General features: G+C 32.1%; 1 long non-coding RNA gene across 1 annotated transcript; it reads right to left on the minus strand.

The window, feature by feature from the left end:
* Positions 1–51223: 51223 nt before the first annotated feature.
* LOC149910003 (uncharacterized) lies at positions 51224–52985 on the minus strand. Its single transcript, XR_016458420.1, has 3 exons — positions 52576–52985; positions 52388–52449; positions 51224–52313 (listed from the first exon to the last, which is right to left on the minus strand). It is a non-coding gene; the product is annotated as an uncharacterized LOC149910003 (long non-coding RNA).
* Between the last annotated feature and the right edge of the window lie 13773 nt (positions 52986–66758).

Below are 66758 nucleotides of genomic sequence, written 5' to 3' on the forward strand. Positions count from 1 at the left end.
GCTAGTAATAAATACTTAATACAGTTATATCTCCAAAAAAGTTTTTTTCATTTTAACACAACATCATAATAATAATTAAATAGTAAATGAAATTGTCACATTTGTTTACTTGTGCAGGAAACGTAACATCTATAACATTGAACCTTCTGTGTCGTTAGTCTATGCCAATTACCATGGCAACTATTTGTTTATTTATATTTAATTGGTGAATTCATATGACTTTTGCTTACACCTGCGCGGAAGTGACAAACTATCTTTGTCTTTTTTGTTTATATCATTTTATTAGAGCCATCTCTCTTATACAGTCTGTCAATGTAATAAATTAAGTAAAATGAAACTTGTATTTGTGTGTGCCTGACACTGCATATGAAGCATTTTTTTTTTGATATATTGTGAGTATATAACGTATCTATACATAAAATATCATTGTTTCGCTCTCGTATTGCTGGTCCTTTGACTCGCGCGCAAAAACCGACAAAATAGGGAGCAGTGAGCAGGATCATGAACGAGTGGCATGACGAGTCGTGGCCACACTACTGCCCACCAGAGACTAAAGAGCAGTAACAGCCCTTTTGTGATTTTTCGTTTTATTAGTGATTCTGAAAGCGGGTTTCTTAAGCTTTCTATTGAATTAACTTACTTATTTCTAAGACTATAAGAATGGTTTTTATTTAACAGTTTTCACTTACTGCAAACGAAAAAAATTAACAATTTGGCGTGATTTCCCAACTAAAATACAGTATAAATTATACTGCAGATTAAATTTTAAGGTTTCATAACTAAAATGCAGTAAGCAATATAATTTTACAGTTCTTTAGATAGTTTTATATTTCTGGAAAAAAATTAAAAAAAAAATTAATACGCAGTAAAATTTACCGCCATACAAGCTATTTTTACTGCAAATTAAGAAAATACAATTTATTGTCACGAACTCCCAACTAAAATGCAGTAAAATCAAAGCTTGTCGCATTTTAGTTGTGAATACTTAACATTCTTTTATCATTATAAACTGACTAACACGCAGTAAAATACAGCATTACTGCAGATTAGTTTGGATAGCATAATGACACAGATATGATTATTCCTAGCTAAAGTGCAGTTAATGTTTTAAATACTGCAACTGTGAACTAGCTATTTTTCTTACTGCACTAGTAAATTGAACACTTTTTTCTTAAAAAACTAACTAAAATGCAGTATTTTTTTGACCTTACTGCATGTTAGTTGGGTTTCTTGACAAAATAACTGATCCAAACGCAGTAATAGGGCTTTTTGCTGCATTTTACTAAGTTTAAAATGGTATTTTTTACAAAAAAGGCTATGCAGTAATAGGCACCAAAAAGAATAAATGGCCATAATAAATTCAGTTATTAAGATATATTTTTTTTTATTGCTTTAACGTGTGAACCTATGCCTTTACAACCTTTCTGCATTCAAATTTTTTTGCTTATCATTCTGTTGATTTTTTAAAATCAATTCTTAACTTTAAATGCGTTTTACTCGAAATCGTGATTTTGCTGTTACTGCACTTTAGTGTATGGTGGGCAGACTATGTCTCTGCCTATTTTCCTCGTTACTTCCCATACCACTCGTCGAGTGTGTGGCCGCGCAATAATATTGCCGTTTTTATCGTGTATCGTATCATTAATATGAAACAAAATATTATGTATAACTTAATTAATGTAGGAGCTTTTTATAATTTTTTTGGGTTCATTCGTAAATTCGCTCAAATTAGTCTAGTCACATTGAGGTTATAAAAATGAATAAATGAATAATACTCAACACTTACAAAGAATTTATTATGCAAATTTTATCTTTATTCCAAGCACAATAATCAAATTATGTTAGTAAAATTTAACTGAGAGAAAATTTTACGATTAGCAGAGTTCTAACATCGAATAAAATTCAATGGTTTAAGAATTCAAGAGGGAACCATTTTTTATTTCGAATTTCTTCTAAATGTATTAGAAGATAATCTTAAAATATTCTTCCGAATTTATGATAGTATACGGAATTGTAAATGCCAGGTGTGTAAATTTTGTATATTTACATACGCATACATATATGATATAGCATATAATATCTTTTTCGCATGTAATTAATGGCGAAATTATTAAGTCAAACAATATTTTAAAATGCTTTCTGAAAATAAATACAGAACATATTACTTATCACTTATCACATTTTAAAGAAAGCAGTTTTAATTGATGAATAAAAACTTTGACATTCACGAAAAAAAAATGACATTCATGAAGCCGTATCTTATATAATAAAGTTACGCAAAAAACAAGTCAGAACCGTAAAAAAAAGCAGTCGCGTTGTCTAATTAATATAATTATTATCTTCTAAAGCAAAGACGGGTCGCTGTATGAAGCTAAGCTGCGCAACTCGTAATAAGCTTTAACCAAAGGTTTACTCCCGTATGCACTGCACAATGCACTCAGGCTTAGCGAACATAAATTAAATGTAACAGGATTAGTTTTGTTCCCCTTGTATCCCTTACACTTGTTTTTAATCCGAGTGTAGTCTGATATTTCAGACCTAAGAAAAGTCCAAAATAAAATTTGTGTGTTCGATAACAGTGTGTTTCGTTGGAAAATTACTTCGATTTAATGGGAGTTACTATTTCATTTCGTAATTAAATAAACTACAAAGGTTTCTTATAATGCAAGTTATAATCATAATACGCGGCAGTATGCTATGGCCTACATTATACGAAGTTGACTGATTTTTGTTATGATTGACTACCAGAAATTGAAATACAGTCATGAAAACGATGCAAAAGTCATCGCTACTACTCTTATATTATGGTAAAGATACTTCCCATATCTATCGCACTGGTCGATGTGCATAAAATGCCATAAGAAACCTTCTTAAACACATGAAACTAATATATTTATATCTCCACTGAAAATCGAACCTTTACTTATAAAACTTAACCATTTCACCTCAGCGACGGTCCAAGAGAACTTTTATCTTGGGAATGTATCATAATTTATTTACAAGCGCAAAGTGGAGTACGGAAGGTGAAGTAAAAATGTACTATGAGCTCATTTTATTCCAGAACATTACATTTCTAGGTATTTCTGGCGAGTTTATTGCGCTGCCATTTCACGAATAAACACCGCTTTTACACGTTATATTTTTACGTTTCTCAAAACTATAGTGAGTGTAGAAAACAAAAATGCATTTTGCTGTATCAGTTTTGGGAATTTTGGAATAATATTTGTGTGAAACGAAACGGTTTTGTGTATTCACTGGTTTAAAAATTTTCATAAAGTTGAATTCATTTAACTTTTGTACTGTGTGATCAAAGTATAAATACCATTACCATGACCATTAACCATGTAGATAAACAATTTGAGATGTTGATTAAATAAAATAAAAAATTGGTCGACATTATCATTTTCAAGATCCATTTCACAGCTCCTACAGACACCCACAGAATACATAAGTTGATAGAATCGAATTGAAAAGCATTACACAATTCCCCATTTCCTGTAAATCCATCACAATGAATCAAATTAATCTAAAAGTCATTATTTCGCAGAATTTGAAACTCGCGCGGAATTTCCGAGTGAACTGTCAAACTTTGACAGCCGAATAAAACATGGCGGGCTTTCCCGGACTGTCGTTTAATTGAATTAGGACCTTATGTCTGTGATATTAAGCTTCAGAATTAAGTGGCGGTGTTGTATAAAGTGTAGAAATGTAAATTAGAATTTCTCAATACAGAAGTAAGCAACAATTGCGGGGATGTTACTAAATATCTTGCATTTGCGTTAATTGACGTGGATTACGCTTCCTTGTTTTGGAGTAAGCAATTCGATGTGAATAAAATTAAACGCTTTAATCATGGAAGGTTTAACGTGTTCTGGTTTTGCTTTAAATGTGCTAAACAATTTTATTGAGAATGTGAGATAATGTATTATCTATTTTGAGGAAGGGCTTGTAAAATGTTTGCTATGATTAGAGTATTACGTAAACATTCATTTTTTAATATTTATTTTAAACGACTAATATACACAAAATCTCAGAAGATGTATGTATGTATATTTTTACTAAATAAAAGTTTAATTTATAGTTAGTTTAATAACATTGTTATTTGTATCAAGAGTGTTCATAAATTATATTTTTTTGCTCATAGATTATCTTCTTATATATAAAAATGAATCGCAAAATGTGTTGGTAAGCGCATAGCTCGAGAACGGCTGAACCGATTTTGATAATTCTTTTTTTATTATATTCCTTGAAGTACGAGGATGGTTCTTATTTAGAGAAAACGTAAACATGTACCACGGGCGAAGCCGGGGCGGACCGCTAGTATTCAAGTAAATTTATAAATACACTTCTTTGGCTCTCAGATTATAGAATTAATATTTCACGTATAATAAGTTGTTATAGAAATAAAGAAAGCGCGAGCTTATAAAAAGCTGTTATTTACTTTACAATAAAAAATATTGGCCTTTTTCATGAATAACTCAATACTCAATACCTATTCATACCTAATTAAGCTCTATTTTATCAGAAAATAAGAGGAAAAACAAGACGAAGTCGGGATAACAGCTAGTTAAGAACGCCCCTTTGTACATGGTAAACTTTTATGAAGCTCTAGGAAGTTGGTAATTTCTATGAAACGAGGACAAAGGGAATTTCCCTAACAACCTCTTAATTAATTATCGTGTTACTATGTCAACATGTTTGTTCCCTTTGTTGGGACAGTGGGTAACGTGTGTGCGTAGAAAAGAAGGTCTTGGGTTCGATTCCCGGTGGGGAATATTAAAAAATAAATCTTGGTCTAGCGGGACACAGAAGACTGATCACCAACTTCGGAATAAAAAGTCGAAAGAAAGAAAGCGGAATTTCATTTTTATTTCAACAATGGATGAGTTATTAATTAATTAGGATAATATACTGTGGCATAATGTTAATTCAGGCGTCTCTTTTATGAAGACGAAAATTTATATAGCCTAGTATATTCCTTTGATGTTTGAAGGTAACGAAATAGCTGAGAAAAGTTTGTTTGAATTCAAAGCGATAACTTATTATAGAGAAATAGATTTAGCCAAGCAGCAGTATAATATAGATTTTAGTCAATTAACTATTTGTGAACGTTATTTGAACCAAGTAGCATTTATATGTGACTATGAAAACCCTGAATTATAAACACTTACTACGCAGCTTTATTCTAATAACTCTCTTATAAACCCTGCATATATACAAGTATATTATCTACACTAATATTATAAAGCTGAAGAGTTGTTTGTTTGAACGCACTAATCTCGGGAACTACTGGTCCGATTTGAAAAATTCCTTCGGCGTTAGATAGCCCATTCATTGAGGCAGGTTATAGGTTATATCATCTCGCTAGGACCGACATGAGCTGAGCACTGCAGTTAAAACCGCGGAGCACAGCTAGTATTAAATACAATACCACAATCAACAGATATATTCGAGCAATTTGACACACTAACAGTAACATTATAACATACATAATTCACGGTTTCTAGAACAAATATATAATTCAACAAGCTGAAAGAAATAAAACGTCGAATTTCATTAAAACTCCGCCCGTTGAACCCGGGGCAATATTAACCGGATAAAAGAATTGTTGTAATTTTCCACGCGGTGTTTGATGTTTTAATGCTTCTTCAAAAGTACAGGGTTCTCCATACAAATTATTTTTGAAGAGAGAGGTTTTGGAAGCGTAAGATATGTAATTTTTAATACGGATAATATAAAACATCATACACTAATTAATTAAATACTCATCATTTATGGATGTATTGTACATATTCATGAATGAATTAAAGTCTAAAAATATTTTTTATTTAATATGAGTTAGGTTCTCTTTTATTGTATCACGAAATTATATACAATATATTCAGCTACTATTCGACTTAAAATATACTTAAAGAGTAACAACACAAAGATAGAGATTTACCTATACAAATGTAATAAATCGCATTGAATAAACAATCACATTAAATAAACTGAAATATCCTCCAAAAAAGCTAGCCCTCTTTAATAATTTCATCAACCATTCATAAATTGATTATACCTAATTAAATCTCTATTCCCCAACCAATTTGCATCAACATCTGCCTGTTCTAAAACCGTTATAGAACCTGAGATCTTAAATAAAATTAAGCCAATTACTCCAACTACATTTAGTAGTCGGGAAAAATGAGAAAACGACTCTCTAATGGCAATTCATGGCTTTGAGGCCATTCCTTCTTATCAGTACCTTTTACGTCTTAAATAAGGACAGTTTGGTACCCGCTGGGTTCTCTCTGAATAAATTATTAAGGATAAAATACTTAGTCTCTGGAGCTCTCGTAATCTTTGAAGGCATTTAATGTCAAATATTTTAGTAAAGCTGTATGGAATTTGACGCGGAGTAAGCTGGCTAGTTGCTGAAATTTAAAAATTTTATATGATTTTTTTGGGTTATAATATCAAGCAATTCAGCGATTTTCTAAGACAAAAGTAATGTCCGCGAAACAATCTTTTCTCTGGTATACCTATTTTATAATGTCCAAGACAACTCAAATAGTCTTTACTTTTAAAAGGAATTATTTCCTTTTCTCAACATTGTTATTTCATTATAATTCAAAGCCTTCTTAATAAAGGAATTTATCCTTAATTTTCTCTATTGCTTCATTTTGTCCCTTTCATTCGGAAATTATTTGTCAAAGTAAAGAATGAGACCAAATATTGATTAGCTATTGAATAATCTCAATTATTGTATGTATAATTTCATTCCAATAAGTACTTCTTTAGGCGATCTTGAAAAGTTATTTCAAGATCGCATCATGGCACTACCGTCACGTCATGGAGTAAGGCGACGATTTTGGTATCTTTGAATCTTGCTAAGAAATTTCACTTCTGACACGTGTGTACACACGTACTTTTTTATAAATATAAATCTGATATATATTATAAAGGCGAAAGTTTGTAAGGATGAATGGGAAATGATGATTGAACGGGAACTATGCGGGTTTTCCTTTGCAAACGCGGGCGAAGCCGCGGGCGGAAATCTAGTCCAACATAAAACTGAGTACGATTAATAATTTACAGCCATTCCAATTGATTAAAAAACTATTACGCAGTACTTGTATTAAAAACTTTTCATTCGCTTTTTAAATAGCTTGGTATTTAAATAACTTGTTGAATGGAGTGATTCTAAATATACATGCTGTCTGGATGAAATGGGTATGCTTCCATGAAATGATTGTTTCTTTTAATTACCAAGTACGTGTGTATTACCGGTAATAAATACGGGAATATTGCAATAATTGCTGAGTTCTATAGTTGAGATCACTACGTAGTATAAAACAAAGTCGCTTTTTCTGTCCCTTTATTCCTATGTATGCTTAAATCTTTAAAACTACTCAACAGATTTTGATGCGGTTTTTTGTAATAGATAGAGTGATTCAAGAATAAGGTTTTAGTATATTATTTATTACGTTTTAGACAAAGTGGGCGAAGCGGCGGGCGGAAAGCTAGTATTTGATAAAAATCAAAGGTCATGCGAAATATATATATATATATATATATATATATATATATATATATATATATATAAAGTGAAATTTTAATTAATCGGAACATAATTACGTAATTTTACGTCGACTTAGCTTCATCAAAATCACATTGACCGGTTACGAGTAGGGAATTATTCATACTGCCCGGTCCAAGTGATACATTCACCACGGACCACGGACTGTCGGGAATTTTTAATAATGGCCGGTTAAAGTGATGAATTAGTCACTTTGCTCTTGGGCTAAGCCCAGTCAATCACGTCACCCGTAACATTAACATATTGTAGAACCAAAAAGTTTGATTACACCTTCTAAACTATGCCTAATATATTTTTAGTGAAATCAAATTAAAAATGAAACCTATAGATATATACTTAGGACTTACAGTGATAAAATATAATAATCCTAACAAACTATAGTTATATCTATATAGTTCAATCTCTCTTATTGCAAAATCACTTAGCTAATAGCTGACCCGGGAAACTTTCTTCATGAACTTTCTTCGTAATTACTTTTCATTAATTTTCCAATGTTTTTTATAGTCATCCTCTATCAATTTATATTTTCTAATTTATCAACAACTTTTTTTACAAAAAACTAAACTACCTTCAAATTTTCAGAATTGGAAAAAAATAAATGGGATCACATGGCATAAACCAGCTCTCAAATAAAAAAAGTATCATCTAAATCGTTTCACCCACTCGAAAGTTCTGATTACAAACCCAAAAAATTGTAAAATTGAGAACCTCATTTTTCAAGTCGGTTAAAAATATATCAATACAGAATGTATGGATGGCAGATACATTTTTCCGTAGAAGATTGGATAAACAGTTGAATGGAGCTATTTATTGATCCAGGGAAAATGGGTAAATGTGGATGAAGAAAACAAAATTTGTATCCATATTGAATAAATTCCCGGGGGCGTATCTTTGAATTTGTGACGTCACGGCCAATTTGCTACACGTATTGGTTAGAATACTGGTGGCTGTAGAATTGATACTTTTGGAGTTCTGTTAAAGTATTAATATAGAAATATAATTATGTATGTCTGCATGTCGCTTGAGAATCGGAAAGTATATATTCGCTTATGTATCTTCAACAAAATGATGTACATGAGCCCAAGACGTGTGTGTTGGTTTTGAAAGTGTACACGGCTTGTAAAAAATTGCATATTAAATACTGAATAATTTTATTTATTCGATTTAAATGTAATTTAGTTTCATTTAGAAGCATACTATTAGACTGGTTACTAATAATTATGAGAAACGTTAAAGATTTTTGTTACTGTCGCACTTTTCACAAAGCAAGCAATTTGCTAAAAAGTAAAATTATAGATTTTACTAGCACATAAATAATTAATCTATCCAAATGTGCGAGTGAAGCCGCTCATTCCTAGTAGAGATATATTTTGAAATATTTAATATTTATACAGCTAAGAAAAATATAAACTACTACTATAACTAGTACTAGTGAGTCAAGTATCAAAATACATAATCTATTTATAGTATTTCTGCAGTTGAGAAATGAAGACTTATTTCTGTAGTTAGTACTTTTAATATTAAATTAGCCATATCGTGATATCTTAGCCGCTTCGGTATCTTTAGGTTATGAGATACATTAAAGTTTTAGTCCACAGAAGATCCAAGAGAACATTGGCTAAATTAAGATAAGATTATAAATGCAAATGTCTGTCTCTTTGACAACTGAATCACAGCACTGATTTGGATGAAATTTGGAATTTTGAAAATAATTAAATATAAATAATAATATGATATTTTTTTAAAGCAACCAAATTCAATGGGTCATGGGTGTTAAAATATAAAATTAAAGTTTTTATCCGTGGTTTTGACTGCGAGTAAAACCGCGGGGTACAGCTGGTATGGCTATATTTTTTAACGTCGAAGTTATAACATTATAATAAATGATTAACGTATTTATACAAAGGTTGCCATGACAACGACCGTTGTATAAAAATAGCGATTCAAAAGTCTTCCTAAAAGATGTCCAGTTGAATGAATTAATATTTGAGTTTGAGTTAAATAATAATTAAATTAATTTTCCTCCTTCTACTTCCTGTTTATGATTTTATACAAGTAATTGGTATTTTAAGATATAGGTAAATAAGTAAACACGGATAGATTTGTATGCAATTTATTTATTACTTCCGATTTATTTATTCCATTCCATTCCATTTCCAATTTATTTATTATTTATTACGTCCAGGCTTCGCCCGCGTTTTCAAAGGAAAACCCGCATAGTTCCCGTTCCTGTGGGATTTCCGGGATAAAACCTATCCTATGTGTTATTCTGATGTATAAGCTATATTGTGGTAAAGTTTCATTCAAATCCATTCAGTAGTTTTTACGTGAAAGAGTAACAAACATCCATACATCCATACATCCATACAAACTTTCGCCTTTATAATATAAACATTAGACTAGGTTTCCGCCCGCAGCTTTACCCGCGCAGTCAAAAAAAAACCCGCATAGTTCCCGTTCCTGTGGGATTTCCGGGATTGCGTCATTTTCCCGGGATAAAAAGTAGCCTATGTCCTTTCTCGGGTATCAAAATATCTCCATACCAAATTTCATGAAAATTGGTTTAGTAGTTTAGGCGTGAATGAGTAACAGACAGACAGACAGTTACTTTCGCATTTATAATAATATTATAAGTATGGATTTTTATCTTCACATTTCAGGCATTTTGAACGAAGAAATTGACATAAAAATAACCATTTCCGTAGGAGTATGACCTTATGCCTTTTCTTGTGTAAGTACTTTGACGTTTGAACTTGACAAGGATATTTTAGTAAACGGACAGACGTAACCTTTGATTCTACGTTATTAAAAGATTATCCTAGTTGACGCGGACATCTTACAAATAGTTTATTTTATTCTTACATCAAAAGAAGGAAGTTTTCGATTATTTTTGAACAGTTATATTAAGCTTTATTTTATTTTTATACCAAAAAAGGCAGTCCCAGATTAAGTTATTTTTTGGTATGTCATACACTTTTATTTCCTTATGCTCCAATAAACATTGGACATTGTCCCTTTTTTAGGTTTTGACATTAAAAATTTTAATAAAGTTTATCAATAAAGTTCCAGGGGTTACATTTCGTTTAACAGATCAATAATGTTATTGAAAATGTCAGTTTTATTTAAATTAACTAAGCAATTCAAGTAAAACAAAATATTATCATTTGGAGTTAGTTTTTTTTGAACTAACTTTTGATTTTTGTCGTATTTTATTTCCCGTTTATTCCATTATATTTATATGCAAAAATATAAAACAGCAAGACATTTTTTTACAAACCAATAGGCATTTAAATAATTAAAAGCTTCCAATTCGAATTATTGCTACAAATTGGACTTGGAGTGAGAAATAAACATAATATCGTTGGAAATTGTAAAACGAATTTCACGGTATTTATGATTCTCTCGACTGAAGTGTTCTTTGCCTCGACAGAATATTAAGATCCGTTTACATTTTAAAGTGTTTAAGCGTAATTTTATTTATTTTTTTCCTGGGCTTGTTCAAGTTCTTATTTATTATAAACAAATATAAAACTTATTTATTTTTATTATCGTTTAACCCATTGACCACCGAGCGGCCCGATCGGGCCGAGACACAATAGATTTTCTATTGTGTCTGTGATCCGAGGACTGACGGATTAAAGTCGAGTAAAATTGTAAAACTTGGTACCTATGTCGGAAATAAAACAAAATAGGTACATATTTAAAATTAAGTGTGTAACCAAACGACTTGACAAAAATAACTGGACAAATTGGACGAAAATTCAAACAAAAGAAATGCTGACGACCAAGGAAAATTAAAACTTTAAATTAAGATTGAAAGATTGAGCAAACCTACATACTCGATAACTTAAATTTCTCAGGATAATATTTGCGTATTCTAGAAGCACACGGTTATGAAAGTGCAAATGTTGATTTATATCAATGTGTTTGAAACACTATCATTTAATATCAGTTCCGAGCTAAAATATAAGAGGCGAAAGGATTTACTTTTAATTTTTATGAAAACCGTCTGACTCTTTCTTCAACGTTTAATTAATTTACCTATATAAATATAAGTTTAATTCTGAACTATACAATAAAACACAAACAATGGTCCAGTACTAGATAAATGAAAATAAACTGACGAAGTTAAAACCTTAAACAACAAAAACGTCCTACTATATTAAACAAATGGCCAACTGAGAGAGATCCTAGATTGATAATGAATCAGAGTATCGACAATTTGTCTCTTATAAATTTATAAAGAATAGAAAAAATTCGATCACTTCAATTGCTCTGGCGGGTCACGAGTGGCTGAGTTGGTAAGGCATCCGCCCCGGAATGGCGTGAAGGATGCGGGTTCGAGTCCCGCCTCGTGATCGAATTTTTTCTATTCTTTATAAATTTATATTTATAAGCATTTGTATGCCATAAAACCAAAAAATATAAATTTGTCTCTTGACATTTATTAAATACTACTACATAGTACAATAATACTACTAGCTATCCGCCCTCGGCTTCGCCCGCGTTGTCAATGAAAAACCCGGATAGTTCCCGTACCCGTGGGATTTCCAGGATAAAACCTATCCTATGTGTAAATCCAAGTTACCGTCTATATGTGTGCTAAATTTCATTGTAATCGGTTTAGTAGTATTTGCGCGAAAGAGTAACAAACACACACACATCCTCACAAACTTTCGCATTTATAATATTAGTAGGACAAGCTTTAAATCCACTCTACCCATAAACTTGTATTATATATTATCGACTAGCTTTTACTAATTTAATAATAGTTGAAATAAGTGAAATTAATTTAAAATTGCTCTCTCTTAACTCTTTTAACAATAGTCTCGTGAAATAATTGACCCATTAATCCTCAAACTCCTTTAACATTTTGACTTTTTTTATTATTATTTTGCTCACATTTAATGGTACATTTGATTACTATAGTTACATTAATTTCTATAGAAACGAAACATCGATACAAAAAAGGCAAATTCATACAAAAATATACATTTATAAACGAAAAATATGGGTCGGTAAATTGCAACGGATCTCCATCAAACAGACAATAGACATAATTTATTGCTGACCCTTTTTTGGTGGAATGAGCGTCATTTGTGTTGACAATGAGATATTTTCTTGCGTCATAACTGTTGTGCAAAATAATTAACAAAATGCGAACCGAAATGCTTCAATTTTGGGTTAAATTTTTGAATGGCTTTTTACATTTTTAATCAGAGTTGTGGAAATACAAACGAACGTTAAATTTGGAAATCCTAATTGCGAACGAATTTATATTAAGCATTTAAATAATAACTCTGGTCAGTCTAGTGAATATAAAGTATCATCGAAATATAATTCATCAAAATTAATAACTACATACATACCTTTTAATGCTGAAATAGTACAGTCTAATAAAATATCACTGAATTGACAACCGTTGCAAAAGCTCTCGATAAGCATTGAAAAGAAGCTGCATTCGAATCGGTTTATTGGTTTCGTAGCTACAATGCTACATACACACAACAATTTGTATTGAAAAATATGTAATGAAATAGTTAAAAATAAGAATGAATATACGCATATTTATTTTTATTTATGACAATTATCTACGCAGAAAAATGTCAACACCTTTATCACACAAAGTATTACTGCTTATCTCACTGAGCAGTAATGAAACGTAATAATTTTACGCGTATATATTTGTGCATACTCAGAGTAAAGCATAAATTTTATTTTCACCTCGGAAATGAAATTCACATTCAAAGATATCGTATGTAACGGCCACGAATATAACTTTCAGTGAATGTTGTTGATATTGAATACTGTAGTCCATTTTCTACATATATTAAAGCTACAGTGGGATTTTATTCAATAAATCAGAGAGCGAATGAGCCAAAATATCCAAAGCATTTATACTGTCTGTAATTTGAATGTATAAGTTTCACATTTTAAAATAATGGATAACAGTAGAGTATGCAAATTTCTTTAATTCAAAGATCATGTATATCATAATATTATATTGTCGTAAATACAGGCAACTCTCATCGTACTGAATTGGATAAATTTACATTGTTTGCATTAAATTAATATACTTCGCTATTAAATGAATATTCCCAATATATCCCCATATCTTACGTTTGTGGTTTACACCAAAACGATCGATTATACGCTACTCGACACTAAATTAAACCGACATTAATCAAACGATGTTATTAAATGTCGCTCGCCGCATTCCCGTCACGCGCCCTCTGACTAAAACCGGTTTCAGCCGGTCGGAACCAGTTACGGCCAGGCTCGGGCCGGTTGAGAGCGGTCCTAGCTGCAATTTACGACGGGGGCCTCGTCGTTTATTCGTGTTGCTACGTGTATCGCATTGTTTTGCAGTCGACGTAGTTGAATTATGTGGGGAATTGACGTTTTCTAACATCCTTTGCGTTGCATTCTTGTCACGTTGTTAACTTTGGTTTTACAGTAGTTTGTAGGGTATTTGTGGCTTTGGTTTTACAGACATTTTGTACGAGTTTTGAATGCCCTGTTGAATGATTAATATGATAAATTCTAGGGTTGAAAACTTCGGTTTTGCTTTTAAAAATAGTGAATACACATCAATTGCTCATTCAATAAAGTTCTCGTGATTATGTGGTTACAAATACATGTGTTTTAAAAAAATGTAATATTTCAAATAAGGCTATTATTAAAGCAATCCTGACGAAATGCTCAAATTTAATTTGAATGCCGAATCCTACAGCGAACAAAATATTTTTTGTAACCACAATTTATGAAATAACCCATACACCTGAAAGCTTATTATTTTCCAATTTTATAAAAAATAAAAATATTGTTAGAACCACAATTAAAAAAAAAATACGATTACCTAAAATATTTTACACAATTATACTACTCCAACCAACGACCATCAATGTTAAATAACAGAACTTAAAGGATTGTATGTAACACCAGTTCCTAGCAATGTCACAGTATAATACAACTGCAGTATATAAACTATGCACAACTAGATAGACACACAATGATGTCCGGTCCACTGAGCCATTACACAATAAACTGATAGAGGCTTGTTAGTGATATCTTCATTATATTCCGATCGTATTTCCGATATAATTGCGCGGCTCGATACGATCCGTAATACACCAATCAAATTACTAGACTACATGATGAAGATGCTGCTCAATCCGAACCAATAATCACGGGCTGGGATTACGAATGGCGAAATTGATACTTGAAGAGGCAGTTAAATATACTGTAAATTCTAGTTGATATATCTGTGGATAGTTTGTATAATATTTCAATTTAATTTGAACCATCTCAGATTTTTTTAGAGGAATTGAAACGTTTTTGAATTCTCTATTACAGTCACTTCGACGAATACTGTCTTTATATCTAAGTGCCTCAAATAAAAACCGGAATCATAAACTAAATCTAACAAAATTGAAGTTAAAACCACTTGGAGGAACAATTAACATGTCAAATTGACAGTCATTGCGGCTGGCGTAGAGGACTCGTAGAAGTGGTTTTTTATCGGCTACGACGTAGCACTCGCCAGATTAAATGGATTACGTAGCATTTACAGGTTTTTGAGGACCGCTACGAGTTCTAAAACCGTGTGGCATTTATTTTCCTAGGACAAGGCATTTAGAAAGGTAAATTTATTTAAAATTTTCGTTTTAATTTCACATTATTTTATTTTATTACGCAATGTTGATTCAAAATTTAACCATAAAGCTTATAGAAAACAAAAGTAATCATGAAAAATTCTTGCACAATAAAATTTTCCTTATTATACGCTATAATCTTTTATCATCTAGATTCAGAAAATATTTTTTTATTTGTATTCCACCGGGAAATCAAGATCTTTCAATTGAAGGACTAACATTCCAGTCCTTCGAAGTCACAATAAAAGAAACGAACGCTTTTATTATTATTAAGAAAAATGCTACGTAATTAAATTAAATTCCTTATTTAAATCTCGAATATAAAATAAATCTAAAACGAACTAAGTTATGGCGCAATTAAGGTAACTTCAGTCATTTGAAAGTGATGTAGAGGACGCGTAGAGGTGTTTTTAAAACGGCTACGTCGTAGAAGTACGTAGCGCTTTTAGTTTAGAATTCAAATTTAAATCTAATGTGTTAGTTTTTTTTTTATAACTTACTTTTAATTAACAGTAAGGGTTAACTTTAAGCATATTGTTAGATAATACTAAGATGAAAATTACTCCAACGTATCTTTATAATTTTATACTCTTTTCAAGTTTATTTTCATACACGTAACGAAAATTCTTTCATTTATTTACACAAATATATATTTCTAACCCTTTGAAGTATCTAAATTAGAGACGCCATTCAGAAAATATTTAGACCTACCCTACATTGAGCATGGGTGGCAAGGTATCATTAAAAGTAACGAAAGGAAAAAGTAAATAAAACATTCCTTCATTGATGATATTAAATTAATAGGTATTCGTCTTCGAATTTAAATGTATTTCGAAAAGGATGAATAATATTTTGATTAAGATACTTTTTTTAGAATGGTATTAATATTAAATTACTAATACTATAAAGAACTAATATTATAAAGAGAAAACTAAATGCAATGCAACTAAACTGAAAACAAAAAAATGTTTGTTTTTAGAAGGATTTAGAAAAAAATATTTTATTAATAATTATTGTGTCGTACGAAAGCTAATAAATTTTGATAAATTTAGAAATTACAGGTTTTAACGGATTTTTAACGCGATTTATTCATTACTAGCTGTGCCCGCGACTTCGTCCGCGTGGAATAGTGACTGCATAGTAGTTGCTACTTAACTTTTATTGAATAAACACGTTCTACCATAAATAATTTAAAAAAAAACTTTTAGTATTTATTACTAAACTGAGCTAAAAAGATAAATGCCTAACTAATTAATTTTCTACGTAAAATTTATTTTAAATTATGTCATATTATTTTTTAGGCACCAGGAGAGAAAGGAGCAAATTTATTTTCCTTCCTTCCTTGTATGGATGTTTTTGACAATATATTGTGCAGCAAATGAGTGCCGAGACAAACGTCAAAACACAAAGGAATAGAATCCGCTATCGATACTTATTGACATAAGCGTACTGATGATGTTTTACTAAAGATTTGTTCACCCTACCAACGACGACAACGGTCACGAACAAAATTTTCATCCAGTCGCAATTTAATAAAATTGTGCAAAACACATCATACGCTTATGACATTTAGTATCGTAGCGGATTCCTTCTATTCCTTTGCGTTTTGACGTTTGTCTCAGCGCTCATCTTTCCTGTCTCGCGCCTGTAGTAGTAACTAAACCGTTTAGACTGTGCAATAAAAATTAAATTAAAAAAAAAACCCAACGCAACGAAGTTTGTAAAATTATTTATTCCTTTTCCTTCATTGCGTTGGTTTTTTTTTTTAATTTTTAAACTTCGGTTTCTTATTTTCATGTAATATTTTCAAGTGAGCGAGACCTACCTTTACCTTCATAATACATTCCTACATCATATTGATATCTATAAGTTTGTTGCTCCTTGACATCTTTTAAGTTGGGCCGTAACCGTGCACAAATTGTAATGGACCACAGTGGCAAAAGAAGTGGTATATTTAAGAAAAAAATTGCCAAGCTCCGCGCCAGGCCTATGTGGCTTTGAGTAGAATTCAAAATTTCCAGGGTGTGGCTATCCTCTCGCTCCCATATCCCCCTCTTCTTTCACAGACTCAACCTTTCCATCCCTAGTAAATGGCAGAACCGATTTTGATGTAAACCATATTATCTAATTGTACCTATATGTACACGACATATCCTGTCCTTTGATGCTCCATTTGGTTTATTTAACTAACCACTGTCACCCCTAAAGTGTAATAAACGGATGAACCAATTTCGATAAAACATTACTAATTGTAATTCACACGTTGCTCTTTCATATTTTGATATGCCGCTTGAGATATTATTTGACCACATTCGATTATTGTTCATTCCCACTTTTACCGCTGTAATCTGTGCTGTAATCTAATAAATGGAAAAACCGATTTGGATAAAAATAGAACTATAACTGTACTTCACCCGTTATGCACTTTCATTTGATATATCACTTAGGTATACTTGACAACAATCGTTTCTTTCATTCCAACTTTTACCCATATATAGGTATAGTAAATGGATGAACCGATTTTGATTAAATATGTCCAATTATACTTTACACGTCATGCACTTTCATTTCATATGTCACTTGAGTCAAAATTCATTTTTTTATTACCTAAAACTTTTATATCGTATATCAAATAAATGGATGAACCGATTTTGATAAAATTTGACTTATTGTTACTGATAGGTCGTTCACTTTCATTAATATATCACTAAAGTATATTCGATAACTTTGGTTATTTTCATTCCTACTTTTACCTCTATATGTATACCTAGGTATAATAGATGGATTAACCTATTTTGATATAGTTTGTCTAAGAACCAGCGTCGGAAAATATGCTGCCTAACAAAAAAACCGCATCTAATTACCTGCAAGCGAGCTACGGTGGCACAAACAGATACACACACAGACACACATAGCGGTCAAACACTTATCAACCATCTTTTTGCATCGGGGGTTAAAAATATTATAATACGACATAATTTAAAGGACATTTTATGTAAAAAATTTACCTAAAAATAAGCATAATTTAAATTTGACCCCTCCCCCCTACTACCTCAGCTTACCCCCCCACCCCCACCCCCCCTTGGGGACTTTCGATATGATCACCTGGACCTGTATAGAAATTACTGTAGCGTATAACAGATAACTAACGTTTTAACGTACACTGTATAATAGTGTACCATAGAATGCCTTAGCAAATGTTCGCCGTGAATACTTAAATGGTCATAACTTTTTTATTTATAAACCGATTGACATGAAATAAACACTAAATGTTAAATGAAGATTACCAAAATATATTAATGAAAACCGCATTTAAATCGGATAAGCCGTTTCTGAGATTAGCGTGTTCAAACATACAGACAAACAGACAAACGGACAAACAGACAAACAGACAAAAAAAAGTGTGTGCGTGTAACCTTTACGCGCGATTGAAGTAAAACGCACATGTCAATATACCTAACCTTGTTATTGAATATTATAAAATGTCGCAATTGTCAGAAAATTTATTTTTAATTTACTTATTTTAAAAGTAATAAATAAACAAGTATATTTAGAGATTTTCAAAAAATTTTGCAATTTAAAATAATGTTTTTAAAACTGTTGAATTTTTCATTCACTTTGCTATTCACAATTGATCCGTTTGAAAATTTGAAAATAAATAATCCTAATTGATTATGATATTTGCCACTAGCTGGCTGTCAAGAGGCGTGTAGTATACGACATATACTTACAACCAATCAGAATTATTATTTTTAAATGGCGGAAACTACACAGCGTTACTTCCGTCAGAAAAAAAATCTGAGTTACTCCCTAGTCGCGCCTAAAGAAGTTTTACTTCAAAAAAAAATTTAACGACAGTTTTGGGTTTGGGATCGATTAAGTAATAACCCCTGCTAATTTTTTTTTACATATTTTCATTGTACAGACACCACTTTTCTAGAATTTTATTATATGTATTATTATCCCGACGTATCGACTTTGCAGCGAGCGTAGTCACGGGTAGATGATGTCATACGTCTTGACGGTCATTCAAAAATTGCTATTTGTTAACTACCTCCACCTATTTCTTCGCAGTTGGTATGTGGAGTATTTTTCTGAATGTTGGCAGTATATTTAATATCTAAATACTCGCGTTAAATACACAAGAAAATAAAATGTTGATGAAGTTGAACAGTAAGACTATAAAACCAGTCGCTTTATAATATGGAAAACACCACAAATATAAGGAGAATATGTGGCATAAAAGGAATTTTAAATCTACGTAAGCGCTCACTTATCGTGGGAAATAAATTTTCACTGTGAATTATATATTCTATTGCGCATCGGATGAAAATGAAAAATAAAATAAATCTGGAAAGCATTAGGGATGAAATAAGTCGCTTTTCGTATTTATCCGTTAACACCAAAACCACACAAGGGATTTTTGTTAGAGGAAGTGGTTTCTACTTTCTACCATAATGTCAGCATTTATTTCATAATATTATTGTAGATTTTTTATGATGGCAATCATAGGTTTATCTATACTTATAATAAATCTGTAGAGAGGCCAATTCTGTACATGAAATATATTTAAAAAAAAACTATGAAGGGGTGATAAGGGATCACTACTGATGCCAAAAATGCAATCAGTAAAATTTTTGTCTGTCTGTCTGTCTGTCTGTCTGTCTGTCTGTCTGTCTGTATATTCGTTATAGAAGCAAAAACTACACGACGGATTTTAACCAAATTTGGCAGAATTATTTTTCATACTCCTGGGCAGGTTATAGTAAAAGAATCACGTAAATCGGTGTAGAAACACCAAAGTTATACATGAAATACGCTATAAGTCATCGCGCGTGAATACAGAATCATGCAGCCATAAGGATTATTTTTGTGTATCAGTTGACGCGTTCGACGCGCTTCGCGGCGGGAGCTATAAAAAGGCGGCGGGTCTGCACCCGTTTCGCGTTGTCATGGCATCACGTGTGAACGGCTGAACCGATTTCGATAATTCTTTTCTATTATATTCCTTGAAGTACGAGGACGGTTTTTATGTAGAGAAAACGTAAATATGTACCACGGGCGAAGCCGGGGCGGACCGCTAGTAATTAATATAATGATAATTAAAATTAAAAGTGTAAATTATCAAAATATCAAATATTATTTAATCATCAATGTGCTACAAAAACTAAACTATTATTTCGTTATCATCTCCTAAGCTAAAGTACGTTAGAAAAAGTTTTAAACATACTTCGCAACCAAGGCACCATAAAATCGCTATATTTAACGACAAATTGTACCAGATCAAGATGTAATTAAGTGAAAATTTGCTACCACATTATTCCATTTTCAGTGATGGCATCCAATTTTTATATTTACATACATTTTGGCACTTTTGCTGAATTAACTGACCCGATTTCCATATTTCTGAGAGCAACATATTTGGCTTTTAATGAACGTACAAATCGATCCGATGACTTATTTACTGAGTTTGATGGAGGTTTAATATCATTTAGGTTAATTCTGCTTCTGTTTAATGGTTGTATGCATAAGAGAGATTAATACAATTTTTCAAACAATGAATTTACCGATAAACCATATCTACATGTACCTACTGATGAATTTACTTATATTTTACACGCACATTTATTGCATAAATTTAGAATTAATTTTGAATAAATTTAGATTTAATTCACTTCATCCAGTCAGGACATAATATTTTGTACATTAATTAAATTATTGTAAGTATTCTATTTTATTATTATAAGGACAAATATGTATAGGGTAGAATATTTGTTCACCGTATCAAAAGCTAAAATTATTAAACCAAACTACGAACTAGACAACGTTATCACCTACCCTACACTAATTAATTACCACATTCCCGTTCTCGACGAGTGAACCTACAAGAAAGAACAACAGAAATTCCTACCATACACCACGTATCTATAGAAAGCATTTCCGTAGAGACTTGACTTTCCAAAGAATTTGTTAGTCACGCGTCCGGCAAAAGTGGGGTATAGAAAAAAATAACGTTTAGAAAACATTATCTTATCCTACAAACACGTTAACTTCACAATAATAGCATATCTATTTCATCTTTTCTATGATGTGACTTTGTTTATACGTTTTACATAGTATTACATAACTAACATAATAATATGTATTTACTATCATGAACACGACATAATATAAATTATAGCAGAAGACGTAAAATTCAAGCTTCTAAGCTAACTAAGCAAGTGTTTTAATCACTATAATATTAAGTATATATAAGACGTAATACACACACACATAATTAATTCAATATACTATTTTTATTCTCAAAGACACGGTATAAACAAAAACAATACCATTCCAGCCTCTATCAATCAAAGCAGAAAAGAAATTGCAAGACCATATTGCTACGCGCATTTAATATAGTCTGATAAATTTAGCTATATACATAAATAAATTATTTCGCCAACTCCCTGAGGCTTAACTTGACTAATGCGAGAAGATATTCGCGTCGTGATGGAAACGGGTCATTTAAATGTATACATTATTCAGAAAGTTCCGACATCTGTATTGTATTTGAAATATGTGGGTCTTTCTTTTCTATGGGATGAGAATGGATGTTGCGTTCGCAATTCGTTTTATTAAGAAGTGTTTAATTATTATGATTTAGAACAATAGTTGTTTTCATCTTATTTGATAATTCAAAAGCATTAAGGCTGCAGTCTAGCAAAATTGCGTTTTCAACAAGTGATTTGACAATTTTTTCCCGGCTAATGAAATGATAAACTGAATTTTTTTTTCTTGTTTATCAATTAGTGTTATATACGCAATGCGCGTGAATTTTTTCACATTTATAAAGTTACTTTATGTTACCTTAATCAGGCCTTCAAGATAAGTCTCTTTCCCCCAAAATCATTTCGAGCTAAGTTTGTGCACTCACTACGTTGCAACCGATTACAATTTACACAATCTGATCAGCGCATTATTATCCTTATATAGTCGTTATTAAAAACTGCTGAATACAATTGCCGAAAAACTTATGATTTTCCTAATTAGAACGTTATAAATTCATTAAATTTCCCATTTTTTGCCTTACAAAATCTATTGATAAATACTGCTAAAAGTTATTTTTTCCATTAATTTATTCGAGTTGGTTGAAGACCAATGAGTATTAATCCTTTAAAAAATTTTTTTTTTGAATTTTGATAATTCTTTAAATATTAAAAAAATATTTAAAATAATTAGGAAAAATCCTAGCGAATTTCTTTAGTCGCGCTCCTTGGGCCGGAGCGTTCTGACGTGTGCTCTACGCTCGATTTTCCTTCATACCGAAGTGAAAGTTGCTCTACTTCATTAAATTTAATATTTTTGTTAATTGATTATTTTTATCTTAGTTTTGTGCAAATATTCGTATTTTTAAACATTTGATTTCGATATGGAAAATAAACGAAAAAAATACGCGTGTAACTACATACTAGAAAAAAAATTATCTTCGAACATAAAGTTAATGAAACCAAATAGATTGCAAAGGTGATTGACAACAATTTCTTTATTTAACGGGGTGTCAGTAAAGGGATGTATATTTCTTAAAAACTAAAGTAATCTCATAAATTTTCTTATAATATAATTTTTTTTGAAGTTCCAAAAATGTTTATTTTTCGTTTGAGAAATACGAAATATAATATAAACTTGTATTGAGAACTTGAACTTCCCAAGTTCATCCGGGGAAATCCCCATACGGGGAAAATGATTTGTTTACTCCAAAATTATATGCCGAGGTGTTTTAATTTTTTCTTCTAGTCATTTTCAACGTAGCGGCATGTTGTTTGATTATTAATTTTGTAACTTAAATACAGGATGTTGGTTTTATATTCTGATCTTACAGACGCGCTGACAAATTTAGTCCGCCATTTCTAGTTTAGTCCACCAACTCTTAGTACCAATATTAAAACGAATGGATTATCATCACATCATCAAAACTCAGATGTAATGGAAGATCACAATAACATAGAAAATTCAGTGGGTGTTGAGAATTAAACAAACACAAGTAACAGAGACGCGAAGAATAAAAAAAGAGGACGAAAACGATAATTCGTTGATGCTTTCCCTTTTCGACGTATTGTTAGGGTACATGTCACCAATCTGCAAAAAACAAAACTGATGATGAATTGCTGATTAAAAATGAAAAACAAATAATCGACAACAGTGGTGAAAATTTGCTGATCACAATGAAACATCCTTCAGTGGTAGCAGATTTACTCATTTAAAATGTATCGGTGAACAGCGTAAAGGAGAGGAGGACAGGAAAACATTATGAATGTGGATGGTGGATTGTATACAGGGTGTAATCGTTAAGTATGTGCAGGCGATTATGACGTTATTATTGCAGGTATCAAAAAACTTAAAACTGATATCGAAATAACTTTACCTAATGAGCAAAATGACAATAATAACTTTTTAAAAGTATAACGAGAAATATCTAAAAAATTTACTTTATACACTCCCATATCAAAAAGGGAAAATGGGACTAGTAGAAGTTAAATGTCTAATTCCGGCAAAAGACATGAATGCGGAAGATGCGGTTAAAAATAAAAAAATTAATATTTGAAATACAATGCAAAAAATAACACTTTTGTCATAGATAAGAATCATGACTATTTTTTCCAAATTCAGGGACAACTAAACGTTGCAGAAGCAGAAGTCTGCTTATTTGCTGTTTGGACTGGAGTGAATCATTCGTTAAAAATAGAATATATAAAAAATTATGTAACGTTTAGGCAAAATAAAATGATGGACCATTATCAAGATTTTACATAAATTGCCTACTGTCAGAATTGATTGATTCGAGACTTCAGCATTCGATGCCCATCAAGGACCCATCCTATATCATTCAAGCGATTGAAAAAGAGATCAATCCAGTGCAACCGATAAAGCATCAGAATGCTAGCAAAAGATTTATTAGGTTTATCAATATAAATCTATATATTATACATAATATAATAAATCTGTAGAAGACGCGAAGACCGACATCCGCGCGGACGGAGTCGCGGGCGGAAGCTAGTCAGAAATAAATATCTTTTGTTTTCATTTGCGTACTTTTCTATTTTATAATTTTTTAACACAAACATTACATTTTTTTTATTATATACAAAATTTGTTTATCCGTTTTATTAGTTAAACTGAACAACTTTCACTAAGAAACTTAGGTCGAAAAAAATGTATAGAGTTATGCATTTTGTATGGAAAGCTTATTTTTTTTTATATTTCGTCCAAATTTCTTTGTAAAAGTTGATCAGTTATATAAACATGAAGTTGAAGATATCAATAGAAAGTATTCGCAAATTTTGTGTACTGATAAAAAAAAATCACCCGGTGTAATTTTCACGAAAATTGTTTCAAATTGTCATTTTTGGTACTTATTACGAATATTAAATTATGCATACGAATGATTTAATTTTTAAAAATTAAGTGGAGCAACTTTCCCTTAGTACATTTGTATTATTTACATATAGGATGACAGGATGCATTTGTTTGCACTACTAGACCAAGCCCTTAAAAGTAGTCTATTTGTAATAAATTTTAAAGCTTTAATGGAGTCTCTTCACAATAGGCAACGTTGGGCGAGAAGAGCCAACACAATAGTGTACCCTGTAGACTATGTAGAGAGCTGAAATGTCTATGATCGGTCATCATTGTAGATGTTTTTTCGTAATCGACGTAATGGCGGCAAACGTCGACGATCATTTGTTGGGCCAACAATGCCCATTGCGAGCCCATAAGAGTTTCGTTAAGTTCGTATCTTCGTTTAAAACAAGAGTTAAATGTTTCATAAACTGTAGAGTCATGCTTGAAAAAAAAGAATTATCATGAAGTACAATTAATTTTTCATCGGAACAATATTTTGATATCAGTCACGAGAAATAATAAAATAACAATAACATTTATCGCTCACTGTTTGCAGATATTTAATAAACTCATTCATAACTTAAATAATATTATATATTCGTAACGAAAATATTGCGGAGAGAATTCCACGTAAATTAAATTCAACATACAAGGTATTTTCTTCGTAAATTGAAAATAATTATTAAGTAGTAAGCTTATTATTTAACGTAATAAAAAAGCAATTTTGATAAAATAGTTCTTGAAATAATAATAATAATAGTTAAAAAAACTAAAAACCACGCTTTTTATAGAAAACCGAACTAAAAAATAGAACATTTTTATCAAATTAGTGTATTGTCATCGGTCCTCAATAAATCTACAAAGTTTGAACGAAATCTGGCCGTTTAAAGTGGGTCAAAATCGCGCCCAAAGAAGTCGGTTACAAACAAACAAACATACAGGTGAAGCTAATATAAAGCGTGTAAAAAGACACATATCACAGATAAGATATGAAAGTTCAGCGAAATTAATTTACAATTTCTTATTACGTTTTTTCAAATATGTTTATCAAAGTGAACTACAGAGAACATAATATTGAAGCTTTTACTGGTCAATACTTACGTCGAAAAGCTAGTATCTACATTCTATATAATATAACAAATAAACCAAGATAGCTTATCCGAAATAGATTGTTTGCTTCGACATGTTATCAAAGACGATTATTCGCGCCTTTCCTATATCGTTTGTCATTATGTGGACATTTCGTTTGACCCATAGTTCGACCCATTTAATTCGCAACTGAAATATTTTTGCCAGATTTGGGTAATCTGAGAGATTATTAAGAATTAGATAATCGTTGTTCCTTCATTTAATGGAATGTTTGAAAATTTTATTCTTTAAGATCTAAAAATTATATACCTAAGAATTAATGTTAGATATAAAAAAAAGAAAAAGAAGACTACGATAATCGTTTGGTAGATAGGTATACATTTCTTCAGATAGGTAGGTATCTTATTGATCAGACTGATCATACAGATATTTTTCCTGTATTTCAGAGAAGCAATGACTCCGAAGAATTGAGAAAATTAGTACTAATTTATTTATGTGTTTAGAAATAAGAAAGTACAATTTGCATTGAATAAAATATAATTGGCATTCATAAATCAATTACTGTATATTACTTAAGTTTATCAAGGCAAAAACGAAATAATTATTTATTCCTTATTGTATTGTTATTTATGCACGTGTAACTAACAATCAAGGAAAAATACAAGAGATGATATTATAATACTATCAGAAGAAAAACTAAAAATATACCTTTAATATGAGGTAAATCTTGCAAGAGAAATTGTGTCTACGTGCGAACGTTATCCAATTTCTGCTGAACTATGTTACTAGCTTAAAATATATTTTCTACAAAAGAAACAGTAGTATAGTGTTGAAACATTTCTTGTTAAATCATTGTGTCACAATCGTGCTCAAAAAACAGTTTACGATTCTTAGAGCTATCGAAAATACATAAAAAAACATGTTATTTTTTAACCGACTTCAAAAAAAGGAGGAGGTTATCAATTTTGTTCGATGCGGGATGGTGTCGAATTGGTCCCATAAAAATTTTATTCGGATAGGCCCAGTAGTTTTTATTTTATGAGCATTTTTGTCTGTATTTGTAAATGTTGCAAGTGCAAGTTTGAAGTCGGTTGTTTTTAACGCAGTTATTGACTTGTTACAGTTATCGGTTACTAGTAGTTCCGTTCCGCCCGCGGCTTCGCCCGCGTTTTCAAAGAAAAGCCGCATAGTTCCCGTTCCCATGGGATTTCCGGGATAAAACCTATCCTTTGTGTTAATCCAAGTTACCCTCTATATGTGTGCTTAATTTAATTGTAATCGGTTCAGTAGTATTATCGTGAAAGAGTAACAAGCACACACACACACATCCTCACAAATTTTCGCATTTATAATATTAGTAGGATAGGATAGGATAAAGGTCATATAGACATACATTCATCTTCTTCTTCTTCTTATATATAAAAATGAATCGCAAAATGTGTTGGTAAGCGCATAACTCGAGAACAGCTGAACCGATTTCGATAATTCTTTTTTTATTATATTCCTTGAAGTACGAGGATGGTTCTTATGTAGAGAAAACGTAAACATAATACATATACCACGGGCGAAGCCGGGGCGGACTGCTAGTTTATTATAAAGGACAAACAGACAAACATTCATTTTATATTTAAACATAAAGAACCTATTGATTACCCTTTATTTCAGTAATTTACATGAAAAAGCAACAAATATCTTAATACATTACTACAAACTTTTACAATTATAATGATAGTTGGAATCGTAAAAGCTCATTTAACTTCTGTTACATATACATGGGCTTTTGTTTCGTTATTTATCGTTATCCGATATTGGAATTTAAATGTATTACTTCGCTTCGCTTACGATTAATCAGTTAGGCTCTATTAGGCTTTTGTTGAAGTTTTTTCTTTTATTTTTCGTTACCTACTCTTTTTTTATGCAAAAAACAAATATGTTGCAATTTTTAGTTAAATATATGTTATGTATTATATGTGCATGGAAAATAACAATACAATTGCGATACGTCGCATAAACTTACAATAACATATTATCTAAACAAATAAATGAAATAAGTAAAATACTTATGAAATTTTAAAATTATTTTACCAACAAATTGTTATTAAATAAGTGTTATTTTAGTAATCTGATTATGTGACTTTTTCCTGATTAACTCAGGTCGCGCGACTTGTCTCAAATAAAACCATTATGATTTATCTGTGTAGAGTGAGAGAGCAAAAGCTTCCCAAGAACGAACCTTATGTGTGTTATAATAATATATATTATCCAATAATTCTAAAACAACACTAAGCGTAGTAGAACCTATATAAGAAATATGTGCATTGACATTCATAATTCCTTTGCGATATAAATGTGCTCCTTGACTCCCGTGAACCGTGACGTCACACACTCATGTACTATTCAGTGCTCGACTCTTGTTCTTTTTGACCTAGACTTGTATTGTGGTGGAGAATAATTACGTTCAAAATGGATAAAAATATAAAAGCTTGAATTGTAAATTACTTCTCGAACTTTCCAGAACAATCTTTTTGAAGCCATATCTAGAATAATTTTTAACACATATTTTAAGTATTTCTCACGTCTATATCTTGAACAATTTTTAACAAACAATTCAATCTTACACAGCTGTTTATATCTTCTATCACTGACAAGGGTAATGTCATGGTACGGTGACAAAGGAAAATTGGAGTGGCTGCGCCAATTTACTCATGCAGAATCTGACCGACAACGATTTAGTGTCCTAGAAGGTGTTTATAATAAAATGATTTCAATATTTCTAACTTCAAATCCTACTAATATTATAAATGCGAAGGTTTTTGCGGATGTGTGTGTGTTTGTTACTCTTTCACGCAAATACTACTGGACCGATTACAATGAAATTAGCACACATATAGAGAGTAACTTGGATTAACACATAGGATAGGTTTTATCCCGGAAATCCCAAGGGAACGGGAACGGGAACTATACGGGGCGGAGCCGCGGGCGGGATCGAATCGAACCCGTGTCTTTTGCCCCAGCATGGAATTAGGCTTCGTCGAAGAAACCAATCGATTTTTTTATATTCGTTAAAAATAGTTATAACAAAACATTTAAAGTGAAAAATTGAAAGGTTAAGAATTTAATTTAAAACGCTCTGGAAATAATTAATCTGTGCTGGAAATTTTAAATTGAAATATGTGTTAACGTTATACATTTATGGTTAAGCGGTTTTTACTGTCTGCTTGATTTTTAATTATAATTAAAATAAAGTTATTGGATTGTCGATTGTTGTATATTTTTAAGCTATTGCATAGCTTCTATCGCGGGCCTTGAGCGCGGGGACCGAATCGAGAAATTCCGTAACGAAAAAACCTCACGCTCCCCACTCCGACGGACACCGAGGTGTGGCTTGAAGGCATGCAATAGCTTTACCGCGGCAGTCCCCGAGTGCCACACGTTTTTTTTTTTAAATGAAACTTCTTTAGGAGCGTTCAGAGTCAAATTTTAAGGTCGAGTCATGGCAATACCGGCACGTCATAGTAAGAGTAAGGCAACGATTTTGACTTTGAATCTTGCCAAAGAAGTTTCACTTCTGACACATAAGCTCGGTACACACGCTCTATTTTATTTATAGGAACGTGTATTTTATGAGAGCCACTTTTTAGTTTTATTTATACAGTTTTTATAAGCGACTAAATAGCTTTTTATTATCAAAATATTAAACGTTTCCTTCCATGAATTTATGTCAAAATAAATCTCAGGTTTCAATATGTATGCAAATTCATACATACATGTTGAGCACGTGTTAATATCCTGTCCTGAATATACTACAGGTTCTGTGCTTGCTTCAGGAACTAAATTTACATGCGTCTTTGTGTAATGTTGTCTTTTAATATCTTAAGTATCTTGGTAAATGTTGAAACTGTTATTAATCTTACGGGCTTCTAGAAGAATTCTTATGAAGATCTATGATGATACTAGCTTCCACCCGCGGCTTCGTCCGCGTGGTATTTTGATAAAAGGTAGCCTATGTTCTTTCTCAGGGTCTAAAGATTGTCTGTGCCAAATTTCATCAAAATCAGATGAGAGGTTTAAGCGAGAAAGCGAAACAGACAGACAGACAGAGTTACTGTCGCATTTATAATGTTAATATTATTAGGGATAAATGGTTGAGTTTGAGTTTTTCATAAAGAAGTAGGGTAACAACTTTTAATAGATCAAAATAAAGCTAATATCCTGCTCCTTATCTTATCTAATAGCGTAGGTGTTATAAGAAGATCGCGTTTTCCTGATCACTGTAGTTCCATTCTATATAAATTTAACTTAATAAAAAAGAATCCTGTTTTAATATCAAGGTGCTAAACTAGTTACACACGAGTATCTGTTTTATATAAATTCACCCAAAGTTAGATTAAGGCATAATGTACACAAATTTATTACATTCAAAGACTCACAAAAGTGCAAAAAAGTGATAAAAATAAATATCTCAATAACCACACCGTCACGTCGTTTGCCTACAAATTGGGTATTACCGAGTGCAAAACGAGTTGAAAACTTTATGTAATTTAAGCAGAATATTATAGACCGTCTTATTATAAACTCGGGAGATTATTATCATTAGTGTCATCTAAGATACAGGATTGTTACAGGGCAGATAACTTCAGACACTGTTGGTTATTTTTATTCCAACAATCAACATGCTTTAATATAAAAAAAATTAAATTAAATTATTTTAAACATAAGTTTTAAGCTATTGCATAGCTTCTATCGCGGGCCTTGAGCGCGGGGACCGAATCCAGAAATTCCGTAACGAAAAACCTCACGCTCCCCACTCCGACGGGCGGAGGTGTGGCTTGAAGGCATAGCATGCAATAGCTTTACCGCGGCAGTCCCCGAGTGCCACACGTATTTTTTTATTTAACTCTATATTATTTAAATATGTGCTTGTGAGCGTACGTACTTCATTTAATGTACCTTTTATGTACTCCCAACACAATCTGTTATGTTTAGTTAATTTCATGTAATTAACTGATTTCAAAGAAGCACTATTCCCTTTGTAAGAAGCCACATGTTATGTTTGCAAAATATTCAAATTTCAACTATGTAATTGTGTTTATATATACGTTTATGCAATACTACGAAATTAAGTTTTTTGAAGTGAAACTAAGGGAAAAAAATTTAATGTAACATTTTTCCGTTACGCACCATCTTTTTCTTATCCCTACCACGCGTGATTCGACGTATTTCTGTAAAGTTGCATATATAGTAAATTATTTTTTGAAAAATAAGGTCATAAAGAAGTTTCACTTCTTACGTGTGTACACTAGTACACGCACACATTTGTTTTAATAAAATAATGAACAATATCTTTTCTTTAACCGTTTCAGTTTCAGTCGCTTCATAAAATCCGGAATCAACATTCTCTCTGTGGCTATGACGTCACGAATCTAATCTCCACGACAACGCAATAACAATAATAGTTAATGTTGCATTTGGAGTTTTTGTTTAATACAGTAGGTTGGTAATGGTCGAGGGTTGTTACCCTGGGATAAGTGAATTGGAAATTTTTGCAAGTTTCGTTTTGGGATGTTTGGTTTTAAAATTCAAGTTCAAGTGTTTTTCAGCGTAAATGTTATAGACAATTCGTTTTTAAGCGGTTGATATTAATACAATAATCTGAAATAAAAAAAAATTAAAGTTGGATCAAAAATGATGTTTCTTAAACTTACTACTAATTTAAAAATTTAACTATCTTGATCATTTTATGAATGAGTTGAATGATTAAGAATATGAGATCTTGCGTTCTTATACCAGGTTCTTGTTCATGTTAAATTTTACATTCCAAGAAAAACCAGCATAGTTCCCGTTTCCGTGGGATTTTCGAGATAAAACCTAATCTATGTTCTTTTTAAGTATCAATTATTTAGGCGTGTATTCAATAATTGAGGCGTATTGAATAGACACACATATACAGAGTGACTTTTACATTTAATAAAAATATTTTAGATTGGATACAAGCACAATAATAGTATTACATATAAAGCTAACACAAGCATATCGCTAAAACCAAACGATATAGATTAATTCCGTCTAACACTGAAGAAATTAGATTTTATACAAAATTCCCTCAATCCTGCAGACAAAGTGAGTCGTGTAACCGACCTATCATGTCAGAATGCCAAATGATAGATGACAGAGTAAGCACTTATGTAAGTGCTATATGAGCTTGGCAAGGCTTACTTCATAAATATTCAGCCAGCTTAATGGGATCTCGTTTTACAAGACCTGCTTAAACGGTTAGAGGTCTTTTAAAGTGGTCGTTGCTGGGTTACTATCGCTCTAATTGACGGAGTACTTTTATAGTTAAGTAAAAGTGATTTTAATTTATGAAATGAACTTTGAACCCTGTTTATATTCGTTAAATAATAATCAACGTTGATTATTTCATTCGACTTTGATAATTCGGTGGTTTTAGCATCATCAAAAATTTATATACCTAGTCTTCGTTTAATGAAATCAATCTTTTAGAAAAATATCAATGATTTTGTTCTAGACAGTCTCTCGTCGTTAATGATCAAGTTAAATAACTACATGGTATAAAATTCAGTCGCTTCACGCTGTCTACTCTATGCTAAATCTTTAAAACTACCATGTTATCCATGAGGAAGGCATAATTGCATCCGTGCGAAGCCGGGGGTGTGTGCCTAGATTTAACAAATTAGAGCTTATTTGAGTAAGATAAATTTTATTCTGCTTTAGAGACATGGGGTAGCTATAATTCACATCTGTTACATTGATTTTGAACTATAAGTGCTCATTTTATTTGCAAACTTTCATAATATCTGGATATTAGGTAAAATAACTTTTTAATGAACGATATTGAATGCATCATAAATGAAAACCAAAACTGTTCGTGGATATTGAAAAAGTTTAAATCCGATAGTTCTGTTTTGACGAATTTAATAACATTCAGTTTGCGACTTAGCTATCAGAGTATTGATGTGTAAACATACTGATTAGTATTATGTGTTATCATATTATTTTTATTTCTGTAGATCTGTTCAAACTGTGTGTGGCTTTTGTTTTAATTTAAGACATTTTTAATGTAGTGTCTTTTTTATCGTTATTATTATTTTACATTAATATTTTCATATATCTTACTGAAATTGTATGCTGATTAGTAGTTTTATCGAACAACGAATAACTAACGTCCATGCTCAAAAATAATAATAAAAACGTAGACAATTTATCTATGGTGACTGGTGAGTTTGATCACAATAAACGGTCACAAACTAGATATACGTACACAAAAACCAAAAAGAGCTACGTCAATAAACGCCTATACGTTGTGATGTCGTCGAAAATAACGCAGCCGCTCTATAGACTGGAATAGCCAAAAATAGATAGGGGTGGAAACATCTGGTGTAGGCTTTTAGCAAGAAAAGCGATCCTTGTAAATGTATCTAGTTGCATATTATAAGAGAACTAACCTTTCTAGATATCATGTTTATTAAGTTAACATGGAAAATAATCTTTGTAATCGGTACTTTTGCTAAACTACGTTTAGTTAAAACTTTCATTAGATAAACACACCATAAATATAAATTGATTCTAATGTTAATGCATTAGAATCTTGTTTTTGGATTATTGTTCATCTGCTGTCTTTTGTTTACTATGTTTAAGTAATAAGTATTTACCATAGAAATCTAAATAACAATGGTATTTACAAATACAGTACGGTACGGTAATATTATTAAAACAAAATATTAATAACTTTGCACAACAATAATATATTGCATCAAAATAAATAATATTAACATAGCAATGAGCGTGATAAATGTTTTACATTTTAATCGGTTCACTGAAGAGATTTATCGGTTATTGTATTAAACATTTGCATACAATAAATTGATGACCGAATATTCACCCGTATGTTTTTCTCGACCCGAGGGCACAATATATCTGCGTGCCTCCGAAACTTTGACACGTTGGAAAAACATGTGTTATGGGAATAAATTCCGATACACAAGCTATCGAAGAAATAGTATATTTTTTATCTTATTTTTCTAATATCGTACGTAAGTAGTTCCTTGTATAGTTGTAATTTTTTGAAGTGAACTGTGTATTTAGGCACGTTACGAGTAAAATTTCAAGGGCGCGTCATGGTAATACTGTCACTTCAGGGATGAAAGGCGACAATTTTGGTGTCTTTAAATCTTGCCAAAGAAGTTTCACTTCTGACATGTGTGCTCGGCACACACGCTCTTTTATTTATTTTTTTAAATCTAATCTAATCCTTAAAATATTTTCACTAATCCATACTAATATTATAAATGCGAAAGTAACTCTGTCTGTCTGTCTGTTACTCAATCACGCCTAAACTACTGAACCAATTTGCATGAAATTTGGTATGGAGATATTTTGATACCCGAGAAAGGACATAGGCTACCTTTTATTGCGAAATATGTACCACGGGCGAAGCCGGGGCGGACCACTAGTAAGTAATAATACTACACTAAAGTTAACAATATTTTAAATGTAAAGGTTTAGAAGGGTGGTGAAAGGTTTAGACACGTCATGCTATATATTTTAATAACACACTGTTTTTACATGAAAATAACATCAAAATAAGTTCAGTTATTACTAATTATTAACTAGAACAAGAACATTCAAATAGCTAACATTGATTTAATCATAATCTTCTTTGATGAATCCAATAAAGTATTTTAGGAATTAAGATTTATCTATTTAATAAGTGGACCGCCTCCTCGGTACAGTGGTTGACGCGTGAGCGTAACACCGAGAGGTCCTAGGTTCGATTCCCGGTGGAGACGAAGAAAAAAAATGTCTTGGTCTGGTAGGACACAACTGAACTGAAGCTGAACCTACTTGTCCCTAAAGAAAATCGATCAGTGAAACAGATGTATAATGCATCTGCCCCTTACCCCACTAGGGGACATGGGACTTCACTTTATTTAATAAGTCTTATTAGAAATATATAATTATTATCAGTAACAAAATACATAATTCTATTGTAAATAACATTACAACCAAGTAACCTTTTTCTCAGTACCGCCTTTCACATTTATCTTAATTTGGACAAAATTAATGGATTGTTTCAACAGAAAAGAATAACAATCGTTTATTCATTATTCCTTTTGTGTTGTGCTTTATGTAGGCACCTTATTAAATTATTTAAAACATTTAAAAAATTAAGTGAAAATCTGTGCAAATGGAATGTATGTAGTAATATTATAATCCATACTAATATTATAAATGCGAAAGTAACTCTGTCTGTCTGTCTGTTACTCAATCACGCCTTAACTACTGAACCAATTTGCATGAAAATTGGTATAGAGATATTTGGAAACCCGAGAAAGGACATAGGATAGGTTTTATCCCGGAAATCCTACGGGAACGGGTTTTTATTGAAAACGCGGGCGAAGCCGCGGGCGGAAAGCTAGTAATATTATAAATGCGAAAGTAATTTTCTGTCTGTGTCTTAATCACGTCAAAATCACTAACCCGATTAGGACTTTGGACCTGAGTAACATTAACTGTGACTTAATTTTTACAGGAATAGTAAAATAATCCACATAAAAAATAAGAATTGCAGCTTCATACATACTTTATTATGCTAAGTGAAGATAAAACAATAAAAAAGTGTTCATCTCATATTTCCTTAAAACGAATTGTTCTTTTGCATTTAGCAGAATTTTACACAAATATAATACATAAAAATAAAAACGTTAGCAAACATTTAAAAGATATAACACCGCCCCGACCTTCCCGATAAAGACGTATAATAAAAATTTAATTACGCATCAACACGGAATTGAATAAACAGAATAAATTCAATTCCTTGAAGCAGGGCTATTCTCGAGTTCCTCAACAAAAAATATATAGAAAACAATCTTCGGAGAGAGTGATACAAACCTTAACACAAACGTCAGAATTATGACATCGGCTGACGTGAACGCGCTTGTTGAAGCGTGGGGAATAAGGCATAGGCTGCCCCTTGGTCTCAAAGACACTATGAAACTACACACTACTAGATACAAGGTAGTTTACGTGTAAAATTGGTCTGCAGTTCCTTGAGAAGGCGTTGGACTCAAAAGATTGTATGTTCAAAGATACGAGGTACATTCATCTTTTTCTTTTTCCCATCCCGATATATTATCACGATACTTACCTTCTAATATTATAGTCCAATATAGGTAATGATTTGCTATTGTCCATTGATGAATGTCGCTTTTATTATTACTGTCGTTTATTTATAAATTTGTAAATTCATCCTTTTGATATTAATTAAAAAATATATCTCTTTTATGGGCATACGGTATTTTTATACTATTTTTTTTTATTTTTGCGCACGTACTTATCAGAAAATAGCCTTTATCATTATCACAGTAAGAGAAAGGTCATGTTAATTTAAATATTCAAAAATAACCTCTATTTGCTGGTCTATTAATATCTCTTTACTTTGACATAAATGAACCCAATAACCTTCAGCTTATACCTTACCCCACGCACCATTTTCTTTTACGGGCAATTTTTACTTTTATATCGCTTCTCAACGAAATTAAATTACTGGAGTGGTACGTTCGAAGCCATCTTGTCGTGTTAACTTCATTCAAGTTATTATTTTTGATGTGTGTGTGTGTGTGTGTGTGTTTATTGAATAACGGCTTGAGTGTGCAAAGTAATTGGTTGGGTTTCCTTGAGGAAGATGAGTTAAGGCTGATGTAGCGACATTAAATATTTGCACCCACTTGTTGAAATGTCACCGTGTAAAAAAGAAACGATATTCAACATATTTGCCTTTATACAGGGTGTCCCGCTTTCGGTATACTAAGCGCGAAGGGACTTGTAGTTTTGCATACACTGATCACATAAAAAATACTTAAATAACAAAATTACGCGAAAAATTTTTTGCTAAATTTTTCCTTAAAATCCATGTATTCGTCTCTAGCTTCGCGCAGCCGGCATATACCGCTTCGCTAATGTGAATATTTTGTCTATGAAAACATAATCTTAAACGATAGCTCACATGCGGGTGGCAAAGTTGGGCGGTTTGCTTGTTGGGGGTGTACACATGGAAATTTAAGAATTCCTCTATTTAAAAAAAAATGCGTCTGGAATTTTATAATTATTTTTTACGTACTCAGCGTATGCAAAACTACAAGTCCCTTTGCGCTTAGTATACCGAAAGTGGGACACCCTGTATAGGTACCTACCACAATTGACATAGTGACTCTATTGCTTTGAGCCAATCAATCAATCAAATCTGTTTATTTGCTCGTATATGGTCATACAAAGGTGTTAATATACAATATTTATATCAGCCATTAACAATGAAAGACCTATTTGTACATAATGCAAATCAGACATCTTAAAGTAGGTATTGTATTATTAGCTATCTTTTTGAGTGTGATAAAAATTTACATTTTTTTTGTAATATTTAGTACCTACACAATATGCAGTGCCGTCTACAACACATCGGCTAAAATTGTCTGAAATAGACGCGAATCACTACATAGTATAAAACAAAGTCGCTTTCTCTATCCCTATGTCCCTTTGTATGTTTAAATCTTTAAAACTACGCAACGGATTTTGATGCGGATTTTTTTAATAGATAGAGTAATTTAAGAGGAAGGTTTTGGTATATCATTTATTAGGTTTTAGAAATAGCAGGCGAAGCCGCGGGCGGTAAGCTAGTGGCACAATAAAATATTTCAAAGTAAGAAAACGTCGATTTTTCTAAGAAGTCGTTATTCTAAATACAATAAACCACACATCCCATCACGCTGTAATTTAAAAAAAACCACATTAAATATAATCTTTTAGAAATCCTTTCTCTTTGAAGTCGAAGAACTAAACCCATTCATCACCCACTCAAAGGGTCTCTAAGCCTAATTAAAATAGCCCAAATTCGTCACAATTTGACAAATGCATGAATTCTGTTAACACGTAATCGACTCATCAATCACTCGACCTTTATCGATTTTTGACCTATTCGATTTAAATCGAGAGCATTGATAACATTGACAGGGGAAATTGAGTACATTATAATGATTAATTCGTGTTTTGGTTACATGTGTTGAAGCAATTCTGTAGCAAATAAAAAAGAAATAAATCATAAATAATTTTTGGACATGTTCTTCCTTCTCCATGAATAAACGGTTTCATCATTTTAGATTGAGTGCAAAATAAGGCAAAATACAACGTTCTGATATCAGTATACTTAGGTGTACATATTGCTGTCGTGGCAGTTTAAAATCGGTATATACGTGCTATTTTTCCAACAATGAGTATTAAACTATTAAACAGTATTGGAATTATTTAATAACTCAGGCCCCGGAACCACAGACACAATAGAAAATCTATTGTGTCGTGGACCGATCGGGCCGTTCGGGGCTCAATGGGTTAAATACTTATCGACAATTTCAGGGTATATTAACGAACTTACGACTAAAATATCTATTTCTATCCACACTTCAAAGAAACTATTTTCGGTATCAGTATTTTATTTCTTTTTATTTATTAAGGTCATCCAACATCTGTCACAACAATACTTATAGCTAGGGTACATGTTACAATAAAAAAAATGACAATCGTGACAAACAATTATGGGATAACATTTTGGGAAACATAATGATAAATAATTATATTTGAGTCAAGTCACTAAGAGGTAGACAAAGCAGAATTCCTTGAAATACTTACGGATTTTATTTCAATTGTCGTGAAAAATATCAATAAAATTGTGTCATAATATTGATAATAACAAACCACAACAAACATATTATCGTCCCATCGATACTAATAGATGTTGATTATAAACAACAGTCAGAGAAAATCATCAGTTCCCGAACTTACAAATAAGATAGTAAAATGTCCGCTTTTCCGGTCAAATGGACAATATTTATTTGCAAAACTTTACCCTCAGACGTTTCATTTCGACTACCATTTATACAGTTGCTTTGTCCAACAAATACTTCGTTGTACGGACGATGTATTGGAATTCTCGAGAATGTACCAGATTGAAAGAAAGAAAGATAGGTCATAGTATTTTGGAAACTTTGACATGAAATAAAGTATCTGTAGCATCGATTGATGTGATTCTATAAATAAATGTAGTTAACTTTTAAAGTAAAGGCATTGATTGATGTAAAAAATGTGAATGTAATGTTACTAATGAAAATTAATTGAAAATATTTATAGGTCTATCTTCTGGGAATTGCTTTTTATTCTATAAATAAAAACTAAACTATTTCGATGGATAAAGTGCTATAGATTATTGTTATGAGTGTTTTTATATTTGGCATAAATTTTCATGTATTGAAACGAAATTTGTAAAGAATAGTTTCAATTGTCTACATTTATTTAATTCCTTATTCATAATACATTACAAGTAATGTTTTATTTTCAGTTTCACATATTTTTTATTTTATGACTAGCGGTCCGCCCCGGCTTCGCCCGTGGTACATATTTACGTTTTCTCTACATAAAAACCATCCTCGTACTTCAAGGAATATAATAAAAAAAGAATTATCGAAATCGGTTCAGCCGTTCTCGAGTTATGCGCTTACCAACACATTTTGCGATTCATTTTTATATATAAGAAGATTACTGTACAATTTTTTTTTTTTTTTATTGTATAATAGGGGAGTGCTTGGCCACAATCTCGCCTGATGGTAAGCTGAGATGTGGCCTAAGATGGAGCGCGCTTCCCTAAAATGTACCTGTTCACTCTCCTCTTGAAGACCTCCAAATTGTACTCGTCGGGGAACACAGATTCAGGAAGCATGTTCCAGTCCTTAGCGGTTCGAATAAAGAATGACGATCCGAACCACTTTGTCCGGGTACATGGAACGTCAACCATGTGGCGATGCCTAGAATCTGTGTGCCTCGACGAACGATGGAAAAATCCTACTATAACACAAATCCTACTGATAAACTGAAAACGGGTTTATGTAACATTTTTTTATTCACTTTAAAAACAATTACACATACTCAAAATAAACTCCATTTATAAGCTTAAGAACAATTTCTTCACCATCTTCAATGCCGAATCATAAACCATTACCGCAACAAGAGAACTAAACTGGAAGCTCCGCGCAATTTTAATTAGAAACAACAAATAAATCATCCACAATTTAGTCTAATCTAAAGCTACCCTCATTCAGTCTTAAGCGAAGACAGTGAGCGTCATTAATAACATTTCTTAATCCACTGCTGGGCTCGTTTATCATTAAGGATGCTGCTGCTATTAATCTTAGAAATGAAAGCTATGATATGTGAAGACGTTAAAGCTGTTGTGTGGTTAATGAAGATATGAAGAAGCGTTATATAATAAACTAGTTACTAGTTGACAGTATTGCCTTCCTAGTCAAGTGGCTTTCTGTTAGCGTAGCGTTCAATAGAATAAATAGACTACGAATGTATGAGATTGACGTAGGCTGTAGATAAACGTATCTACATTCTACAGGTTACGTCAATCTCATACATTCGTAGTCTATTCTATTGAACGCTACGCTAACAGAAAGCCACTTGACTAGGGGGGTTGGTTTACACTATTTCTATTAAGCAAAGCAACAGGGATTGGGGATTACTGATGCAAGCTGCCTCACCTCACAGAAATCGTTCTGTTAAAAAATAATGTATAACTATGTATTAACTATGGCTCAAAAAAATCAAGCTGAATTGGTCGAACCATTCGGGATATTTGCGAATATTTACATTAATTTAAAACACAATATAAAATGTAGCGCCACCATTTATTTATATACTTAAACAGAAACAAAAATTTAATTAATTATTTTAGGCTAAAAATATCCATGGCAGAAACACAATATCACAAAATATTAAATTCCGTTAGAATATAATTTATATAAAATATTAATTATATTCATTCGTTAAACTGAACATAAGGGTTAAAGGTATTCTAGCGTTATAATTTCTATAAATAAACCTCTGTATCAAATTATGTTGTGTTCATTTTAACTTCTTACATTATTAATTGTAACCTTTATTATAATTACGTGTTTACTAATGTTCTTGTTACCTAATACTTCTATAATATTATAAATGCGAAAGTTTGTGAGGATGGATGTATGTGTATGTATCCTTTTTACTCTTTCACGCAAATACTACTCAACTGATTACAATGAAATTTAGCTCACATATAGAAGGTAACTTGGATTAACACATAGGATAGGTTTTACCCCGGAAATCCCACGGGAACGGGAACTATGCGGGTTTTTCTTCGGAAACACAGGCGAAGCCGCGGGCGGAAAGCTAGAATTTGATAAATCCAAAAACTGTTCATTCGATATAGCGAGCTGGAAAAATATAAGCATTTTGAATTTATATTGCAGTCAACAGAAACTAACCTAATTTATAATTATACTATTTTTCTATATTGTTAAAATTGCACTTTATGCGACCGATTTCGTCCTTAGTTTTTATCATTTAAATTAATTTTAACAGTAAATACAAGTGGTACTAGTGAATTGTGTGCTTTATTCCAAAAACTATAGAATCCAAGCTATTTCGTAACAACAATTCAACATTACCCCACAAGGGAACACATATTAAATTATGCATTTTCCCCGAAAATAATCCCTCAATACAGCACCACAATATCAAGATACAACCAGTAGGGAAACTTCATAGAAACGTTCAAAATGGCTCACACACACAAGCAAGCGTGTGAACGAGAATCGTAAGGATATTATAATATCTGTCAATTGTCATAATACCCTTACGATTCTCGTAAATACGCTTGCTTGAGTGTGTGAGACATTTCGAACGTTTTTATGAAGTTGGGATACTGGTTGTATCTGTATATTGTGACAGCACTGAGCTTCTACACTACATAACAAACGTAGGTACATCTAATTTTCTCGGAATTCTCTACGTGTCGCCTTGGCTTAACCCGTTCTGGCCCGCGGGACCATAATCAAATATGGTCCCAAAAACCCCTTGAGAGAGGAAACTTTTTGTCCCAAATTATGATTGCTATATTTAATATTAAAAAGGGTATGTATGTGTGTCATGAGAAATATAAATAGAGGCGTAAGGTATGCTTTGGTAGGATTAAATTTCATCATGATACTTTACTTTGATGTTGGCATTCGTTATGTTGGTATTCCAGTGAATGAGAATTTGCGTACATTGTGAAGACGTTTTATTTAAGGTTTACATGTACTTGTATGGTTAATGTATAAAAGTATAATATTATATGTGTGTAATAAACGGTAATATTTTATTACGAATGAAATTATAATAAGATATTATTAATAAGACATAAATACATGAAGCCCATGTTTTTTCTATGGATAATTTTTTTTTTATTATTAGCGTAGTTTGAGTTAAATGGTAATAAAGAAACATTTAAAACTTTCCCCTTGACTGTAACTAATATAACTAGTTTGGAAGTAACGATCGATTAAAATTAAAAAAAAATACTAAAAAGAAACTTCTAGGATTCTGCAAGCCGAAACAAGCGGCCTGTAGGAATAAAAATGTGGCATTCGATATTAAACATACATTTTAAAATAAAACGTCACTTAAAGCAATTCACAACATAGCCATTTTAATTTCATTACGCTCTATTACCATTTTCGTTATTATCTTGCGAATATAGTGAAGTGTAAACTGTACCTCACATTACCATTAGAGCACCTTAAAATGGTTATGACGCTTTTACACTCTCGCATTATGTCTCACTTCATATTACAGCATTACAGCATAATAATAGAGCATAATATTATATAACGTTACTAGTGGTCCGCCCCGGCTTCGCCCGTGGTACCTACATGTTTAAACTATCCTATCTCTCAAGTTGGATCGAACTGGAGTCCATTGAGGACAAACATTGTGACACGAGATTTATATATATATTATAACGTTATGTTACGCGATACGTCACTAAAAAGTAAAACAATAGCGTAAAATACAGTTATGTTTTTTGGGTAATCTAGCCTGTATGTTATGAGAAATTATATAGAAACAAGATCTTAAGCTTATGAGTTCCTTCAACGATAAATTAATGAGTCATTAATGAAAAGTTTTGCTAGATCAAGCCTTCTAAACGTTGTATCAATAAGTTTGCTGGACTACATTTTAAAGTGTATCTACGTAGTCAGCAGTCATACACATTTTTCTATAGGATTTCATCAATGTTACTTATTATTCGACCACAATGTACACCAATGAGTACACATTGTCATCATACGATACAACTTTCATCTTCTTTTAGACAAAAACACTTGTTAAGTTCCAGGATCATAGAATCCTTTTTTTGGAGTGGCCAATACTCCTGCATAACTACGGCCTTCGAGGAAATGCCATAGGTTATGTCGGACTTCCACTGCCTAGAGATGATGACCATAGGTAGTGGATCCACTGTGTTCCGTCTCGCCGCACAGTTAGCCGGAGCTGTGGGTACTCTAGGATCATAGCATCCTGCGTTGTGGGAGCATTTCACGAGAGTGTAACCATGGCCTTAACCAAACGTCTGCGGCATGTTATTTCGCAAACATTACGAAGATTTACGGCGGCAGCAAACGTCACCTGTGCGTAATTACGTGCGTGATTCAGCCCAAGTGTTCTACAGTCTACACGTAATGGTTGAGAATGACGGGCAATTTAAATTGTAAAGGTTATGAGCTAAGTTTTGACTGAGAAATAGTAGAGGGCGTAACTGCCTACTACTAACTATAACTATAAGATAACGTTAACGTATATAGTGTATATAAAAGGGAAGTGACTAGTGCCATTTATACAATGTTGCGTAGTGTAGCGTGTCGTTCTAGTGGAGTCAGAATTTAGTACAGTGTTATACAGATGCTAAAAATTATAAAGAAATATTATTATTCGATAGTATTTTAATTTCTCTTTGAGTTTTTAGTTTATGTTTGTATATCTTTTTATTAGAAATAAGCTTATATGGTGGACGAAAGAAGTTTTAATTATTCACAATTAAGTGTACACATAACATTAAAAGATTATTATACTAAAAATCATTCCTTATTAACTATATTATAACCCAAAAATTAACCCTTATTAAATCCAATATGTGTTAATTCAGTACCTAAAAAGATAAACATGAGTAATTAATGAACTCTTACATGGTTTGTGGTTGACCCAATGAAACCTTAATCTACTCTGATCTGTTAGAATTACAGTAAATAATATAATTATTTATTTTAAAACATTCTCAAAACACGTTTGTTTGTTTGCATGAACGCGTTTTAATCTCAAGTTAATCCAAGAGTCTCATTAATTGTAAAATTATTTCACTCTTAGTACATTTATCGAGGAAGGCTATAGGCTATATAATATATTTTGTATAGCTTTGACCAATAGGAGGGGAGCAATGCGGGTAAAACTGCGCGGCACAGCTAGTAAAGAATAAATAGAGATGGAAAATACCAAAACCATTTCCATCTTTACATTGAATTTTACGATTCCCCAGCCTCAGAAAAGCGAAATCGTTATTTTACCGTATCACTTACAAATAAAATTGCTGGATAAAAACAGCAAGGTGAAAGCTCTACCTTAACAAAGAGTTACCGTGTCCAAAGCTTCATAAATAAGGACGTACACAACCCAACATCAGACCAATTCTAGCCATAATTGTACCATGCTATTCTCGCACTTATTACGTATACATAAGGGGTTAGATCGCATGTTGGAATTTGGTAGTGGCATTAGAGTATTATATATTGAAGCAAGAAAGCACTAATATTACATCTAACGCACGCAACGCAAGTAAATCACGCGGTTTCGCTTGTTCTTTTGTTCCTTATTGTGTGGAAGGGTATTGTTCGGGAGCCAAATTATTTAGTTGGATAAACTAATCTTTATTAGAATTTTTATTTTTGTATTTAAATAGAGAAAACCAGTAGTAGTTAAATATTGTTGATGAGTAAAAATAATATAATGCAGTAGTATATTTAATATTATTTTATCAATGTCGTGGGAAAATTAAGTAGTTTTTCTGTGTTGGTTGGGTTTTATTTTACACTCGACTGAATTTATGTTACAATCAATATGTCCGTTCTATAATATGAAATACGTGCATCAACAAAACTCCTATGTAGAGCAGAAAATGTGTATCTAGTGATTTATAAATAAACTGTAGGTATGTGAAACATGACAGATAACTGTTTTTAGCATAGCATTTAGCGATATTATAATCACAAAATATTACTAGTACACTATTGTACTAGGATTCGTAAAATTTAGTTTTCGCTACAAAATAACTCTACATGGTTGAATCTCTCTGTATATAAAAATTCGTCTGTATTCGTTTAGAGGTTCAAACATAAAAATGGAACAAATATACTGAACGGTGTATATTTTTTCGAGGTATTTAAAATTTAGCAATGGGCTCATGTCGTCGCATTTCAATAGCTAACAAACACACCTAAAAACTTTAGCGTTTATAATATACTAGCCTTCTACCCGCGGCTTCGCCCGCTTTGTCTAAAACCTAATGAATTATATACAAAAACCTTCCTCTTGAATCACTCTATCTATTAAAAAAAACTACATCAAAATCTGATGCGTAGTTTTAAAGATTAAAGCATACATATATAGACAGAGAAAGAAACTTTGTTTTATACTATACTAGCGGTCCGCCCCGGCTTCGCCCGTGGTATATAATATTTACGTTTTCTCTACATAAGAACCATCCTCGTACTTCCAGGAATATAATAAAAAAAGAATTATCGAAATCGGTTCAGCCGTTCTCGAGTTATGCGCTTACCAACACATTTTGCGATTCATTTTTATATATAAGATAGTGACTAGCGGTGATCCCCAGCTTCTGCCAGTATATGTATACTCAGGGATCACGTTCATATCCAACGGTGAAATATTTTTTAAATCGGTCCAGTAGTTTCCGAGTTTAGCGCGTTCAAACAAACAAACTCTACATCTTTATGTTATTACTAGCTGCTCCCCGCAGTTTTACCTGTGCCACTCCGCCCTTATTGGTCTTATCATGATAACATAATGCCTTAAGCCTTCCTCGATAAATGGGCTATCTAACACTAAAATAATTTTTCAAATTCGACCTGTAGTTCCTGAAATTAGCGAGTTCAAACAAACAAACAATTCAGCTTCATAATATTAAAAGTACAGGTAACTATAGATAGATATATTTATTCGCAAATACAAGTCTCGTAAAATCCATACTAATATTATAAATGCGAAAGTAACTCTGTCTGTCTGTCTGTTACTCAATCAAGCCTGAACTACTGAACCAATTTGCATGAAATTTGGTATAGATATATTTTGATACCCGAGAAAGGACATAGGATAGGTTTTATCCCGGAAATCCTACGGGAACGGGTTTTTCTCTGAAAACGCGGGCGAAGCCGCGGGCGGAAAGCTAGTACAATATAATAGGACAAAACTCTTGGTAAATATTAAATCTCGATTGTTGGTTCCCAGTTTGCAATACTTCAAGATGACTTCGGCATTCACCGACCGCATCTTACAGTTCAACTTTCCTTTCAGAAAAAAGCTTTTAGCAAACACTTTCTTGTAAAGATTTAAATATATATTTCTTTAACTATTGTTGGAATTTTCTTGCTGTTGGTCGACCGTAGTTGAAGAATAGAATTTATATCTACTGATATTTTAATTTTTTTTAGATTATTAACTAGCGGCCCGCCCCGGCTTCGCCCGTGGTACATATGAAAAATAGATGTTGGCCGATTCTCAGACTTACCCGATATGCACAGAAAATTTCATGAGAATCGGTCCACCCGTTTCGAAGGAGTATGCAGACTAACATTGTGACACGAGAATTTTATATATAAGAAGATTTATCAATTGACATTAAAGTTTTAATTTATCTTCTTATTACCAAAGATAATATTATAATACTATAGTTATAATAGTTCCGCCCGCAGCTTCGCCCGCGTTTTCAAAGAAAAACCCGCATAATTCCCGTTCTCGTGGGATTTCCGGGATGAAACCTATCCTATGTATTAATCCAAGTTACCCTCTATATGTGTGCTAAATTTCATTGTAATCGGTTCAGTAGTATTTGCTTGAAAGAGTAACAAACACACACATACACATCCTCACACTTTCGCATTTATAATATTAGTAGGAAGGATAATATCTCGTTTCTTTCAGGTATACCAACCAATATGAGGGTATAGGTTATACTGGACAAGTTCGGGTTGGCAAATGTGATTCAGTTTTTTTTTTATTTCAGTACGTGCTACTTCCTTACTTATGTATTAATTTACCAAGTTATATATACGTCTAAAAATTAAATACATTTTTACGATCATTTCACTTTTGAACCTTCCAACTTTTCTTTGAAGTCAAAGGTTATATCAAAAATAATAATAAACATCATAACCCTCAACTTAACCAACTGAATTTTTCTCTGATTATCTTTAGTAGATTAACATAATATTAATAACAAAAGGATCAGAAACCTCTAGGGTGCAATTACTTAAGCTTCCGTGACAGTTTGTAATTTACGTGTGATACAAAGAGAAACAGTGTCGACGCGAGGTGTAAAGGTCCAACCTTTACAATTATTTCAAGATATTTTTGAATGTAATTAAATTTAATGGGCATGCCGTTTATTGTGGCTTTCTCTTGTGTGCTAAGAACAATTAAATGTATTTTATGGTAATTTTAAGAACAACTAAATAACTAAACTAAATTTATTCCAATGTTAAATAAGTTTTTGTTTACGTAATGTACATGAATAATTTAATTTTAATCAAAAGAGATTATGGAGAAAATTGAAGATTCGAAATGTCTAAAGTTCCATTTCACGCTATATTTGACAAAAAATAAAATAAGAATGCCATCCTCAATCATTTATGAGTATTAAATTCATTTTAAATGCGACATTTTAAATTACTATTTACATTATACATCGTCTACCATTCTGAATATTAAATTTTAAATAATCATTTTAAAGAACATACGAAAATTATTTCCACAATATGTGAACAACAGGGAACAACCATCTGAGTCGAAATAAATAGCCTATTATAGTAATAGGTTTATTTACGTTTGGTTTCACTCGCCCACTTATTTGTATTTATTTTAATTTGATAACATTTTCATGATGAATAATTTTTATGAATAGGTCTGATAGCGCTTGAAATGTAAAAGGATGTTTTAAATACAAATTCAAATTTATTTGAATCAAATATTATAGTCTAAGTATTATGATACTGTAATATTTAATTAAAATTGTGTATCTATACCTATTTGAAATTCAAACATCGAAATTTAGCAGACTAGCTTCACACTGCGACTTTGTTTCCATAGTAGAATAAATGTATTCTAGGTTCTAAACTATCTTTATACAATATTTCAGTATATTTCAATCTAATTATTATATCTATGACTAGCTTTCCGCTCGCGGCTTCGCCCGCGTTTTTAAATAAAAACCCGCATATGCGTGAAAGAGTAACAAACATACACATAAATCCATCCTCACAAACTTTCGCATTTAAATATACTGTATTAATCTTAATCTTAATATTATATATATAAATCACGTGTCACAATGTTTGTCCTCAATGGACTCCTAAACCACTTAACCGATTATAATAAAATTCGCACACCATGTGCAGTTCGATCCAACTTGAGAGATAGGATAGTTTAAACATGTAGGTACCATACGGGCGAAGCCGGGGCGGACCGCTAGTATTATATAAGTAGCATAATGGTATTGTGTTCGTATTATTTCTTTAATAAAACCTATGTTTTCTCCTTCAATTTTCTATTCAGTGCATACGCTATGCAATAGCGGTCACTCCACATTCAAAACGAATGTCATTATACGTATTCAGTCTAGTCCGAGAGGTAGTTGCATTATATTCTCAATATACTTGTTACATTTTTTTTTGTACATATTGTATACGAGTAAGGATGAAACATTACAACTAAAATATAAAGATATAATATCTATACAAAACAATTTTTGTTTCATAATATAATATGTTTTACACGTGAAGTAAAGTTAAATTATCGTACATATTATATTTAATATAAATTTTACTTTTTAAAGTGAAACTTTTATTACATCGTCTCAAACTTTTTGGTCTGTGTAGCGCATGTCGCGTGACGGTCGGCTGCCGAGTAGGTATAAAGCAGTGTTCGGAGTCATTATCGTACAAATACGATAATTTTGTGCCTAAGTTTCACTTTTACCGTGGTTTCATAAAACCACACAACATTTTTTTTTCAGTTTCGTCGGGCTAGCTAGAGACAACCTTTCACTATTAATACAAACTTATAAAATAAAATCATTCTAACAGTGCGTGTTTTTTCGATGCCATTAATCACTTCAAGATATAGATCATGAAGAAAGACAGAGTTTTTGTCGCGAAAATAAAATTCAAAGGGCGTAGAATAGTTACGTAATCTCATGTGGATTATCACGCGAGCACACAGTAAAAATGCCTACATAGAAAGTTTTTCGTATGGTTAAACAAATTATACAAAAAAAAAATCGATCATCAGACTGGATTCAAACCCCTGTTTACTTAGTAACTATTTAATCCATGCCAAAAGCGTTTCTTTCTTAAAAATTTTCAATTATTTTACATTGTTTTTAACTCTATAAAAGTTTTTATCCAACAGGTCACACGTCATTAAAAGTGCTTTTACCACATTTACCGTGTAGTTTCAGACGTGTGACATAGCAATAAAACAACAAAGAAACCGCACGCTCTCGCACTAAAGCCATAGTAATTTCTCGAAACTTCGCGAATACGACGAAAAAAAAACATCAGAACAGGTGCACTTAACGCAACAATGGCGTCGTTTTAAATGACTCGTTGAAATATTTTATTCGGATCGAATAGTAGAAATTTTCATGCTGAAAGCCTTTTAGATTTATTGGGAAAATATTTTATCTTGTGGCTTAGTACCTGCGTTTTATTCGCGAGTTCGTTTTGAGCGGAATAATGGTGGTTTTTGTGTGCATGCATAAGTCTGTATACATTTTACTGGGATCATAACTTTGTTTATTTTAATAAAAATAAAATGAAACTAAAGTATGACTGGAACTTAAAGGTTGTGAAGCCCAGATAATGTTTTCAACCTACATTTTCTTGTCAATGTTTTAATTAAGTTATAATAAAAAAAAAATACATTTATGTTCGATACTTTGATAACATCTGTAATTAACTTTTGGATTATTGCCTTACAGGAACAGAGCTTTGTAAGAACTACGGAGAGTTTGAAGGTTTCTAACTAAAATACATAGTATATTAATTATTAACAAGTATAGCCCACATATCTCGCCCCATTTAGTCACAGATGCAGATTGTACCTATTAGAATTAAGATTATCTGTCGATTAGGCAATTAAAAGTACACAATGTAGATGCGATATAAAAGTTAAAGTGTCTTTTCAAATTAATTAACAAACGTGGTCTAACTGCTGATGTAATATTGTTACAAGCCGTATAATAAATAAATATTCACTTATAATACCACAAGAGCTTCAAAATTATCGGGTATTTTCCGATAGGGTATTTTTCGATTGAAAAACTTGACGACTTTATTTGTTTGCAGGGAACCTTGAGGGAAATGCCAGATAATTTTGAAGTTCGTGTGGTATTCGGGGGATTATTTTTCCGTCCCAAATGTCGGCCAATAATTTCACAATTGAATTCAATCTGTCAGTTTTAACTACTTACCAGAGAAAAATTTCAAAAAATTATCAGTATAATACCTTGTAGGTTGTACCACGTGACGTCGAATGGTGCAATTCTATTGGTCGATATTTGGGTCGGAAAAATAATCTAGGAAAATCTTAAACTGAATTATGCTACTTGACAGGAAATGTATTTTACTAGAAGTACTCCATAGAACAATTTCTTGGAATCTCGGTTGACTTGTTTCTCAAGTGTTTTTTGAGTAAATATTTGATTGTATAATTGTAAATGAATTCTACATAAATAAATAAATAAATAAATAAATAAATAAAACTAATTTATTTCAGGCCACATAGCCCCAAATAGTATTAGTAAAATCTTATGCTAGGGCCAGTTCCTCAACTCGTTGATAAAGCAGTATTATTTCCAGTGTGGGAAAGTGATGGCGCTAGATGACGTATTATATAGCACTATCATTCCACATTGGAATTAATACTGCTTTAAGAGGATACACAAAAAAAAATCCACTGCTTGGCGGGCGGAGTCTAATAGCTCGCTATCGCGAACGCGGGTGTGCGCGAAGTCATTCTTGCATACTCGCCGCGCTGCCGCTGGCCGACTCGGGACAAACATGTATGGAGTCGTCATACAGTTATAATATTGTTATACATATATTTAATTGTTGATTTATTGGTTTTATTTTCTTGCTTATAAACACAAAATTATCTTCTTTTTAACAACTACTTAGACATTATTAATAATTATTAATTATTATTATTTCGTAATGTTTACTTTATTACAAAATAATACAGGTTATAAATAATCTTTAAAATAACAAAAAATATTGTTACTATGAAAAAATGAAATAGTACCTAATTACGCGGACTACTGAATTGATTTAGATAGAATTTGATGCTGACGTAGATATTACATCATGCCCAGAAATGAAAGGTACTATTTCTGAAAGAAGTTATAAACCCTAATTCTTCTCAGTCAAAGTCAAGAGTGGATGATATCACTAATACAGTAAAACTGATGCGAAACTTTGGATGTTAATTTGTATATTTTTTTGTTAGTTGTTACTTAATCACGTCAAGACTACATTACCAATTTTGATAAAATATAGCTAATTGCCTGGATTTACACATAGGATACTTTTTATCCGAACTGAACACTTCTGTGGGATAAAACAGGATTCACGATATAACCTAATTCCACGCGGGCAAAGCCGCGGTCGGAATGATATTTTTTTAAATAAAAAAATTGTTTAAAAAAAACACAAAATATATTGACGCATGTATTTATTTTTTGCACTCTATTATAATTGTAATTATTCATTACAAATACATAATCAAAATAAAATAGGCAGAACAAAGTTAGGCCCTGGTAGGATAGGTAGGCAGGTACAGCAATGTGAGACGAACACTGGCTTATTTATACCAATAATAATGTATTATAAACATTAAATTAAGTTTACTTTCTAACAACAAAAATACATAATTGTATTAGCTAATGTGAAAACGAATCAACCAATCATCCCACAACAATGAAATGTGCACACAAATATTCATCCAAATCGGTTCATGTGATTAGGAGGAGTGACTGCAGCGCCATCCTCCGGGCCCAATTGTGTTTCCAGATCACCCAGGAACTCAATTTAATATACTTACACAAAATTTTTCGAAATGAAAACTCACATTACTATGTAAATATGAATATAAACCGGTTTTAGTACTAAGCAATTTCCCGCACAGGTGTAGTAAGTATAAATGAAATAAATATCAACATCAAATTCTTTATACAACATACTTATCTACCACCTACTAAGAAATTCTTGAAATTTTTTCGTATTTTTTTAAAATATAATACTACTCCAACGAGCTCCTGTTCCATAATTCCATATTACGTCCACCATACTTCCACTAAGTTCACCATGATTTTTTATTTCTTTGCACTTTGTTGCTTTTTGCTAAAAATGGAATCATGCGATAAAACCAGTAGAGCGTTGATAACATACATTTTTGACTGAATAAAGGTACTTACGAAGGAGTGGGTTCACATTGTGAACAATCAGTGGGTTTATTTTCCTTCTGGATTCCGGATTTCTGAAAAGATTATTTATGCTATAAATGAAAAAATCTTACACATTCGTTATGTACTTAAAACAGGGGTACATATCAAACATCGTCTATAATACAATTATCATCAAATTTAAAATAAAACCAACTTACTTCATTAATTTGTTCCAATTGTAAGCATTCTTTTTCCTCCAACCTTTATGTTTCTTCTTCTTATTTTCTTTATTGTCCCCATTTGTCTCATTTTGTCTTATCGTGTTGTCACCCTTTTTTACGATTGCGCGAGCGACACAAGTTCCCCGTGTGACGGCCGTAGCGGGAATGACTCGTGCAGCGATCGGGGTAGGAAGGTACAGGGCGGCTCTCGCTATATTGGCTGGTCAGGCGCTAATTTAAAGTATTTCTTGTTTATTTCAAAACCATCGCATATTTCAAAATTCTAACACGGTAGACGTATAGGTTGTATATTTTATAGTTAATATCCAAAAAGTCGTAACTTTACGTTTGTTATTTTGAAGATGCCAGAGATTAAAAAAAAATAACAATGAGAACTTTGTATTTTTTTTCTATCGAGAAAATATCATGGAATCATGTTTCTAAAACGATAGACGTATTGTGTTACTATTGAACTTTCTTGTCAAGAATTTTCATCACGACAACTTTAATAATATAAAAATTACGAAGGTTTAAAAAGGGCCGTAAATGTTAGAAAAATTAATTCATCACCTTAAGACATACCAGTTACCAGCCGGGTAGGTTACCACGATGACAAGCAGTGTTATACCCAGTGTCAGAAAGTGATGGCGAGACGACCTGTATACCTCTACCCTATGATATATATAAAAAAGCTAGATTCGTTACCCGCTCTCTATTTTGGCAAGAAAAAACTCAGCTAAGTGCCCGAGTTTCACTTAGTCACGCACCATTCAGCGTCGTGGCTGGACGTTCTTTTTATATTTTAATCGGCAGTTGTTATTACGAAGAACATGAGTGAGACATGTATTATGTCTCGTGCGTGAGAGTGAAAGAGAGAACAACTGTATTGGTGATAATGCGTTAGTAAGTAGGTATGTATTAATTACGCTGTTTTTTAGTGCAATGATGTTGGCGTATGCCGCGTCTACTAGTATAATAGGTCATTGCCTCTACCACTCTACACTATAATTAATACTTCTTTAAGACTTAAAGGCGACAATAATACACAAGTGTATACATAGTGTACAATAATTTTTCATAATCCCGTCCTAATGAAGAATGAGTACTAAGCGACAGAGATTCCCGAGTCCTGATTTCCCGGGGGCGCCGCTTGAAAAATTGAAACTGACGTCGGGGTTATGAAGCCTTTTTGCGTTCACCGTTAACCGGGAATGAGATAATCTTTGTAAGAGATAACAAAATGTCACTGGAAGAGCTGTGTAGAACACTTTTAGATTATGAGTATAGCCTGTTATTGTAGCCTTTGAATGTATTAACAGATGCTTGCAGGAACAGAATATACAAAAACTAAATATAAATGATTGGTACTTTATACACACGATATTAAAAAAATGTGTTCGTGTACTAGTGTACACACGTAAGAAGTGAAACTTCTTTATGACCTTATTTTTCAAAAAATAATTTACTATATGCAACTTTACAGAAATACATCGTCGAATCACGCGTGGTAGGGATATGAAAAAGATGGCGCGTAACGGAAAAATGTCACGCGTAACGAAAAAATGTTACACTAAATTTTTTTCCAACCCCGATAAAGAAGTTTCACTTCAAAAACAAAACTGAAGCGATGAAATTCATGAACCAGATCCATGAACATCCATGAACATATTGCGAAGTTGATATACAAGCTCACATGTAATTAACATATTTACAAAAAGAGCTGCTTTAAAATCCATAATATATTTATCAAACACAAATATACCTGTAACAATAACCATAAATACTACAAGCATCAACATTAATTGATTAGACAAACTATCAAGATCATCACACGACCTATTACATCTCCCGATAGCAACAAGACTATAACTTGCACTAAGCACTTTGTATGTAATCTTCCATCTCCAGTAATAACAATTGCAATTGATTGCATCGACGATACGTTATTGTTGTGTAGCGAATTGAAATATTACGCCTTTGTTTGCAAGCATTTTCAATATACTTGAATAGTATTTGTGATTAAAACTAGAATGAATACCTTATCTTTTATTATTTTTTAAAGAGTAATGGGAAATAATATAATTTTTTTCCATTATAGAATGATTTAATGAGCTTTTAAACGTGTTCTATAGGTAAATTTATCTACAGCATTTAAGTGATAAGTGTTGTCTTGTTATATGAGTCTGTGGTAAAGTCATTTCCTATCGCATTTATTTGAATAATTACATATTTTGCCAAGCATCAGCATAAAAATGAAATATTCACTAGGAACACATATTTTCAGTGTCTTAGATAAACTCTCCACCACAACGATGAAACTTAATAAAACTTCAATAGCAATATTGCAAATGCTTGTAAGAACGATACATTTTACGTGACAATAATAAAAACATTCAGAAAACACAGTAAAGGTATATCAAAAGGACATTGGATAAAATTCGACCATCGAAACACATCGAAATTTAATATAGGGCCGTGTCATTTTCGTATTTGCTCCGAGACCGCTGTCAAAAAAACTACGCATCCGTTCGGGAGTAATAAGATCTATTTGTTATCCTGGGTATCTTTGATGGGATGGAATGTACTGGTGGGCAATGTATCGAGCTTTGTGAGAGCTAATATTGTTATCTGAACGCTGTGTGAAATTAGGAGGCGGTAGTAAATAAAAATAAGAAGATCGACTGACTACCTTCTACAAAATAAAGTAATTTACTGATATTAATATTAAATTTTTGCTCTCAGGTTGTTTGGATTAACAATTCCATCGCAAAACATAAGCATAGTAAATGGGTACCTTCTAGAGAAGCGCGCTCTCAATTGTTAGCTTACCAGCAGGCGGGATCGTCGTCATGCGCTTCCTTTTTGACGTCCAAAAGTATTTTTATTTACATATTATAATGAGAAATATTTTGATTGTAGAAAAATAAAAAATGGGTGGAACGAGCTTTACTAATCTGTGTTATATACCAACTTATCTCGACCTGCGTTTAACAGCATGTTAAATCATTTTTAAAAGCTCGAAGCAACATAATTCCGTATATTCCGCAGCAAACAAACAGAATAGACTGAGATAGATAAATTTCGTTCAAATTCATGTTCACTTTCTCTGAACCCAAATATATTGAGACAATTGATATTGGAGAATATTATTGGTGCCACGTGTACTTTTAATACGAACACTGAATTTCAATTAAGCGTTACGGATAAGGTAGAAATTCTACTAATGTTATATATGCCAAAGTTTGTGTTTGTTAGTTTGTTACTCCTTTACGCAAAAACTGCTGAATCGATTTTCGTGTAATTTGGGACACATAGAGTTTTTATCCTAGAGTTAAGTTAGGATAAAATAAAGACTCTTTAACGGATTTTAAAAGCGATTTATTCATTATACTAATCTCCTGACGTTTGAACATTTTACAGCGAACGTGGTCACAGGGAGACTTGACCACATAAAATGAAGAAATTGCGTTTAAAATCCGTTAAAAGTCTTTCATTTCTACGTGTATAATACTTGCGTATAATCAAACACTAGAAAATGATTTTGGGCATAGTTTGAATGAAGTGGGTGTAACATGAGGTTAATACTATCTTTATGAGTTTGATCCTTCTAAAATGGTCTGAGATGATCATTTTCTAATGCTAATGGAGTTAACACACAATTTGCAAGCATTATTAAATCGATTAAGGTATGTATTGTGTGGTAGGTGCAAACAATACATGTAACCTTAATTGATACTGTTATCTGCTTCGTTTAGTGGTTACTATGTTTGAGTATAATGTATTGAGAGCTTCTAGGGTTGGGCAAATTAATCCCTAATAATATTATACATGCGAAAGTAACTCTGTCTGTCTGTCTGTTACGCTTTCCCGCTTAATCCTCTCAACCGATTTTGATGAAATTTGGCACAGACAATCTTTTGACCCTGAGAAAGAACATAGGCTACCTTTTATCAAAACACCACGCGGGTGCAGCCGCGGACGGAAGCTAGTAATGTTAAAGATTTCAATAGGATCACATAGATAGAAAAACTTTATTTTTGTGCGATCCTTCGTTTTGGCAGATTGTGAGAGGAATAAAAGTGGGCTTGCATTTATGTTTGCATACATTTTTGGACACGATAATATTATATTATATTCTGATGAGCACCATTAGCGACATTCAGTAAGGACATTTATATTCATCTAAATTCCTACAAGTCCTTAAGGCTGCAGTCTAGCAAAATTGCGTTTTCAACAAGTTATTTGACAATTTTTTCCCGGCTAATGAAATGATAAACTGAATTTTTTTTTCTTGTTTATCAATTAGTGTTATATACGCAATGCGCGTGAATTTTTTCAAATTTATAAAGTTACTTTATTTTACCTTAATCAGGCCTTCAAGATAAGTCTCTTTCCCCCAAAGACATTTCGAGCTAAGTTTGTGCACTCACTACGTTGCAACCGATTACAATTTACACAATCTGATCAGCGCATTATTATCCTTATATAGTCGTTATTAAAAACTGCTGAATACAATTGCCGAAAAACTTATGATTTTCTTAATTAGAACGTTATAAATTCATTAAATTTCCCATTTTTTGCCTTACAAAATCTATTGATAAATACTGCTAAAAGTTATTTTTTCCATTAATTTATTCGAGTTGGTTGAAGACCAATGAGTATTAATCCTTTAAAAAATTTTTTTTTGAATTTTGATAATTCTTTAAATTTTAAAAAAATATTTAAAATAATTAGGAAAAATCCTAGCGAATTTCTTTAGTCGCGCTCCTTGGGCCGGAGCGTTCTGACGTGTGCTCTACGCTCGATTTTCCTTCATACCGAAGTGAAAGTTGCTCTACTTCATTAAATTTAATATTTTTGTTAATTGATTATTTTTATCTTAGTTTTGTGCAAATATTCGTATTTTTAAACATTTGATTTCGATATGGAAAATAAACGAAAAAAATACGCGTGTAACTACTAGAAAAAAAATTATCTTCGAACATAAAGTTAATGAAACCAAATAGATTGCAAAGGTGATTGGCAACAATTTCTTTATTTTACGGGGTGTCAGTAAAGGGATGTATATTTCTTTAAAACTAAAGTAAGCTCATAAATTTTCTTATAATATAATTTTTTTGAAGTTCCAAAAATGTTTATTTTTCGTTTGAGAAATACGAAATATAATATAAACTTGTATTGAGAACTTGAACTTCCCAAGTTCATCCGGGGAAATCCCCATACGGGGAAAATGATTTGTTTACTCCAAAATTGATCCGAGGTGTTTTAATTTTTCCTTCTAGTCATTTTCAACGTAGCGGCATGTTGTTTGATTATTAATTTTGTAACTTAAATACAGGATGTTGGTTTTATATTCTGATCTTACAGACGCGCTGACAAATTTAGTCCGCCATTTCTAGTTTAGTCCACCAACTCTAAGTACCAATATTAAAACGAATGGATTATCATCACATCATCAAAACTCAGATTTAATGGAAGATCACAATAACATAGAAAATTCAGTGGGTGTTGAGAACTAAACAAACACAAGTAACAGAGACGCGAAGAATAAAAAAAGAGGACGAAAACGATAATTCGTTGATGCTTTCCCTTTTCGACGTATTGTTAGGGTACATCACCAATCTGCAAAAAACAAAACTGATGATTCCCAATTGCTGATTAAAAATGAAAAACAAATAATCGACAAAAGTGGTGAAAATTTGCTGATCACTACATCCTTCAGTGGTAGCAGATTTACTCATTTAAAATGTATCGGTGAACAGCGTAAAGGAGAGGAGGACAGGAAAACATTATGAAAGTGGATGGTGGATTGTATACAGGGTGTAATCGATAAGTATGTGCAGGCGATTATGACGTTATTATTGCAGGTATCAAAAAACTTAAAACTGATATCGAAATTACTTTACCTAATGAGCAAAATGACAATAATAACTTTTTAAAAGTATAACGAGAAATATCTAAAAAATTTACTTTATACACTCCCATATCAAAAAGGGAAAATGGGACTAGTAGAAGTTAAATGTCTAATTCCGGCAAAAGACATGAATGCGGAAGATGCGGTTAAAAATAAAAAAAAATAATATTTGAAATACAATGCAAAAAATAACACTTTTGAAATACAAATAAGCAGACTTCTGCTTCTGCAACTAAACGTTGCAGAAGCAGAAGTCTGCTTATTTGCTGTTTGGACTGGAGTGAATCATTCGTTAAAAATAGAATATATAAAAAATTATGTAACGTTTAGGCAAAATAAAATGATGGACCATTATCAAGATTTTACATAAATTGCCTACTGTCAGAATTGATTGATTCGAGACTTCAGCATTCGATGTCCATCAAGGACCCATCCTATATCATTCAAGCGATTGAAAAAAAAGAGATAAATCCAGTGCAACCGATAAAGCATCAGAATGCTAGCAAAAGATTTATTAGGTTTATCAATATAAATCTATATATTATACATAATATAATAAATCTGTAGAAGACGCGAAGACAGAAATAAATATCTTTTGTTTTCATTTGAGTATTTTTCTATTTAATAATTTTTTAACACAAACATTACATTTTTTTTATTATATACAAAATTTGTTTATCCGTTTTATTAGTTAAACTGAACAACTTTCACTAAGAAACTTAGGTCGAAAAAAATGTATAGAGTTATGCATTTTGTATGGAAAGCTTACTTTTTTTTATATTTCGTCCAAATTTCTTTGTAAAAGTTGATCAGTTGAAGATATCAATAGAAAGTATTGGCAAATTTTGTGTACTGATAAAAAAAAATCACCCGGTGTAATTTTCACGAAAATTGTTTCAAATTGTCATTTTTGGTACTTATTACGAATATTAAATTATGCATACGAATGATTTAATTTTTAAAAATTAAGTGGAGCAACTTTCCTTTAGTACATTTGTATTATTTACATATAGGATGACAGGATGCATTTGTTTGCACTACTAGACCAAGCCCTTAACAAGAATGAATGTCTCAGCTTATTTACTATGTATCTCATCTTACAACAGGTTAAGGGGAACTTGAAACTCCGTAGTTCAGTTCAACTAACAGTTCACTTGCTAACTATTTGACCATAATACTATCCGTTTCCTTCAGGCCATTATCCAACCTTCTTAAATAATGTTTTAAGGAGGACCAGGCTATTAGTAGACATAACTATGGGATTATCTTGGCCACACACCTCTATAACATTTTATTATTATGTCTGTTATACATGCTGATAGTGCAGTATTATCTTAAAGACAAACTTGCTTGTGATTGAATTTAAGGAATATGGTAAGGTAATTGCTAGTTTAACAGTATATTACATGTAAGAGCCTATTTAATGATAGTATTAATATGAAAATATAACAAGGTGGAAATATACTTTAAACCAATTTTATGTTCGAAGAGTGTAGAGCAAAATGTAGAGTTTCTGGTGGTAGTATACTGATGTGCCTATTATTATACATATTACTAGCTGCGCTCCGCGGTTTCACTCGCGTGGCTCCGCTCCTGTTGATCTTAGTATAATCATTTATAGCCTATAACCTTCCTCAATAAATGGGCTATCTAACAACGAAAGAATTTTTCAAGTCGGACCAATAGAGCTTGAGATTAGTGCTTTCAAACAAACAAACTCTTCAGGTTTATAATATTAGAGACTGATATATTATTAGTATAGATGATGTCAAAGAATAACTAGCAGGTCTCGTAAAATACACACATACTCGGAACTTTAGGGCAACCATGTCTGCCCCATTTTAACACAATAAGCTGTGACGTTTGACGTTGATACCATCGATCATTATCGAGTGCCACAGGACACGAAGGTCGTTGTGACAAGGGTCACATGTCGCTTAATTATATTACCTGATTATACAGGGTGCAGGGTGTCCATTAACATGGAGTTAGTGATTTGGTTATGTATAATGAAGTGGATTTGATTTATGAAATGGTAAATAATTTCTATGTTATTCATTGATTGAATGTTGAAAATTGGAGATATTTCAAGAGAAAATTATTCAACTAAGTAACTAATCAATAACAATAACATTAAAATAACAACATTAATAACAATAAAAATTATTTGTATTACAAAGTACGTATTTATAACAGAAATAATAGCTGATGTTCTACGATTGGTATCTGGGGGCACGGTAGTGCCCCCGCCAAGACGAGCCAAGCGACTACGCGCACGGGCACTACCTACCTTTTCTCGAAGCGCTTCGACGTTTTTTTGAACCCTCATAACTTGGGTTTGGATTATGCTAGATCAACAAAATTTTCGGGATATATTGTCAATAGCGGACTTATTGAACATATTAAGTTTTAATTACATTAGCTTTTATACTTCAGATTTTATTTATATCTAAAAAACGCTAATTTCGTCACTGACTCACTGATGATCATCAAAATTCTTAAGGTATTTCCTAATGCCCTAGAAAGCTGAAATTTTGTATGTAAGCTAGTATTAGCACACAAACAACAAAAAAATTATAAAACTTGTAACTTTCATCCCCCAACCCCTTAAACTAGGGGATGGGAGTTTGTATGAGACCTGTAATTTTAAATTAAATTTTGATGACGCTAGAGGTCTAATCTAATAATCTAAAACTTGGTTCCCCTAGATATATATATATGTATAGGTACTCCTTGTTAAAAAAAAATTTAAAAATTTAATCGACATATATTGATGAGACATATACTTCAGATCAGATCATATAAATATGAATGAATAGAAGTGTTGCGAACGTCTCCTGCCTCTTACGTCCACACAGTAGCTAAAAATAAAAAATAAAATTGTTACAAACAACTTACAAAAAGAAATGAAATCCCACCAAAAACATTTTCATGTAAAATGTTGCCAAGACGAGTCCATATGACTCGCACTGTCAAAAAGTTATCAGATCTCATGTAGAGCCAAGCTTCTAACACTACACGCCCTAACTCTACAAGGCCTAACTTCACAAACTCTACACCTTAGTCAAAATATGTGGCTTGGCCGTTCGTTACTACAAGAACTATTGTATAACACAAAAGTAATGAACAGTGAATTAATTTTTCACCTTACGCCGATGTGAATGTAGCGAAATGGCCAGGCCACATATTTTGACTAAGGTGTAGAGTTTGTGAAGTTAGGCCTTGTAGAGTTAGGGCGTGTAGTGTTAGAAGCTTGGCTCTACATGAGATCTGATAACTTTTTGACAGTGCGAGTCATATGGACTCGTCTTGGCAACATTTTACATGAAAATGTTTTTGGTGGGATATCTATTTTCTATACCTACTAATTTTATAAAGAGGAAAGGTTTGTATATGTATCTATGTATGTATGGTTTTCACGCATAAACTACTGGGCTGATTTTGATGAAATTTGGCACAGATAATCTTTAGACCCTGAGAAAGAACATAGGCTACCTTTTATTGCGAAATATGTACCACGGGCGAAGCCGGGGCGGACCGCTAGTAGATAATATAATGAAATGTACCTAAATGTATTTTATTTAATAATATTATATTATTTTAATTTTTTGTTTCATAGCATTTTAAAATAATTTGGAAAATCCAAAAGTGCACGCCTCATAATTTTTTTTTAATAAATATTTATTAATTATTATTTTTGTTTATTTAATAACAATTAAACCACATCGAATCAGACCCTGAAAAATGAAAGGGTTCTATTCCTGAGCATACTCAAGCGTGAGAGAAAAAAAAGACTCGATTAGTAAAGTATTTCGGTCGCTATCGTGTTAACAAGAAAAAGGATCCGCACATACAGACACACGGACGTCCAAGACAGAACTTTTTTAAACTGTTTTTTAACTAGTTTAAATAACAAAAATGACATCAAAAATATCATGAACGTTAAAAATAGTGTTTTTTCTTAATATGTGTGTGTATGTATTATCTTACAAGTGCAATGTATGATACATAAAGACATTTTAAGTTTGAAAAATCAGATGTTTTGCGCGAAGTGACAGTAGTACCCACCTCAACGCTTCGCTTATGAGGCGTGCAATTTTGGAGAATGGCGAACTCCCATAGGACTTTGGGCCTGATCGTTACACTGATGATTTATGTGGGGTTAAATAGATAAAAATATACAGATTCTATAAATATAACAATTAAAGATCTGTTCTATGGGATAGCAGAGATATTGAGCATGTAACGTCACTAAAATTGAGGTTAGGTTTGCTCGAGATCAATGAATAGCTTTGTTTCTTTCTAAGTAGAGGTAAGTTTATATCCTATAATATACATTATTTAGATAAAGAGTGTAACAGAAGAACAGTTAGGTAATAGAGATATTGGATCGAACTTTTATTCTTTTAGAGTACCTACCAAAACATCGTAGGTAGTAGGTACTTATATATAAAATGAAACACGTTTTTTCATAAATCGTTTATTCATCATTATCATCATAAACAATTAACACATCATCCAGAAACTGTGCTGGCGGCATTAAATCTGGTTGATACCTTGCCCAGCTAAGGTACCATATTATGCACATAACGCGACAGCAGCAACCTACAGTTCTTCTTCCTACTAAACAATTACAATAATAAACTGTTATTGCTTCCCTTCCTATGAGAGCCCTCACTCAGCAAGAATGACATAGATATGTTGCTCTATTTCCAATCTGTAAAGAAATACTTTGTTAAAACACCTTTCATTTTTACTTTGAGATTTAAAAAGAAGATTATTGGCAACTTTTTACTTAAAATATTATCAAAACACTCAATAACTTAAATGACGAGGTAATATCCACTCTAATATCACTGCTCTAATTCTTTGATCGCGTTGAGAATCAGTTCTTAGTAAATGAAACCGTGTGCGCAATACAGAACGTCCACAATAAATGCATACACGTTGATGACCCAAAGTTACAGTGTCATCTTCATGATTTTCAATCTTCAAAGAATCATTTGCAAGTTTCCAGCATACATCACATATGTGATCAGAGTGGGTGATCTACAAATAAAGAATTAATATTACAATTGGACAAAAGAAAGTGAATATACATATATATTAATATATATATAAATCTCGTGTCACAATGTTTGTCCACAATGGACTTCTAAACCACTTAACCGATTATAATAAAATTCGCACACCATGTGGAGTTCGATCCAACTTGAGAGATAGGATAGTTTAAACATGTAGGTACCACGGGCGAAGCCGGGGTGGACCGCTAGTATATATATAAAACAATGTGTGTTTACGTTTTTGTTTGATTTCAAAAGCTAGTACTAAATACATTAGATAATACTAATCCACTAACCGTTAGAGGAGCAGCCCACCGTTGTATAATTGATATTATTGCGTTATCTTGTAACAAATGCATGCATATAGTTCATATTTTTGTAAATGAAAAATCGGATGCAAAGTCGGTGTCCAGGTAGGGTAGCAGTTGTGAGTCGTAATGGCAGGTAATCAAAGTCCGGTGTGCAAGCGTTGGTTGGTAGTAATAACAGATATCGTCAGTGTCCGTAATACGTAGCGAAATTCGATAAAGATGAAGAAAATAAGTTAACCACGAAACGAAAAACCTCAATCAAATGTCAAAAGTCAAACGACAAACATGACATTGTAATTAAAATTGAAGCGGCCAGCTACATTTCAGAAATATTCTTACAAAGTGCGGCCGCCATGAGTAAAAATGTATAGAATTACCTAAATAAATAGCGTGCTAAAAAGTTAAAAATAAAATATGTAACGCAGTTAACTTATATTTCTGATTTATAAAGCATTTGAATTTTATATAAAACTAAAAATGAAAATAAATATTCATTCGTTTTAATCGATATATCGACTATTTTACTCCTGACAGCACTGACAATCTCTGCTTGATAAGACCGGTAGTCATAGAAATCTAAATAACAATGCCGTTAGTGAACACATTATCTTTTTTTTCAAACATTTCTTTTCCCATAGAATCAGAAGTCAATATTTTACCAAGAATTATTAAAAATAACAAAATGAATTTTAAATATATTATGATTTCTGTAAGGCCCTAATTTTGTTAGGCCCAGTTTCGCCATTCTCCTTTGAAGCTTTAAAAATGAAAACATCTTAGTCTATAGAGATTTTCACATTACAATGCAGACTTCGTAGAATGTACGCTTTATCGTAATGTGTTCTGTGAAACGTAGAGACAATATAACAAGATCAACTATATAACATAGAATTTTTTATTTGTACATTTATACATATACAATTTTTATGCAGGATATATTCGAAAACTATTTAAGAGTTTTCAAAATATTCAACAACCGAAATTCATATCTTCTCTATTAATATAAAAAAAAATTGTGTCACAATGTTAGTTACCATACCGGACGGATTCTCAAGAAATTTTGTGTGCTACCCAGCAGGAGTTGGGTTAGTCTGAGAACATTTTGCTGGGACAGCCAGTTATTCTATAAGTACATGATTAAAATACATTAACTATTAGACTGTAGGTATATTTTATTAGTTTCCACAACACACGCAATTTAGAACTATTCACACCAATACATGACCTAAAACCTATCCCCCAAATTACCATCTTTCTATCCCATAATACTACTAAAACCTGAACGCTTGATCCCATATCCAAATGGGGAAGACATGTCGATTAAATCCGACGTATAATCCGATGTTCCAGCCCAATGGCATTGCTTTCGACATTGGTGAAACATAACTGTGGCCTTAGGCGTTTGGTTGCACCGATTTGAATATTTAGGAGTGCAGCATATGGGATTGTAGACGTTTTGACCATTATTGAACAGATACGGAATCTTTGCTTTGAATTTACAGGTGGAAAGGCTTCAGATTTGTAGTACGGTTTCGCAATAAACGGGTATACACAGAGCGAGCAGCCTCGCGAAGCAAGCGCAAAACTCGGTCAGTGTAGACATGGCTTAGCCGCGGAAAGCGTGTGTGCCAGTCCACGTAGACTTAGCTGCTTCGCGTAGCAATTGCTTCGCGAGGCTGCTCTCTCAGTGTAGACCCACCTAATAAAAGTCTTTATACGCCAATAACTTTGTAGTGGTTAAGGTTGGTTCGAAAGGAATTGTATTTTGAACTGCTATCTTATTCTATTTGCGTATTTTAACACCTTTTTTTATAGTGGGGAAATCTTCCAAGCTCACTGCCCCCGGGGAAGAAGGCGCACCTAGATGATTTTCAAATAGTTAGGTACCTACTTACCTGTTACAAAGGTAAACAGTGTAAGGCAGTGTACCTATAATTTAGCAAAAAAGCGCAGTTTAAATTAATACATACTGTCTGTTTTAAATTTCCGTAAATACCTATCTTTATGTCCACATAAAGACGTAGTTACTTAGAGTGAAAATTAGATTTATAAATAGCTAGCTAAATAAGGAATATAGCCAGTTACAATTACCGGAACGGAACTTCAGAGTTTGTGACAAATGAAACAATCTTAACAATCAGAAATCTCACAATAGCAAATAAATTGTACCCTTTAAAGATATTGTCGAGACTGCTGACTTTTGGAAATGTATTTCCTCCTTAGATTTTGCGTCTGAAATGTTCATTTCAATGTAGTTTGTGATGCTAGAGTTAAGTTGTCAGTAAGTTAGGACTTACTGACAAACTAACTGATAATCTATTTGTCATTAAGCTGACGGATAAGTTAAACAGAACATGTTCTGAAGTGATGAAACCGATATATTATAATTATTAAACAAGCAATGAAGGTATACTAATATTCAGATCAAAATATCGTTTATGTTACTATTATTCGTAGTTTTTAATAAAAATCTTAAAATTATTCAATTAATTTGAATAACATCTATCTACAACAAATCTATCTAAACAAAGCAACACTGTAAAAATAACATTGTGCGAAAAAACTCCCGAATACCTACATGTTCATTTCCAAACAAATTGCCAAAAAGTTATTGTATTATTATTAAAAATATCATTACTTGCGTCAACAGTTTCTATTTTTTCAGTTTATATTTATTGAAACAAAATAACAAACTGTCTGATTCGTTACTATCGCTGTGAAAGCTGCTATTGGTGAAATTGCAAAAAAATAATATTCAAAGCTGCGAATAAAATTGCCTGAGTCGAAACGTCGTGATTTCGGAACGAAATTACCAAACTTTTTTTCCAATACAGCTGAGTAACTTTCGACGAATTTAGTTGCGAACGTTATTTTTTACGTTTTCGTTAATTG

This window comes from Colias eurytheme, chromosome 3, assembly GCF_061535395.1.
Source record: "Colias eurytheme isolate Ceu_HAF_F1 chromosome 3, ilColEury1 Martin Lab GWU primary, whole genome shotgun sequence".
In the NCBI taxonomy this organism is placed as follows: domain Eukaryota; kingdom Metazoa; phylum Arthropoda; class Insecta; order Lepidoptera; family Pieridae; genus Colias; species Colias eurytheme.